Genomic DNA, 72,089 nt, shown 5'->3' with positions numbered 1-72,089 from the left:
TTTGATTGTGTCTCATGTCAATTAGGAAAACAACCAGCTTTGCCTTTCAATACTAGTGAATCAATAACAACTGATATCTTTGACCTTATTCATTCTGATGTTTGGGGGCCTTCCTCTGTCTCTAGTATTGGTGGGTCTCGATATTTTGTTGTCTTTGTTGATGATTACTCTCGCTATAGTTGGATTTTTAATATGAAACATTGTTCTGAATTATTGCAAGTATATTCTAATTTTGCAAAAATGGTTGAAACTCAGTTTTCCAAACGCATCAAAATTTTTCGATCTGATAATGCTCTTGAGTACACTCAATATGCTTTCCAAACTATTTTGCATTCCTATGGCACTGTTCATCAACTAACTTGTCCAGGTACCTCTCAGCAAAATAGTAGAGCCGAACGAAAACTTCGTCATATTCTTGACACTGTTCGTGCTCTCCTTCTCTCTGCCAAAGTTCCTGCTCCTTTTTGGGGTGAAGCTGCTCTTCATGCTGTTCACACTATTAATCGCATTCCCAGTCCTGTTATCCAAAATCAAACTCCATATGAGCACCTTTTTGGGTCACCTCCAGACTATCACCACCATCGCTCCTTCGGTTCTGCTTGTTTCATTCTTCTTCAACCACATGAGCATAACAAACTTGAGCCTCGGTCAAGGCTTTGCTGTTTTCTTGGCTATGGCGAAACTCAAAAGGGGTATCGGTGTTATGATCCTGTCTCTCATCATCTTCGTATTTCCCGTAATGTTGTCTTTTGGGAACATCGTCTCTTTGTCGAGCTTTCTCACTTCCGTGCCTCCCTATCTTCCTCCTCTATTTTAGATCTCTTTCTAGATGAGGCACCTGTTCCTTCTGTAGCTGGTCCTGATCCTCCTGTGGTTGCTCCTGATTCTCTTGTAGACTTCTCTGTCCAACCACCAAATACCACTGATCCCTTTCCTAATTCACCCTTTAATAAACAGGTGGAAGATGAACAGGTTGAAGACGAGCTACCCAACCCCAACCTTGAGCTTGGGTCCCCTGCTCCTGCTCCGCCTGAAGATCTTGCACAAGACATTCCACCTCGTCACTCAACTCAGGTAAGATCTATTCCTGCACATTTACTTGACTATCATTGTTACACTGCTCTTACTACACTACACGAGCCTCACACCTATTGTGGGGCTTCCACTGACCCTTTGTGGCAGATTGCAATGAAAGAGGAACTTGATGCATTATCTAAAAACCATACTTGGGACTTGGTGACACTCCCCCCCGGGAAATCTGTGGTTGGTTGTAAGTGGATCTACAAGATTAAGACTCGCTCTGATGGGTCCATTGAGCGATACAAAGCTCGTCTTGTTGCAAAAGGTTTTACACAGGAGTATGGGATTGATTATGAAGAGACCTTTGCTCCGGTTGCTCGTATCTCATCTGTCCGTGCCCTTTTAGCTATTGCTGCTGCCAGTAAATGAGATCTTTTTCAGATGGATGTCAAAAATGCATTCCTTAATGGGGATTTAAGTGAAGAAGTTTATATGCAACCTCCTCCTAGTCTCTCTGTGGACTCAAACAAGGTTTGTTACCTTCATCGTTCACTTTATGGCCTTAAACAAGCTCCACAGGCTTGGTTCGCCAAATTCAGCTCTACCATCTCTTGCTTGGGTTACATGGCCAGTCCTTATAATTCTGCCTTATTTCTTCGTCGCACTGACAAAGGCACTATTTTACTTCTCCTGTACGTGGATGATATGATCATCACTGGTGATGACCTCAGTGGCATTCAAGAACTCAAGGATTTTCTCAGTCAGCAATTTGAGATGAAAGATCTTGGACATCTCAGCTACTTCTTGGGTCTTGAAATCACTCATTCTACAGATGGACTTTATATTACTCAAACCAAGTATGCTTCTGAACTCTTGTCTCGAGCTGGACTCACTGATAGCAAGATTGTTGACACTCCAGTTGAGCTTAATGCGCATCTGACTCCCTCAGGGGGGAAACCATTGTCTAATCCTTCTCTTTACAGACGATTGGTTGGCAACTTAGTTTATCTCACAGTTATTCGTCCAGACATCTCCTATGCTGTTCATCAGGTGAGCCAGTATCTGTCTGCTCCACGATCAACTCACTATGCTGCTGTTCTGCGCATTCTTCGGTACCTGAAGGGCACCCTCTTCCATGGCCTTTTCTACTCAGCTCAGTCTCCTCTTGTACTCCGTGCATTCTCTGATGCTGATTGGGCAGGAGATCCCACTGATCGCAGGTCCACTACAGGTTATTGCTTTCTCTTTGGTTCTTCTTTGATTTCTTGACGAAGTAAGAAACAAACTTTTGTGGCCCGCTCCAGTACTGAAGCAGAATATCGTGCCCTTGCTGATACCACATCTGAGCTCCTTTGGTCACGATGGCTTCTTAAGGATTTAGGTGTGTCTACATCCTCTGCTACTCCCCTTTATTGTGACAACCGGAGTGCCATTTATATTGCTCACAATGATGTCTTCCATGAACGGACTAAACACATCGAAATTGATTGTCATTTTATCCATTATCATCTTGTCCATGGTGCTCTCCAGTTTTTCTCCATCTCCTCCAAAGATCAACTTGCAGATATCTTCACCAAGTCACTTCCTAAGGGACGCACTCGTGATTTAGTTGACAACCTCAAGTTGGTCTCACATCCACCTTGAGTTTGAGGGGGGCTGTTAACATATATTATGTTATGGGCTTTAGGCCCAACTAGGTTACTTGTATAGCACACTTGTACTTGTACTACACTTACTTGTACTGCACACATATGCCTCATATATAAAGGCACTGATGTATATTCTTTGTTTTGAGAAATACAATTCAATTACATTCAATATTTCTAACATACTCCATAGGAGTGGGTTAAAAAAGGTTTGCCTTGGTGAGGCTCTACATCAAAAATAAATAAATAAAAGGATTTCAGCATCTATATATTGGGCTGTGTATCAAACAGCAGCTGTGCCAAAATGCTTTTAAAAAGAAAAAGAAAAAATAGAACTTTTATCTTCCCTTGTCAGAAATTATGTTATAACAGATAGAATTAAATTATTTTCTAATTCACAGCCAGGTGCAAGGGATGATCTAAGCCTGAGGTCTTGGCAACGTAGTGAATTCTAAACCCTTATAACTTGCGTATTGAAGCAGTGTCAGCCCTCAAACCCATATAGAATGAAACTTGATATGCAAAAGGTTTCCAATTGGGTCTTAAAACTTATAATAGTTGATATTATTATTCGATGTGTATCTTTAAAATTGGAAAATACACCTTTCTCTAATAATAATAATAACAACAATGACAATAATAAATTTAGAAAATACACTAACCAAAATCAAAAAAATTAGTGAAGCAATGGCAACTATAATTCTTAAAATATCCTTTCTACCTTCTCTAACTTTGCTGATTCTTTCAAGTTTAGGATTAGGATGGTACTCTGGGCCATGAAAGGCCAATATTTGAACCCTTTTTGAATTCAATTGACAGAATTTAAGCCCAATTAACTATAAGAATTTTGCTTTGCCATTGTACAACTGTACTACAACATGTCTTCTCCATAAATATTTTCAGTTGTTTCAGGTGGGATTTATTTGTACAGTTTCCATTTGCAAAAGCTAAACTTGAAAGTCAGAAATTTAAGTAATACAATTGGAACATACAATCTCGGCTAACTGTTTAACTTGAATTTATGGTACCAGTGGCATATTTTTCAATATTCATAGGTATCAAGTGTCACCATAAACCAAATCAAGCTTATTCACATTCAAAGCATACCAACAAGAAACCTAAAAGCAAATAAACTTAAAAATACTGATTGAGGAACAAACCAGTAAAAAACTAGGGAAACTTCATAGGTAGTATTACACATCCTCTTGCAATGCCTGTCTGGCACTCTTAAGTCCAGCCACGTCACTCCACTTCGCAGTATCAAGGCCAGCCCTCAGCTTTGCTTGCTCTAGGTCCTCCGAATCTTTCCCCACTCCTCCCTTCGACTTTGTCTTTGGTTGGCTAGTAATTGTTGCATCATCACTGGGGGCAGGCCCACTCCCCCCACTATCAAGAATGGCCCTTATCTCCTTCAAATATTCCATGCATTTTTTAGTAATCACTTCCTTAGTCTTCAGATTCTTCTCATACTTCAAATGAGTCATAAAGTACTCTAATGCATTCATATAGAGCAGAAATGCTTTGCTATAGTTTCCAGCATCATCCTCCTGAACTACCTGCTTCACAAACTCTTTCACATGCTCCTTAAAATTGCTATACATCTTTTACTTACAATAAATGCATAGAAATCAAAGCCACAAAAGAGAATACTCAAACTAGTGTCAAACCACCACTCGTTCCCTCTAGAACCCAAAATCCAACACTGAGTTCGACACTCGAATGAATTCTTTTTGGTAATGATATCATACATGTTAACGTATATTATGTTATGGGCTTTAGGCCCAACTAGGTTACTTGTATAGCACACTTGTACTTGTACTACACTTTACTTGTACTGCACACATATGCCTCCTATATAAAGGCACTGATGTATATTCTTTGATTGGAGAAATACAATTCAATTACATTCAGTATTTCTAACATGGTATCAGAGCCACTGCTCTAATTTTCTTGTGTCTTGTAGTCTTGTTTTGTCGGTATTTTCCACTGCCTCATCTTCTGTGGTCAGTAAACCCTTTCAGTGCCATCTCCCAACTGCTCCACCGCAGTTAGAGGTCCTCAGGGTTGAATCTCCACCGCCAGAAGCTCTTCCTCGCCGCCAAAACCATTGCCATAATCGGATTTGTCACCTATGACCTCCGATTAGGACATAAGACCTATCATCGTGTAGATATTCAATTGATCTACACACCGCCGCCAGAAACATCCACATCTGACCATTCACGCGCCGCCACGCGCCGGTCAAAGTTTCTGAAAAGTTGATCCACGCGCCTCACACACCACCAGGGTATCTCCGATCTTGTTGCCGCCGACGCCATAAGAATCGTCCTTCTTCGATCTACATCATTGGAGAAGAAACGGCATCATCGGACAGGTCACGCGCTCTCACGAGTCGACAGAATCTTCGGCGAAGCTGGTCCACGCACCTCACGCGCTGCACGCGCCACTGACTTATTTGCTGACGTCATCTCTGACGTCATCCCTGCCACGTCAGCCCTAGCTGATGTCACCTGCTTACGTCAGCCCTAGCTGACGTCACCTGCTTGCGTCAGCCCTTCATCATCTGCTGACGTCATCCCCTGTCAGCCTGCTGACGTCATCTTGTTGACTTTGACCGTTGACTTTTTGGCCAAAGTTGACTTTTGCATTCCGGGTGATCCTTACCCAGTTTTTCGCGTAAATTTCATTTTTGCAGTCCATTTTTGCAGATTTTGCTTCTAAATGAAGAATAAGGACAAATCTTCTTCCTTTTGCAATAATCGTCATCGACAATCCAGCAGTCGTTCTTGCAATTTATGTAAACGATTTGGTCACAGTATTGGGACTTGCTATCATCGCAACAAATCAGCTGTGTCAATTTCTGCTGCAAATGTTCCTAACACTGAGAGTGACCAACCAATGGCTCCCGTCTTTGCATAGTCTCAGTCTTCTGGATCCACTTTTACCATTTCTAGAGATGACCTTATAAACATCATCGCTAATGTCATTCGTATGGTTGGTAATGCATCTTATTCCTCTTCTCTCTCAGCTTTATCTGGTATGTCTCCTACCTCTTGGCTTATGGATTCTGCTTGTTGCAATCACATGACACCTCATTCGTCTTTATTTTCTGAACTTAAACCTGCACCACACCCTCTTAATATTCGCACAGCAAATGGTTCTACAATGTCTAGTCATAATATAGGCTCTGTTTCGACCTCTAACCTCTCGGTTCCTGGAGTCTTTAATGTTCCTGACCTTTCTTACAATTTATTTTCTGCGGGACAATTAGCTGAGTTGGGTTATCGCATTGTCTTTGATTATTCTGGGTGTATTGTGCAGGATCCAAGGACGGGACAGGAGCTTGGGACCGGTCCCAGAGTTGGGCGTATGTTTCCCGTGGACAACCTTCGTCTTCCACTTGTTGCTCCTGTTTCTGTTGCTGCAGCTACCGTAGTTTCTTCTGTTCCTTCCCTTGCACTTTGGCATGCTCGACTTGGTCACGCATCTTCCTCTCGGGTACAACAATTGGCTTCTAGAGGTTTGTTAGATTCAGTGTCTACCGAAAATTTTGATTGTGTCTCATGTCAGTTAGGAAAACAACCAGCTTTGCCTTTCAATACTAGTGAATCAATAACAACTGATATCTTTGACCTTATTCATTCTGATGTTTGGGGGCCTTCCTCTGTCTCTAGTATTGGTGGGTCTCGATATTTTGTTGTCTTTGTTGATGATTACTCTCGCTATAGTTGGATTTTTAATATGAAACATCGTTCTGAATTATTGCAAGTATATTCTAATTTTGCAAAAATGGTTGAAACTCAGTTTTCCAAACGCATCAAAATTTTTCGATCTGATAATGCTCTTGAGTACACTCAATATGCTTTCCAAACTGTTTTGCATTCCTATGGCACTGTTCATCAACTAACTTGTCCAGGTACCTCTCAGCAAAATGGTAGAGCCGAACGAAAACTTCGTCATATTCTTGACACTGTTCGTGCTCTCCTTCTCTCTGCCAAAGTTCCTGCTCCTTTTTGGGGTGAAGCTGCTCTTCATGCTGTTCACACTATTAATCGCATTCCAAGTCCTGTTATCCAAAATCAAACTCCATATGAGCGCCTTTTTGGGTCACCTCCAGACTATCACCACCTTCGCTCCTTCGGTTCTGCTTGTTTCGTTCTTCTTCAACCACATGAGCATAACAAACTTGAGCCTCGGTCAAGGCTTTGCTGTTTTCTTGGCTATGGCGAAACTCAAAAGGGGTATCGGTGTTATGATCCTGTCTCTCATCGTCTTCGTATTTCCCGTAATGTTGTCTTTTGGGAACATCGCCTCTTTGTCGAGCTCTCTCACTTCCGTGCCTCCCTATCTTCCTCCTCTGTTTTAGATCTCTTTCCAGATGAGGCACCTGTTCCTTCTGTAGCTGATCCTGATCCTCCTGTGGTTGCTCCTGATTCTCTTGTAGACTTCTCTGTCCAACCACCAAATACCACTGATCCCTTTCCTAGTTCACCCTTTAATGAACAGGTGGAAGATGAACAGGTTGAAGACGAGCTACCCAACCCCAACCTTGAGCTTGGGTCCCCTGCTCCTGCTCCGCCTGAAGATCTTACACAAGACATTCCACCTCGTCACTCAACTCGGGTAAGATCTATTCCTGCACATTTACTTGACTATCATTGTTACACTGCTCTTGCTACACTACACGAGCCTCACACCTATCGTGAGGCTTCCACTGACCCTTTATGGCAGATTGCAATGAAAGAGGAACTTGATGCATTATCTAAAAACCATACTTGGGACTTGGTGACACTCCCTCCCGGGAAATCTGTGGTTGGTTGTAAGTGGATCTACAAGATTAAGACTCGCTCTGATGGGTCCATTGAGCGCTACAAACCTCGTCTTGTTGCAAAAGGTTTTACACAGGAGTATGGGATTGATTATGAAGAGACCTTTGCTCCGGTTGCTCGTATATCATCTGTTCGAGCTCTCTTAGCTGTTGCTGCTACCAGAAAATGGGATCTTTTTCAGATGGATGTCAAAAATGCATTCCTTAATGGGGATTTAAGTGAAGAAGTTTATATGCAACCTCCTCCTGGTCTCTCTGTTGAATCTAATAAGGTTTGTTACCTTCGGCGTGCTCTTTATGGCCTTAAACAAGCTCCACGAGCTTGGTTTGCCAAATTCAGCTCTACCATCTCTCGCTTGGGTTACATGGCCAGTCATTATGATTCTGCCTTATTTCTTCGTCGCACTGACAAAGGCACTATTTTACTTCTCCTGTACGTGGATGATATGATCATCACTGGTGATGACCTCAGTGGCATTCAAGAACTCAAGGATTTTCTCAGTCAGCAATTTGAGATGAAAGATCTTGGACATCTCAGCTACTTCTTGGGTCTTGAAATCACTCATTCTACAGATGGACTTTATATTACTCAAACCAAGTATGCTTCTGAACTCTTGTCTCGAGCTGGACTCACTGATAGCAAGATTGTTGACACTCCAGTTGAGCTTAATGCGCATCTGACTCCTTCAGGGGGGAAACCATTGTCTAATCCTTCTCTTTACAGACGATTGGTTGGCAGCTTAGTTTATCTCACAGTTACTCGTCCAGACATCTCCTATGTTGTTCATCAGGTGAGCCAGTATCTGTCTGCTCCACGATCAACTCACTATGCTGCTGTTCTGCGCATTCTTCGGTACCTGAAGGGCACCCTCTTCCATGGCCTTTTCTACTCAATTCAGTCTCCTCTTGTACTCCGTGCATTCTCTGATGCTGATTGGGCAGGAGATCCCACTGATCGTAGGTCCACTACAGGTTATTGCTTTCTCCTTGGTTCTTCTTTCATTTCTTGGCGAAGTAAGAAACAAACTTTTGTGGCCTGCTCCAATACTGAAGCAGAATATTGTGCCCTTGCTAATACCACATCTGAGCTCCTTTGGTTACGATGGCTTCTTAAGGATTTAGGTGTGTCCACATCCTCTGCTACTCCCCTTTATTGTGACAACCGTAGTGCCATTTATATTGCTCACAATGATGTCTTCTATGAACGGACTAAACACATCGAGATTGATTGTCATTTTATCCGTTATCATCTTGTCCATGGTACTCTCCAGCTTTTCTCCATCTCCTCCAAAGATCAACTTGCAGATATCTTCACCAAGTCACTTCCTAAGGGACGCACTCGTGATTTAGTTGACAACCTCAAGTTGGTGTCACATCCACCTTGAGTTTGAGGGGGGCTGTTAACGTATATTATGTTATGGGCTTTAGGCCTAACTAGGTTACTTGTATAGCACACTTGTACTTGTACTACACTTTACTTGTATTGCACACAAAGTAGAATTAGACTTGGGTCTATGCTAATGAGCTAATATATTTCTAACACCCCCTCTCAAACTCAAGATGGAAGTTTGATGAAATCTTGAGATTTAATAAGGTTGAGAAGATCCCTTGAATGAAATTTGGCTCTGTGACGGTAGTTTGAGGAAGGCAATGGTCCTACAGTGTTAATATGACTTCTAACGGTGGCTTGACTATACCGGAATGTTTTGACGGCAGTAGTAGGAAGCCAACAAAGATGAACGCAGCGAAGAAAAACATTGAGGAAGACAAAGATTGCTCTTAAAAATACCGCAAGGACAGAAAACTATGGCCAAAGGAAGGTGGCTCTGATACCATGTTAAATATTAGCATTGATACACCATGTTGAATATGCTAGTATAGATGCGGAAGCGAAAGCATAATGTATAAAACATAAAACACAATAACACTCGAGGGTTACGTGGTTTAGCCTAACGGCCTACATTTACGGAGGAAACCCTAAAGGGCTACATCAATAATATATTATAGTGTAATGCAAATCCTGTGTTACAATGAATCATAACATGTGTATATGTAGTAGACTAAACCCTAGACTAATAGACTTCTAGTACAAGTAGGAGACTTGACTTGCACACAAAGTAGAATTAGACTTGGGCCTATGCTAATGAGCTAATATATTTCTAACACCCCCTCTCAAACTCAAGATGGAAGCTTGATGAAATCTTAAGATTTAATAAGGTTGAGAAGATCCCTTGAATGAAATTTGGATCTGTGACGGTAGTTTGAGGAAGGCAATGGTCTTGCAGTGTTGATATGACTTCTAACGGTAGCTTGACTATACCGGAAAATTTTGACGGCAGTAGTAGGAAGCCAACAAAGATGAACGCAGCGAAGAAAAACACTGAGGAAGACAAAGATTGCTCTTAAAAATACCGCAAGGACAGAAAACTATGGCCAAAGGAAGGTGGCTCTGATACCATGTTAAATATTAGCATTGATACACCATGTTGAATATGCTAGTATAGATGCGGAAGCGAAAGCATAATGTATAAAACATAAAACACAATAACACACGAGGGTTACGTGGTTTAGCCTAAAGGCACTGATGTATATTCTTTGATTGGAGAAATACAATTCAATTACATTCAGTATTTCTAACAATACACACTCAAACTACTCTATCACAGTTCTTAAAATTGAATTCTCAGATAAGCAACTTGTCCACACCCTTAGAACTTGCAACCATAAACCCAATACTCAGAAACACCTCAAATTTTCTATTAATATTTCTGATACTTCAAAATATAACCAAACCTGAAAGTAAAATAAAATAAACCATTCAACTTGAAATCAATAAAAAATAAAATAAAATAAAACAGCCCAGTACTCAAATTTCATTGCATCATATATTTATGATAAGCCATTTACAATTCAAAATTTTTTATTAAAAAGAAAGAAAGAAAGTGAATTTGCAATCAAACCCTGAAATTTGTTTCAAAAAGTACAGAAATGAAAAACCCAATTCTCAAAATTTGTTTCTATGATGATAGTGATGTTGTTCAAGAAGCCATAACGGTAAGCTTCACAGGTTAGAATAGAAGACTCTGGACAGAAAATTTCGGTTACAAACCTGAAATTCAAGCTTTATTTTCTCTCTGGTGCTTTGCGTTTTGATAATGAAAACGAAATTTCGGAAACAGAGAAAGAACCAACCAATAGGTGCAATTCAAGTCTAGTCTTCTTCAAATGGAGAGACAGAGCCTTTAGTTGTAGAAATTGCACAACTTAGATCATAATTACGTTGGCTCTCAAGTCTTTTCATGTTTTAATTACAAATGATTGGAAAAGTTTTAATTTTTGACACCTTTTTAAGTTTTAACTAATTTTAGTCACTTTGATTCTAAAAAAAAAAAAAAAAAATTTAATTAGATTAGTATTTCAATTTCTTTTATATCTTTATTATTTTATAATTGAAGTAGTCTTTTAAATCTATAAATTACTGTTATATATTAAAGTAATCTGTGTTAATTATTTTAATATTTACTTTAAAAAATAATTTTAGAATTTATTATAAATATTTCGATGAGAATAAATAAATGACTAATTATTATATAATTTCACAATTCATGTGATTTTTGGTTACTTATACTTAATTGTGGCTTTGAAGGGCTTGAATTAAAATGATTTGAAAAGTTCATGGCATTTATTAAAAATTTAAGATTTTTTTTTAATTTTAAAAAATAGAATGTATTTCTAAAGAATCAGAGTTTACAACGAGAAGGATAAAAGAAGGAATTTCCTGAAGCCAAACTAAGGGTTCCTTCATCTTCTTATAATATGTAGCTAAAGCTTAAGCCTTATAACAATTTATAAAAATTTTAGAATAAAAAATGCTTCTGCTCGAAGGATCAACATTCTTTCTCAAATAAAATATTAAAAAAAAAAAATTCCGAATCTCCACATACGACATCAGCTGCAATAGCTTTTTATTGTTGGTCATCATATTGAGAGTGTGCATCTTCTTTCCACGAGCCATGACCATGTTTCATTTGGTGACTTTCTATTTGCCACCCACAAAAGTACTCTCCTTTCCTATTATGCTATCCTACAGAAATCAAGGCCTCGTTTGGTACACAAGTTTAAATACATGTTTTCAGTTTTTTAACAACATTACACGTATTTTCACACACTTTTTCACCTACACGTATTTCTAAAAAAATTGAAAACTGTTGTTTAAACACCTATACCAAACGAGCCTCAAGTTTCTCTTCAAACCCGGGTCTGCCCTAACATTCTGCATCTTCCATAGAGCTCCACTCAATAGCATGGTTCAAACATCACCCATGCCCATTATATCTAAACATTCATCATCAACTAGAAGAACTTTTTTGAAATTACCACTAACATAGTTCTCTATGAATTCTCGATGTGCAACAAAAGGTGACTAATCACACTTAGAAATCTTGAAGTTGGCGATGACATTGAGAGTGGAAAAATAAAATAAAATAACTCACTATTGAACACACATCATCTCAAGTGTCACACATATCACACACAGCAAAATATGTGTCGCCAAGGCCTAAAATGATGGCGGGTTCTGTCCTGAAAAATATGATGTTGACAAATGTTATTTACTTCGTCCTTTTCCCAACTCTTGTTAAGTTTCAAGTAAATACACAAAAGGCTTAGGCGCTTAGCAAAAATAAAAAGTAAATACGCAAAAGTTTGATGATATTTTGAGACAGAATTGAAATCTAACTATATCCTTTTTGTTCCTAAATAATAGTTTAGAACTTTGATACTATTTTCACCCCTAAAATATGTATTTCTTTAGAGACATTGACGAAAGTGGCATTTTTCAAGTAAAAAAATAGAACTTAATATATATCTATATATATGTATTAGGAATAAAAATAAAACATGTACCATATTTCAAGAGTGGAACTTTTTTCTAGTAGAAATAATTTGTAAATAAAATTATTTTATTTTCAAAATATTTTAGTTTTATGCTTTGCTTATGTGATTTTTGTCATGGTTTTCAGACTTGGACCGTTTAATGAATTGTTAAAGGGAGAGATTCAAAGTTTTGAAGGTTGGACCGAAGTTGAATTGAGGTTGAACTATGATGACGTCATAACTAATTTAAGAATTTTTAAAAATAAATAAATACATTAATTAGTAAAAGTAGAAAAATTGACAAAAATAGCCAAAATAAATATAGAGATTTATCTTTCAGGTGTATATTTTATATCGTAACTTTCATAAGAAAAATAAAAAATATATATATAAAATTATAAGCAAAAATAAATTAAATATCAAGTTTCTTAATCAAGGAGTTGATAACATAACAGAAATTCTTTTAATTTAGAGAAGAGATTATGTATCCGTTTGAATAGTGTTGAAAAGCACTTGCGCCTGTGTTTCACTTTATTTATTTATTTTTTTTTTGAGAAGAGCGTTTCACGTTTTCAGATATGGGATTATGCTTTTCTAGTGGATCTCATGCATTGTTCACAGAACCCGTAAGTACTTTACTCAGAAAAAACGTTAAAACTGGGTCTCATAGTACTATTCATATATTTAAAAATTATTTTATTACAATGTTTTCAGTTTTCAGCAAAATAAATGGTATCCAAACTGACCCGAAATATATATATACACTCACATCATAACATTTTTGTGCAAGCCTATATTTAAATCAATCTTAAATTATGCCCAACAACCCAAGTCCATTTAAATTATCAACTATTTATTAAATTTCAAAAAAAAAATTGTAAAATCTGGAAAAGTGGCAGACTTGCCCATTAAAAAATTAGTTAAATAATAAATACTAATACAAGGCCCAAGTAAATGGTTTACAGCCAAGCATCTAGTACAAGTAAAAGAAGAAAATGTTGACTCTTTACACTTTGACAACCAAGTATTTACTGACTTGTGGAAGACTGTGATAGAAAAAATAAAAAGTTCGTCTTTATCATCGGCAAATGGGCAAAGAATAGCAGACTTCAGAAAGAGCAAAAATGAAAAAAAAGAAAAAAAAAAAAAAAGCAAGATGCAAGCTCATGGTCTGACAGCATCTCACCATGGTTGAAAAGCTTCAACAATGACTATAAGTATCAAAAAAAAAAAAAATTCTGACTTGAAGTTGAACCTCTGAGAACCATCCACAGTTCTTAAAACCATAAGCTCAACCCCGGTTCATGTGGTTCGCTGCTTTTTCTACCTATGCCAGTTTTGGAAGCTAAAAGAACTGTTTTAATGAACGGTTTCCTGTTAACCCCGTCGGACCGTACAGTCCAGTCCGGGTTTCAAACCCATAATTTTTATTCCTAAAATATTTTAGTGCTCAAGTCAGTCCTTTTGTTTCTTTTCCATTATTTTGCTTGCTAACGAAATTTGATCCTGCAATCTCTCTCTCAATCTAAGAGAGGGAAAGAGTGACTTTTGTAGGAGATCAAAATTTTCTCTAGTTGTTTGTGTTCTCAACCAATTATTAATTATTTTATTTTTATTATTAATTTTTTATGTTTATGTTTTGTTGGGAATTGAAGATTATTATGGCTTATGATTATCATTGTGTTCATGTTTTTCTTTATAAGAGGTTTTTTTTTCTTCATATTATTTTTGCTGGTATTGATTGGAGAATTGTATTTTGGACCAAGCTTTAGTATAGACTTTTGCAAATTTGACAAATATGTTTGGTATATATGGTCATTTTATGTGTTGTTAAACAGGAAAAATTCATTGTGAAGGCTAAGAAAATTGTGGTATCCAAGTATAATACATGAAAATTGTTTGGCCACATTTCACCCAACTGTTTATGGTCAAAACTCAAAACTAACTAAAAAAGAGTTTATTGCCACTCCATTAGTCACATAAACAAGCAGGAATGGGAAGGAACGAAAAGATTAATTAATTAGGTATGTCTTATATTTTTTTTGTCATAATAAAAGTTATGTCATATATATTTTATGAGGATTATAAGAAAAAAAACTATTTAAATTTCATGGATTAAAATAGAATATGAACCAAAATTTAGAGACTACATGTATATTTTTGCATTAAAAAAGAAGGCCATATTGGGCCTCCTTGACCATTAGTTACAAGCAATCCATATAAAGAAATGGGAATGGAGGGACTAACATGGTATATATTTTAAATGGGAATCTGGACTAAATATTAGGGCCGGAACATATATTTTTGCCTTTAAAATTTTACTTTCTTGGATAATTATATTAAGGACAAATTGCTGAATGTCACCATAACTTAGAATTCAGACATGAATTAATATAGTATCGAATAGTTTGTCCTTTATATTATCTTTTAGTTTCTTATTAGCCATGGATGGATACCAAATTACCAATACTTTTGTATCTTAATTGGTCTTCTTTTGCTTCAAAGGTAAAGATCTATATTCGATTTGTGGATCATAATTCAAGAGACTTACTGCATTAGTCAATATACTATTCTTGGTCAAAATAAATAAATAAATTAGAAAACGAATATAGATAATATAAAGAGAGAAAATACATAATGGAGTTCTGGTTTATTTGATTTAAGATAAAAAGGTCTAAAATGGAAAATACACATAATATGCATCACAAGAGGAAAGTTCATCAGTTATCCTTCAAAGCAAAGTAAAAATAATCATTTTTGGCATCGCCCCATACTTTGCTTTCTTGCCTAAGATTGATCCAAAAGTTAAATAGAACATGTCAACGAGAAGGCGCAATAGCATCCAGGCAGATCGTGCGACTGGAACACTAGCAAAGCAAATGACAGGAATGATCACTGATAATTTTCCTTTTAGAATAATAAAAAGGGAAGCATAAAAGGTTATCATCATGGTTGCTATGGAGAATATAAGGTTGAAAATGCCTTGCGTCACCTTTTTGGGTAAAGATTGAAGGAAATCTTCTGCTTCATAACTTGATAATGTCAAGTTGAGAAACATCAACAATGAATATGAGGCAGAAAGTAGAGACAGCGCATCAAATATTATAAAGAGCATAAACACCTTCGCATTTAAGAACATTGGCAAGCCTGATTCTTGTTTGTTGCCACCTGGTACGGTAATTGCTGCTGCAAACATAATGCTAACAATTAGAGCACCTACCACTGCACAAGAATTTGCTATTTCCTTCACCCATTTTTCTCCTTCTTTCATCAACTCTTTATGGCTCTCAATAAACAATTGTCTAGGTGTTTGACCATTTTTGTTTGTTCGTTCTAATGTGGAAGGATGGACAACTCTCTGCACCTCCTGCGTTTATTATAACAAACCTCATATAAGACTATATTTTAAAATATAAATACAATCATCATAATTATTATTAAATCCCTATACTATATATCATCATATTTGTAGTTATAAATAGTTTAATTATAAAACATACCACTTACTATATTCTGTACATTAAATTAAATTATTTTAATTTAACAATTTAATGACTTTTTTTTATACGAATTAGAATATGTAATCACACAACCTTTTAATCTCTTCCATTTAGTATTTGTCATTTTATGATTTTTTTTTTTCCTTTTTAAGTATCTCATTTCCATTCACTTTCTTTATTGTATTTGTGTGAAAAGTCGTACTTCTCACAGTAGATCTCACTCAAATTCTGACATTTACATGGATCTTTAATTAGTCACATATTCACTCACACTTTCCCACCTTCAAATGGCTCTTTAGTTAACCAGTTTAGAATAGAGTTTTCAAAGTGTCAGATATATATAAAGTGAGAGATATTAATCATAAATCCAAGAAAGAACTGAAAACAACTCATCATTGAAATTATATATATATATATATATATATATATTTATATATAATGTGAGAGATGTTACCTTAAACCAATGTACTTCTCTTTGCATAAGCAAAGCTGCGCCTGGAGCTTTATTAGGCTTAGCAAAAGGCTCTAACATCGCTGCAAAATGTAATATGCTATTTGAATCAAAATCTACTCTAGCCAATATTGAGTTTTTTTCAGGGGATCTGCATAGGAAGTGAAATACTTCATCCTGACGATAAAGAACGACAAGCATAAATATGTTTCGTCCCGTGGATTTTTCAACACACCATACAAGTTCAGGAAATTCTTTCAGTATTTTAGCAACAAACTCAATTCTCCCATCCTTGACAGCTTTGATGATGGCTTCAATAACCCCACCATTTTCTAGTTGTTGAAAATTCAAACCTCGTAATACTCGGCACATGTGAAGTAAAAGTATTTTGGATTGGTGGTGAAGAAGCTTCAATTCATATATTTTATCGATTTCTGAGTCAATAATCAAAACAATGTTTAGTCAACTAGACAAGGAAAAAAGAAAGAACAAAACAAAAAAGGAAGAAGTTGACCACAATGATCAATGAGTAAGTTATGAAACTAATTGACTAAATTATGTATCATACCTAGGAATTTAAGGAGATTCCAAACAGATCCTCGAGCTGCAAAGTGAAAAAAAGGAAAAACAAAATCAAATACGCTTACTTAAAAAGAATAGAGAGCAGTTAGTTAGGGTTGTTGTTAGTATGTTACACATTTGCTACCAAGATTAGTTATGTTGATGCTGATTTGTAATGTATTTATTTGAGTAGTTAGAAGTTTGTTAGAGCCTAGAGAAAGCTATCCACTTGCTTAACAGTAAACACAGAACTGTAAAATCCATGCAGAGTAAAGAATCAATTCTCCATTGCCTTGAAAGAATTAGAAATTGTTTCCATTTCTTCAACTGATTACTAGCCGACCCTAGACCTGGGCAACTGAGGCGAGTAAGTTGCCCCCAAATGCGAAGGCAAATAAGTACTTCTTTATTTAAAAAAATTCGAGTTGTTCAATTTTGTTGGGTTAAAAATATATTAACCTCGGTTAATTAATTTAATTATCCAAATTATATGCAATATCATGGAGGCACAAACAAATCACCAATCTAAACTAGAATGCAGAGGAAAATAAATTAATAAAATGATTTGTTAATGAATGGGAAATTTTTGCAAGCAAAAACTCCACCGGATAAATTTCAAGTCTTCACTCTTGAAGAATCCAGTAATTAAGAATAAGTGGTTACAAGTATAAGGAATCTTACCACTACCCAACCTATCCCAAAATATCAATTTACAGTTGAGCCCTTACACTAATCTCCAATTAGACTTGATCTTGTAAAAACTTCTCCTTTGCACAAATCTCAATTCGTAACTAACTACACAACAACTTGATTGTTGTTGTTTGTTGCAAAGTTTTTCAATTCATGCTTGTAGATCTGAAAGAAGCTTGGTACATAACCCAAAGATGCACAAGACATCGCAGTAGCTTCACAAAAGCATGTATCTAAATGGTAGTCTCTATGTTTATGATGACAGATATTAAAAAAAAAAAAAAAAAATTGCTTTTATATCCTCTGGAGACCTAGAGCATGAAACCCCAAAAAAGCCTTATCATCATGGGCCAAAAAACAGATCTACAAATTTAAAATCTGCATACATCGATAGATTGAGAGGCATCGGGGTATGTATCGCAATTCATTAAAGCTTGATAGATTGGAGGTGTCGAGCTAGGTATCGAGACAACCTGTTTCAACTTTTCTTATACTGTTTCTTGAGTAATCTTCATGTCTTCAATAATACCACTTGTTATACTTCTTCAAAGTACTTCATATTGTTCTTAAAACCACTTAGAACTACATAATTATAAGTAAAGTGTGTTTTGTCATATGATATGCCAATTCATAAAATATGACCCCTACAATTTTTTTAATTTTTTATTTCCTTTTAAGAATGCTATTTTTTTTTTTTGATTAATGTTGAAAATATTACAAATTTTATTGCATGGGTCTTACAAATTGTTGTACTACCAATTATAAGAACTAATTTATATATTCATTTATTATGTTGTTGAAGTGCTACCAATTATATTCTTTTCCACGTCATTTTGTAATATTTTTGTAATAAAGGTTGTAGTAGTTTTAGCATTTTATCAAAAAAAAAAGATTAATAGGAATCCAACAAATCACCATTAAGTAAATGAAAAATGTTAAAAATGCTACAAATTCTACTAAAAAATACTTACAAAATGATGTGGCTAAAATAGACTGGTAGTTTGGCACTACTTAAACAACATAATAAATGAATGGTTGAAACAATTTTTTTTTTCATTGTTGACGCTTCAGTATGTAATGCCAATGTGACAAAATTTGTAGCATCCCTAACAATATTGTTCAAGTGAATTAGTTATATAAAAAAATTTAAGAATAATGCATTTAAATGAAAAAAAATTATAATGCATAACATTAACTAAATTAATGGTTAATAAATTTTATTAAAGTGATATTTAAATATACTGAAAGCTCAAATTAGTGTGAAACACTAGAGCTTGTTTAGACCCCAAATTAAAAATTACAGCAAGATTACTTTTACCCTAACTTATCCAAGTGCGGAATAAGAGTAAATAAGTGCAATATGCTGATAACACTACTCTAAGCCATATCTAACTACAAGAACAATAAAATGAAAGCTTAAAGAGTAGAGAAAAAAGATGCAAACATAAGATAATACCAAGATGTATTATTGAAGAGGAAACCGAAGAATTCGGCGAAAAACCTCTCTACGACACTCCAAGTCGAAATCGATCCACTAGAGAATAAAGTTAAAGTACACGAATAACAAAAGACCCTCCATGCCTAGTCTACCCCCATGTACTTGAGCTCTCTAAGCTCTTGCTACCAATGGACTTCTCGGAGTCTTGTCTTCTCTAGCTTTTCGGATCCCGCAATTCAGCCCAATTGCATCTACTACTAAATGGCTCATTCCAATGCTTCCCAACAATACCAAAACCTCACTTAACACTCAAATTGGGTGTGGTAAGTGTTTGGGCTAAGAACCTTTGAAGGATGTAGAGATGGAGAGATAGGAGTAGAGAAAAACCAAGAGATAATGTGTAGATGATTGTGGGTAGGGCTGTCCAACGGGCCCATGACCCGATCAAACCGCCTGAATCTACCCGACTCGAAGCCCAACGGGTCGACCTAAAGCCCTTGACGGGTCAGATTCGAGTCTTTATCTTAGGAAAACCGACTATTCGGTTCGAGTAGCGGGTTAAGGGTTTAAAAACCCACATAACCTAGCCCGACCAAAGTTTTAAAAGAAAAAAAAATATATCAGATCAAGATCAAATCACGTGTGAACTGAGGACTATCTGGACTGTTAAGACTGAGCATTGCCTTCTACCTAATTGAGAACTACATGGCACTAGAGACTTCCTTCCTTCCATGCAAAAGCAGACATCAAATCACCAGAAAGCATCAGAACAGCTAAAAGCCTAAAATTGGGACTAAAAGGCTGAAATTTCCCTTCGGCCTCTCTAAGTTCTAACTCTTTAGTCTCTTCGCTGAAATTGGTTCGGCCTCTCTAACTCTTTTCACTCTTTAGCCTTCACTCTCTCTTTCTTTCTATATCTCTCTCTCTCTACCAGCTGGTCCAACCCCAACAGCTAGTCGGCTACCCTTCAAATCAAACTCAGATTTGATCTTTCCCATGACTCTGTTCATGAATCATGGTTTAGGGTTTCAAGATCCAACTTGGCTACAAATCAGATTTTCCCTTATATCTCTCTCTTATAAATTGGACTTTTCTCGAGTGTTCTTCGTTTTCTCTGCTCTCTAGTCTCTCTAGTGATTTCAAAATCTCTCTTTTTTACTTTGAAACAAACAAATCCCTTTACTCCTTAACACTCAGCCTCTCAGACTCGGCTTCCCAGTCTCAAATCAGGTAAAGTTTCTTCCTATTTCATCCCTCTTTTTCTGTATTTTGTGTTTGTGATTGGGCAAAAAAAGAGGAAAGCTTGATGATTTTCAGTCCTTTGTTTAGTATAATCTGTTCTTCGCGAGTTGATTAACTTGCCACAACAACTTGATGCTAGAAATTGCTAAGCTTTATTTTATGTTATTTGTTAATGTTGTGACTTGCTACTTAATTGCATTGAAACTCTTATTTTCAATTAGATTGTTAAATACATTATAAGGAATCTCATTTTCATTTCAACCTTGTACAAATATGTGTTCTTTATAGGATATGATACTGAGTCACCATTCTAATAGACTAGAGTCTTTGACATCTAAGACAAAGTCTGTCATAAATTTATTTATTCAAGCCATCAGCTGCTAATTATTTAGGAGGATGCATCTCATTCTTTATTTACACTATTAACTTTGTATGATAATTGATACATTAAGCTTTCCTCTCTTTTTTTGCCCAATCTGGGTTTATCATTTTGTTAGTGCTCCTTGGGTTTATCATTTTCTTCCTTTGATTCATTATGTTAGATTTGTTAGTGTTCTAATTGTGATTTGTATCAGTCCTGTTTTATTCCTTGTTTTGTTTGTTTTTTTTAATGATCAATATACTTGTATTTTAACAAGATGAAATCCAAACACATTTTTATTTTTTTCTCTACCTGTTTTATTCTTTGTTTTGTTTTGTTTTCCATGATCAATATACTTGTATCTTCACTGTAAAAAAGAAGAAGATGAACCCCTATTTTAAAAAGATGAAATCCACATTCTTATTTTCTTATCTGATTGTATTTTATTGCTCATTTGTTTGATTCATTTTACTTTCTTAACTTAAAAATTTGAAATCCAAATTTTATACAGGAGTTGAAATCCTAGGCTTTTTGCTTCCTTCTCAAGGTTGAATCCCTAATAGCTAAGAGTTCTCTAAGGTATCATTTCTTTCTCTTTTAACTTCTTGTTATTGTTTGTGTGTTACATTTATGGTTGTTTGCTAATGCATAAATTTGATGTCTTTAGGTTATTGAACCCTCTAGTAATGCAGCCCCTTCCCAAGCAACACCTACTGCCACAGCTGAACCTGCTGCCCAAACTGTACCTACTGCCACTCCAACTAATGCTGAGGTTCCCCCACTTCTACCTAAAGGTAATAATAGGAAAAGGTCTATTACTTGGGACCATTTTGAAAAAGTAGATATTGGTGAGGATCATTTTAAGGCTGTTTGCAATTACTATCAAAAAACTTATCTAGCTGATAGTAAGAGGCATAGTATTACTAATTTATTGAATCATACTCCAATTTGTGTTAAAAACCCTAATAGAAAGACACTTAAAGGGCAACAAACCTTAGCGTTTGAACCTAAAATGGATGGGGAGGAAGGGTTTTAGCTTGTATCGACAGCCTTTACTGTTGAGGCTTCTAGAAAGGCACTTGCTGAAATGGTTATAATAGATGAGTTGCCTTTTAGGTTTGTTGAGGGTCATGGGTTTCAAAGATATGCGACAATCTTACAACCTAAGTTGCGAATTAGAGATATCCCATCTCGTCAAAGTGTGGCTAGGGATGCGATTGGTATTTATGGTGTTGAGAGAGAGAAACTAAGAGGGGCCTTAAAGGGTCGTAAGGTGTCTTACTACGGACACATGGACGAGTATTCAAAATCTGTGTTATATGTCCCTTATAGGTCATTTTATTGATGATGATTAGAATTTGCATAAGAGAATTTTGAATTTTTGTCAAGTTGAAGATCGTAAGGGGGTAGAAAGATTGAGTTGTGTTTGCATGAGTGGGGTATAGGTGGCATATTCACTTTAACAGTGGACAATGCTAGCTCAAATGGTGCCACCATTAAGTTTTTGGAAAATGTAACTAAAGATTGGGAGGAGACTGTTTTAGAACATGAGTTCTTACATATGAGGTGTTATGCACATATCCTAAATCTGATTGTGGGGGATGTTATGAGAGAAATTGATGCATCCATTGCAAAGGTGCGTGAAGCTATGAGGTATGTGAAGTCCTCACCAAATAGGAATCAAACTTTTGCGGGTTTTGTGGAGAGATTAGGTATTGAGTCTAAGTCTCTTCTTTGTCTAGATGTACCAACTCGGTGGAACTCTACCTACCTCATGTTAGAAACCACACAAAAATTTAAGAAAGTGTTCATACGAATGGACTCTGAGGATGATAGTTATTCTTCATATTTTATGAACACAGAGAATAGTGGTATAAGATCTCCTAGTATTATCGATTTTCAAAATTGTAGGACATTTGTGGGTTTTTTGAAGCTTTTTTACAATGCCAAACAAAAAGTTTTCAGGTTCTTTGTATGTTACTGCAAACACCTTTTTTGATGAGATGTTTGTCATTCAAGAAAATATTTCCCATTTAAGTAAATCATAAAACCACCTCTTGAAAAACATGGCAACTAAAATGGAATCTAAGTTTGATAAGTATTGGGGAAAATGGGATAAAATGAATCATCTCTTGTATGTGGCTGTGATTCTTGACCCAAGAAAGAAGTTGAGGTTTTTTAAGTTTTGTTTTTCTGAAATTTATGGGAATGAAGTAGCTGATGTAATGGTTGAATTGGTGAGGGATACCTTGGTGAAGTTGTATGATTTTTACTCTCGTGTTGATTCACCAAATGTACAAGTAGCAAGTGGGAGGGAGAGGACACACATAGAAGGTGAGTCAATTGGTTGTAGCGATCCATATGCAATGCTTAATTCTAGGTTTGACCCTTTTTTGGAGGCTGAGCAGTCCATAGGGTGTAGCAATGAGATTGACAAATATTTGGCTGAAAATTGTGAAAGTAGAATTTGAGATATTGGGGTGGTGGAAGGCTAATTCAGATAGGTATCAAGTGCTGTCCAAATTGGCTAGGGATGTGTTGGCTGTACCTGTTTCTACTGTTACTTCTGAGTCAGCGTTTAGTACCAGAGGACGCATACTTGATCCATTTCGGAGTTCACTCTCCCCACTTATGGTTCGAAATCTTGTTTGTGCACAAGACTGGCTTCAAGCCTTGGTTCCAGTTTCTTTTCGCAAATCAAAGGATGAGGTAGAGGCCTTGGAAGATGAATTTCATGATTTAGGTAATATGTCAACTTCCAAACTTTTTTATCTATTAAGTGCTATTAAATGTGTCTAATGCAAATGAAATTTAATCTAATAGCCTTCATTTCTTTCTCTTTTCTAGTTATACGTCAAGCAGCAGCAGGTGGTGGAAGTTCAAACTCAAGCAAAGGTATCTCAATTAGCATTGATGACTAATCACAAATTGGGTAAGTTTCTGCCCTTACTGTTATTTCTATTGAGTCTGGTTTTGCTTTCTCTATTGTTTTTGGTTATTACTATTCTGTATTTTTTGGTCTTGTCCTTGTATTTTTGATTGATAAATATCTTTTTGCCCATTTTCTTATAGGAGGAAGGACACACATTTTATATAGGAGGCAAATTTTTGGATACAATTTGGAAGTTCTTTTGGACAGTGCTTTTCTAACTGATGATTTATAAATCAACTCTTGCTTATAAGAAAAAATTATTATTAAGTTTATAGGCTTTCTTTTCTATAAGTCATGAACTAAACTATATAGTAGTTGCTCTTTAAATGCTTTAGAAAAGCTATTTTTTGGAAATACTTTAGATATTTCATAATTGTAAGTTTGTAACTAATTATAACTAGCTACTGCCTTGGTAGTTTACTGCCTTACACACTTACAGTAACTACCTTTCTGCCTTCTTTAACTCTATGGAAATATTGCAAGAGATGCTCTTATTATCTTTTGTTGCCATACTTGTGGTGTGGCTATAATTGAATTATTTGTTAGAATTTGTTTTCTGGCTTGTGTAAGTTGTGTTACATGTATGGAATGGTTGGCACAACTTGGCAGATTTAATAGGTTGCCCAGGTTTACATGTATGGAATTTGTTTGCTCTATCCTCCTGTGCTTTTGTTGTCTAGGTCCTAATGCTAAAGGCATTTTGAAAAATTTTCTTTCTTGTATTGTGTGGTTTTAACAGGTGGTTAGAAAGTAATATCATGTGTGTTTTTTATGTGCTTGCAATTACCCAGGTTGTTATGTGTTATGTATTTACTGTATTTTTTTTCATTAGATGTGAGCCAGAAAATTAAATTTGGACTAAAGGGCTAGAGGCCCAAAAGGTTCAAAGTTGTGTAATGGGCCAATTTAAAATAAAGGAGGTGAAAAGAGGCCCATTTGATATATATACATGATTTAATGATATAAATCTTTGTTAAAAGTAGTAAGCCCATTAATTTGGGCCTAAAAGGCCTATCAAAAGTCGAATTAAAAAAAATTATGCAAATTCACAATTTTAGCCCAATTTTGGCCCAAACCAACCCGTTCAACTATTGACCCGAACCACCGGGTCTAACCCATATATTGGTTGGTTGCGGGTCAAATTTTTTATAACCCAATCCAATCGGGTCGAGTCTGGGTCAGGCCCAAACCCGAGCCGACCAGACTCGTGGACAGCCCTAATTATGGGTATAACAATCTTTAACTCTCAAGTGTATTTGCAAGGGTTTTCTATCTGAAAAGAACTCCTTACAATTCGTGGGTAATGAGGATATATATAGTGTGGGTAAAGAATTTGGTAAAGCAACTTAACTTTTTGCTAAACAGAATATTTCGCGGGCACCTTACGAGATGGCCTTTCTCGCGAAGTACTCGCGAAATGACAAGCTGGTAATGACTCTTTAGCTTCTAGTCATGTGCTTCACACATGGCCTTGTTGCAGGTTGCTTTCTTGCGAGCTTCTCGCACGTTAGTCGCGAATTACACTGATCTTCTTTTAATGCTTGATTCTTCACCAATCTCTCACACTCATCCCTTACAAATAAAACCACATAAATATAGGGAAATAATTGAAGATATTACAATCAAATTTTATACGGAATTAAAGCCATTAAAGGCTAGTTGGAAATCACAACTTCACATATACAAAGGCCCATTTAAAGTTTTTGTCTAAGATCTCAAATTGTATTCAACCGGCTTGCTATTCAACTACAAATAACTTCAATCCCATAAGTTCTCCACAATTACAAACACCAAATTTTTTTTCTATCCAACATTTCAAATCTTATTTATATCAAGCTTGATAGCTCTAACTATGTGCTTTAAAAGTATCAAATAATACCTTCCATTCTTTTATCATACTCCTTGCTCGATTTTATTGATGGTACACAACTAAATCCTGAAAAGTATCTCCTAGATAAGAGTGGTACAATTTTAGAAGGCAAGAATCTACACTGTAAAGTTGTAATTTACAACAATCTGTTTTGTTGGCTTAAATTCCGTGCCAAATTTAGTTGTAATTTTATTCAATCTTTTGTATCATGTATTTATTGTGGATTTAATTGTAAGGGTTATGAGAGAGAGAGAGTGTATCAAGACTCAAGCAAATTGAAGACTGAAGAGTTTTCGCAGGTAGCTCGTGACTAAGCATCCCGCAAAATGATGCATGTGCCTTGCACATGAATGGAATGCGAAGAGTCAGGATAGGATAGAGATAGTTGTGTTTCACGAATAGCTCACGGGTAAGGCCTTCCCACGAGATACCCACGAAACATTCTGTTTTGCCAGATTGTCCTATCTGATACACACTTTTTGTACCCACACTATATATACCCACATTATCCACAAATGTTGAGGAGTGCTTCTGAGAGAAAACCATAGCCACAAACCTTGAGAGTTAAAGATTGTTATACCCACATATCTCTACATAATTGCTTGTAGATTTTCCTTAACTCCTATCTTTCCATTTCCATACCATTGAGGGGTTGATAGCCCAAAACTTACCACACCTTTTCAGAATGTCAAATGAGGATATGGTGCTGTTGGGAAGCATTGGAAGAAGCCAGGCTTTGGCGAATGCAATTGGGCGTATTGCAGGATCTGAAGAGCTAGACAAGACACGATTCCGAGAAGCTTTGTTAGAGTAGAAGCTTGGAGGGCTTAGGTATAGCAGGTAGATTAGGCTTGGAGGGTCTCTTGCTAACCTATGTATCCCAACTGATTGTCTAGTAAATCGATTACTGCTTGGAGTGTGGCGGAGAGGTTTTTTGCCAAGTTTTTCGGTTTCCTCTTCGATAACACATCGGCATGTTATTTTGTTTTTGCAACTTTCTTCCCTACTCTTTTACCTTTTATTTTATTGCTGTGTTGTTATGAATATGGGTTAGAGTAGCTTGTTTGTTTATACGCTCGCATTTACTCTCTTCCACACTTAGTATAAGTTAGAGTAAAATCTATCGAACCGTATTTTTAATTTGGGGGTTTAAATAGCTCTTGTATTTTCACACATTTTAGAGCATTCACACTCTATCAACAAAGGAAGGCAAGAGATCAAGCACTTCAAACTCTAATCAATGTTATACTTTCACCTTAGCATTGTCTTTGGTAGTGGAACAAGATATTATGCAAGGAGTTGGAAGGTTCTTGAATGATGATAATGTTTATACCATAAAATAATTTTAAGACCAAGATATGGTTGTTAATTTAATCTATAATTATTTGTTGGCATAAAGCCACATATATTAGTAGAAAGAATGACATATGTGACTTGGTAGGCATAACATGTGGAAGTTTCGTAATTATGGGCATATGTCTTGGGAACAAATGTCATGTGTAAGACATTTGTCAAGAAGATAATAAACAAGAAGACATTTGTCACATTGTATGGAAGATGGAGAAGTTAAATCCTACACATAACCACCTCCTCCCTTACTTTGTGGGATAGTTACAAGCTGAAAATAACTTTGATCCACATATCATTTAAGTAGAACTAAAACAAAGTACATGAAATATAAATTTAGTAAAAGTAGAAACAAAGATGAAAGGACAGTAAGAAGTAACAAAAATGAACATGTCAATTAGGAAAGTAATGGAGAGTGTGATTTTGTATAGAATAGACTGGAGGAATAGAATTAATGTGGTTGACCTAATCTAATCTGTTGAAGATCTATAATTAACCCCCAAATTTTAAGATTAATACTTTGTTTTTTTTTTTTTTTTTTTTTTTTTGATAAGTAATAAGAATTCATTGATAGAAAAAAAGATACACCCAAGCACACAGGGAGTATACATGGGGGAGCAAGTCAAGAACGAAAATTACAAAAGTCAAGTAAATCCAAAATAGAAAAAGGATGGTTTCTCCACACAGAGAACCATTCAAGTAAGGTTCGGATGAAAAGAAGTTTGAGGTCAGGCATAGCACGCTCAGAGTCTTCAAAGCATCTACTATTCCTCTCCTTCCAAATACACCACATCAAACAAAGAGGAATGACCTTCCGAATAACTCCATTGCGGAGGCGACCAAAGTGACCTTGCCAGCAAGCAAAGAGACCAACAACAGACGAGGGCATGATCCAACACACTCCAAATAAACCAAAAACCATATCCCATAACTCCGAAGCAACCGGGCAATGAAGGAAAAGATGGTCAACACTTTCACTACTACGCTTGCACATATAACACCAATCCAAAATGCAAACCTTTCTTTTCCTTAGATTGTCAATAGTCAAACATTTCCCCAGGCTACGGTCCAGACAAAAAAAGCCACTCTAAAGGGGATCTTCTACTTCCAAATACTTTTCCAAGGGAAAATATGCTCACTATGGCCAACAAGAAGATGGTAGTAAGTACTAACCGTGAACCCCTTACTCTTACAAGGCAGCCAAAATCTCTTATCCTCCTCGATTCCTCTTACAGGAGTGCTATAAATGGAGTTGATGAAGCTCCTGAAAGCTTCCAATTCACGATTATGCACCTCCCTACAAAACTGAATCTCCCAATGGAGGACTCCATTGGAGAATCTCATAAGATCCGCCACACTTGCCTCTTTGCTACAGCTAATCCTATATAAATCAAGATAGTGGACAGCGAGAGAGGAAGTCCCACACCAACGATCTAGCCAAAACTGCACTTTTGAACCATCTCCAATATCATACATAATAAACCGAGATAAAGAGTGCCACCCCCTGCTAATATTTTTCCACAAACTGACACCATAAGGACTAGAGGAAGAGCTAGAACACCAACCACCCCAATCACAACCATACTTTACCTCTATCACTTGACGCCAGAGAGCATCCCTTTCTTGCCCGAATCTCCAAAGCCATTTCCCTAAAAGAGCTATGTTGAAAGTTCTCAGGTTCCTAATCCCTAAACCACCTGAAGAAAGCGAGGTACACACCTAGACCAATCAACCAAATGAAATTTGGGCTCATCTCCTAGGCCACCCCACAGAAAGTCCCGCTAAAGTCTAGCAATACGGTTGGCCACAGAGGCAGGAATAGGGAATAAAGAGAGAAAATAAGTAGGAAGATTAGAGAGCGTGCTTTTAATTAAAGTGACTCTATCTCCCTTAGATAAATATAATTTTTTCCAACCTGCTAATTTTCTTTCCATCTTCTCAAGAATTGGATTCCAAATAGACTTGTCTTTGAATTTTGCCCCCAAAGGAAGACCCAAATATTTCATTGGGAGAGACCCTTGTTTGCAGCCTAAGATAGCCACCAAAAGATCCATGTTATGAACAGCCCCCACAGCCACTAGCTCAGACTTACCCAAATTGACCTTCAGACCAGACACAGCCTCAAACCAAATGAGCACCATACGGAGAATCAACAGTTGATCAATATTAGCATCACAGAAAATTAGAGTATCATCAGCGAAAAGGAGATGAGAAACCATCAAAGATCTACCAGTAGAAGCACCTGCATTAAAACCTGACAAGCGACCTTCATGGACCGCCTTATCCAACATTCTACTGACAGCCTCCATAACCAGAACAAATAATAAGGGGGACAAAGGAACACCTTGCCGTAACCCCCTAGAACTTCCAAAGAACCCATGGGGAGTACCATTAATAAGGATAGAAAAACGAACAGTAGATAAACAAAAAGAGATCCATCGCCTCCACTTATCAGGAAAACCACAACGCTCAAGCAAGAGAGTAAGAAAACTCCAGTTCACATGATCGAAGGCTTTCTCAATGTCCAGTTTACATAACAACCCTGTTTGACCAGAATTCAGTCTACTATCAAGACACTCATTAGCAATAAGAACAGAGTCGAGAATTTGCCTATTAAGAATAAAGGCATTCTGAGGAGCAGAGATGATCTCGCCTTAAACCAAGCGAAGACGAGAAGCCAAAACTTTAGCAAGAATTTTATAAACTCCCCCAACAAGGCTAATAGGCCGAAAGTCTTTTATTTCCACAGCTGCGACTTTTTTAGGAATGAGAGCAATGAAGGTTGCATTCAAGCTTTTTTCAAACTGGCCAGTGACATGGAAGTGATGGAACACCGCCATGATGTCTGATTTGAGAATCCCCCAGCAAGCTTGAAAGAAAGCCATCGAAAAACCGTCAGGCCCGGGAGATTTATCCCCATTGAACTCCTTGATGACTTCTAAAACCTTAGAGTCCTCGAAAGGTTTTTCTAACCAATCCGCATTGTCCCCAGAAATACATGGGAAATCCAATACATCCGAAAAAGGGTGCTGCACTTGCTGCTCTGTGTATAGGTTTATAAAGAATTGTTCAACATGGTCAACAATCCTATCCTGGTTGGTAGTCACAGTCCCATCAATCATAAGGGATTCAATACAATTATTTCTTCTATTAGAATTAGCCATTCTATGAAAAAATTTCGTATTAGAGTTGCCCTCCTTTAAAAATAACATTTTGGACTTTTGCCTCCAACTAATCTCCTCAAGCAAGGCAGCCTTCTCAAGATCGACGCGAAAGGAAGCTTGATCCAATTTTTCCTCTTCAGATAAGGGTTGAAAGTCCTCTTTGACGTCTAAAGCATTCAACTTACTCCATAGCAGCTGCTTCTTTGCTGTGATATTGCCGAAATCGGACTCGTTCCACTTCTTTAGGTCCGATTTTAGAGCAGTCAACTTCTTGGCAAGAATGAAGCTAGGGGTCCCTTGAAAATGGTAATTCTCCCACCAGGACTTCACCTTATCTAAGAACCCTTCCGCCTTCAACCACATATTCTCAAAACGAAAAGGGATTCGCCTTCTTCGATGACTCCCACTCTCCAAAAGAATAGGGAAGTGATCGGATAACACTCTAGGAAGCCTTTTTTGGGAGAAGTGAGTGAAGTGATCTACTAGAGTCGGAGAGAAGAGAAACCGATCAATTCTAGATGCTGAGGTGGAGTTAGACCAAGAGAAGAGACCTCCCTTTAAAGGAATATCCATAAGCCCATGAAGAGCAATAAAATCCGAGAAGTCATACATGCAGCGAGAGAATCTTCCCGCCCCTAATCTCTCCGAAGGAAAGCGGATGACATTAAAATCACCTCCCAAACACCAAGGCAAATTCCACCAATTGATCAAGCTAGCCAGCTCTTCCCACATAAGATGACGATTCCTGTTTAAATTTGGACCATAGATACCAGAGAAGGCCCACTCAAAATGATCAAAGACATTTTTGAACCTACACGAAATCGAAAAATTCCCCACTGCTTCCTCTAACTTTTCCACCACCCTTCTATCCCACATGAGAAGGATACCACCGGAAGCACCCTCAGAGCCTAAATATAACCAATCAATGAAGGGACAACTCCAAATGCTTCTAACTAGGCCTCTAGTAACCCATTCCAGTTTTGTCTCTTGCAAACAAACAATATCAGCCCTCCAAGAGCGTAAAAAATTGCGAATCTTGAGCCATTTATCTTTTTCATTCAAACCTCTAACATTCCAGGATATAATCTTCAGATTCATTGGGAAACAAAGAGAGCCCTATCCTTACCAACACTAGAGCGTCTTGAAGACGCGGAACCATAATTAACAGAGCTGAATAAGCCCCTTAATTCTCTTATTCCTTTCCTCCCTGAGCTCTTCTCGGCTTTGTTAGTTTTATCCTTAAAGTCCCTCTGCTCTATCTTAGTTTCAACAGCCAACAAGAATTTGGTTGCTGGCTCTTCTAAGCCTTTAAGGGAAGTCACAAGAAAATCAACAAAGCCACGGAATTTATCCTGAAACCATTCCGAGTAACTGCCTTTACCCAGCAAATTCTCTACTACCAGAGTTGCTGGCTGATCAGAAACATCTGTGGCAGCCAAAGGTAAAGAGAAAGCCAGAGGATTGACATTGAGGGGTGGCGAAGAATCAGTGAATTGAGAGGCATTCTCGGAGGAAAAATCTGAAGACCAATCCTCCACAATAACATCAATCTCTTTTTCCGACTTAGAATAAAGCTCCTTAGATTCCGAATCCTTCACCGGAACTATCGCTAAATGGTTTGAGTTGTCCACTCCGACAATGTCATCTCCCGGAGGCAAAGAAATATGAATCGAAACCGCCACCCTCTTCCCATCTCGTAATTCGAGAACCCACTGCTCGGAATTTCCCCATTTCCTGATGACATCGTCTGAGTGCTGCTGAATGATCTGTTGGATGTTGCGATGCAAATCCACATCATCATCGGAGCACCAGGAATCATTTAAGGAACCATCGGAGGCCATAGACTCAGAGACGGAGGCGTCGAAGCTGTCAAGGACTGAAAGAAGCTTGTCGGTGCCTGTCGGATCCATGTGGGTCAGAGGCAGCACCGCGTCGGACATCTCGCTACTCGCGAATGAAGGTGACGGAGAGAAAGGGAGAGTGGGAGGGACATGCGAGGAGAAAAAATGAGACTGGAATTGAGTCAAAGAGGTCCGGTGGGGTTTGGGCTTCCAAATATAGGAGGGTTTAATATTGGGCTTTGGGTTAGGGGCTGGAAGAGCTTTGGGTTTAGAATTAGGAGTGGGCTTTGTGTTTGAGATAGGCTTAGGCTTAGGGTTTGAGATGGGCTTTGTGTTTGAGATGGGCTTTGGCTTTGGGCTTGAGAAGGGCTTTGGGTTTGAGGCTTTTGAGTTTCGGCCAACTGTAGGAAGTTTGGGTTTAAAGGGATCAGTGGGTTTTGGCTTTGGGCTTAAGATGGGCTTTGGGTTTAAGGCTTTTGAGTTTCGGCCAACTGAAGGAAGTTTGGGCTTAAAGGGATCAGTGGGTTTTGGGTTAGAGGGTTGGCTAAGTGGGGAGTCCACCTCAGTGACATTGGAGCAACTGATCTCCCACGTACCAAGAGGCCCACGAAACAGTCTAAAATAAATATCTAATTGCACCTCACCTTCAGTCCCATCAGAGGAGACAGGAGGGAGCTTCGTCCTGATCAGATTTTTCTCCTTCCTAAGGAAGCTCTCGCGAGAATCCTGGGTCTGAGAACCCAGAATTGCTAAGTTAGGATTTCGAGAGTCCAACAATAAATGCCCAGGATTTACTTTGTCGCGAGAATCCTGGGTCTGAGGAAGCTCCACCGCTGCCAACCTGTGAGCTTTGGGTTCACTCCGACGGCCTTGAACCACCGCTGCAGCAAAGGATTTGGAGGCTTGAAGTTCAGACCCAGGTAGGAGTTTAAAGGGAAGATTAATGGCGATATCCCCCGGAGCTAAAACCTTCTTCAAATGCCCAACAAAACCTCTCCAACCATTACCCATTCTTCCTTCCGGGATTACCAAGAAACCTTTTCGACTACCATGTAAGAGTTCAGAAATCATAAGAAAAGAACCATGAGCATTGGAGCCTGATTGAAGAATAAACACCGTCTCTCCCTTTCTAACAGTGCGAGCATAGTGACCAGGGGATTCAGAGTAAATAAAAATCTCCATTAAAGATAACAATCTCTTAGCACTCTCTTTGCCCAAGAACACTGATCGGAGAGAATCTCTACTTCTCTCAAAGATACGCAATAAGAAAAAAGAACCCCCTTCTTCAACAGAGAATTCAAAAGATTTTGACTCAACGAAGAAAAAGAGAGAGCCACCCATGGTTCAAAAGCACTTACCCCAAAAGCACCCAATGTTCATTTATGAATTATTCATCCAAAAGCACTTACCCCAAAAGCACTTTGTTGTTGTTGTATCTATATTTTTAATATAAAATAAGGCTATTACTATTTATTAGGTGAGAAAAATTAAAGTTTTCCAAAATATTATTTTTATTGTGACAGACCAAAATTCCTATTGAACAAAAAAAAAAAGAACAAAAAAAGAAAAGAAAAGAAGAATATTGACAACAATTTACCTGATCTGATATTTCTTGCTTGACCACATTTTTCCATCTCTGATTTTCGGATGCTTATAGGAATTTGGTTGGTGTCATGAGCCAATGGAATGCATATACCTTGCAGCAGAAGTGGCTAATTAATCTCATGTAAAAGGAAAAAGAAAAAACAATGATGAAGAAAAATAAAATCAGAAGACTTCATTTTTAAAATTTTCTAATATTATTAAATAAGTTTTTAGAAACTCACGTTCATTTATGTTAAAAATATAATATTTATTTTTATTAGGTTTTAAATTTTAGAGTAATAACAAGTGCTAAATTGTTATATGTTAGTTAAAAACAACCAAATCTCATTGTTGCACTAGATTTAGACAAATGAATATTAAATAAATTTTGAATAAATTATGCTAATCAAACTTTAGACAAACTAATTAAATTTCATATGATTTTCTTTTTATACACATTTTCTTTGAAATTTCATTTGTTAATACTTATATTTATCATGTATAATATATACGTTTCTTAGTTTTTTCATGCAATGCACAAGTTAACAAGTAGTTTATACTATTTATAGAAATATGATAAAACTTTTTTTTTTGAGAAAAAAAAAACTGGAAGTTCAATAGAGGACTAAGTTTTCCACTCTAAGTATTGATAAAAATAAAAAATTAATAAATAAAAATTAATTAATTAATTAAATTAATCCCCCTTAGTGCTGGGGTCGGGTGATCTCTCTGGAGGAAGGGTCCGAGCATTGGGTCTCTTTTAAATACAAACGCTTACCTAATATCTGCTATTGGTATGGGTGCTTAAACCATAACGATGAAGACTGTGATCTTTAGATAGAGAGCAATGGAACTCTTTCCTTTGAGAACCATGAGTATGGGCCATGGATCTGAGCACCTTCAAACCCCATGTCTAGGAAAAAAGTGGTCATAGTACCTGGTTACTATGAAGCTAGGAAGAAGGAGAAGAAAGAGAAGTCAAGTGCAAGGTCTCGGGATGGCAGCACTTCCAGCACTCACAATGGTGCGTTAAGCTCTGACTTTATTTTATTGATTAAGATGATTAAAATATCAAACAAGCATAGATCACATGAACATAAAGAACGATGACCTAAGGAAGCTTATGAAATTGTGGTTTCATACTAAAAAACATGTGGAGAATTTAACCTAAACAATCCTCAAGGCAACATTTCACTAATAGAATTGAAGTTTATACAATAAACTTAACCCTAAATCTGCTGCTACCTCTAATAGTACTTACCGGTCATGACTACATGTAGCTCTGAATCCACAAACTCTTGTACTATGAAATTGTTGCACACAAACTCTTCAGTTTGTGACTTTGAGATTTCCACTCAAAGATTTAGATTAGCAACTATGACTGACAGGATGCAACAACTTTGCTTTAGGACTAAATTTGTTGTTTGCACAAGGTCTCTAGCTATAGCTCCAAAAGGGTATGGAAAATATCCAAGAGAACACTGCCCCCTTGAATGTGCAAAAATGTGCTCTAGGGTTTGTATTTGTTAGGTTCTAAGACTTTAGGAACTAAATGTATTAGAACTTCATTTTGTATATGTTGGCAAACCATGATCAAAACAATGAGCCTAGGTTTAAGCTTGCTTAAAGTTTATTTAAGTGTAAGTTTGAATCAAGTGTTTTGCAGGAATTTACTGTGTAAATCTGCAAGGCTCAATCGATTGAAAATAAGGCTCAATCAATCGAAAATCGCAATATAGAAAATTCTGCAAGAGTTTCAAATGCAACCCAAGCCCATATGACGTGTAGGGTTAAGTATTTCACTCCTAGTATAAAACAAAAAACCTCAACCACGTTTAGAAGTCTTTGTTGAGTTGTGTATTGAGTCTTTTGTGAGATCTGAGAGGTTTGTGCCTTCACACACACACATAGAGCTATCAAGATCAAGATTCACATTAATAACTTGATGGTTGTTTCGATTGCTACATAAAGAACATTCAAGGAACAACAAAACCTTTAAGTGGAGTCTCAAAGTTACAAGTGTGGGTGCTTGTGTTGCAAAAGTCAAAGAAAGAAGTATTCTATAGATTCAAAGCTTACACGTGGTCATGTCAGTAAGTTCTACATGTAGTAGCATTAGGATGTTAGTGGTCTAAGTCCTTTTGTAAACTTCAATTCTTTCTATAGTGGATTTGTTTTTACCTTAAGGATAGATAGGTTAAATCCTCCCTAAGTTTTTTACCTGTTTAGTTTTCTTAAGTCATCAGATCTTTATGTTCTTTACTTTCCGCATTATTTCTGTTTTGCTCATAATTGTTTAACCTAGACTTGAATAACAAACTTGTTAATCAAGTTAGCTTAATATTAGGTTAAACATATTGTATTAAGGGGTCTAAAAACCTAACAGTATTTATATGTAATTAAAATCCATCAAAACCCTAGATCAAACAGCTAAGTAGAAAACCAAATCCACAATCTGTACGAATCTCAATCGGTCGAGATAAATAGGTCTTGATTAGTCAAGCCTGCAATCGAAATGCAATCTTCAATAGTTTTTTTTTTTTATAAGTAATAAAAATTCATTGAAAACAAAAAGAGAAAGACACCCAAGTACACCGGGGGTATACAGGGGAGAACAAATCAAAAACGAACATTACAAAAATCAAGAAAATCCAAAATAGAAGAAAACTGATGGTTTCTCCAAATAGAGAACCAATCAAGTAAGGTTCTAAAGAAAAGAAGCTTGAGATCGGGCATGGAACGCTCATTGTCTTCAAAACACCTACAATTTCTCTCCTTCCAAATACACCACATCAAACAGTGAGGAACAACCATCCAAATATCTCCATTACGATGGCGGCCAAAACGACCTTGCCAGCAAGCCAAAAGCCCAACAACAGAAAATGGCATAACCCAGCAAACTCCAAATAACCCAAAAACCATATCCCACAACTCCGAAGCAACCGGGTAATGAAGGAAAAGATGGTCAATAGTTTCACTATTACACTTGCACATATAACACCAATCCACAATGCAAATCTTTCTTTTCCTTAAGTTATCAATTGTCAGGCATTTCCCCAATGCTGCAGTCCATACAAAGAAAGCCACTCTAGAGGGAATCTTTTGCTTCCAAATGCTTTTCCAAGGTTAAAACTGCTCACTATGGCCAACTAGAAGATGGTAATAAGCACTGACCGAGAACCCCTTACTCTTACAAGGCAGCCAACATCTCTTATCTTCCCCGTTCCCCCTTACAGGAGTGCAATAAATGGAATTGATGAAGCTTCTGAAAGCTTCCAATTCACGATTATGCACCTCCCTACAAAACTGAAAATCCCAATGGAGGACTCCATTGGTGAACCTCATTAGATCCGCCACACTTGCCTCTTTGTTACAACAAATCCTATATAAATCAGGATAGTGGTCTGCAAGAGGAGAAGATCCACACCAACGATCTAGCCAAAACTGCACTTTTGATCCATCTCCAATTTCATACATAATAAACCGAGATAAAGAATGCCACCCCCTTCTAATATTTTTCCACAAACTAACTCCATAAGGACCAGAGAAAGAGCTAGAACACCAACCACCCCCAATCACAACCATACTTCACCTCTATCACTTGACGCCATAGAGCATCCCTCTCTTGCCCTAATCTCCATAACCACTTCCCTAATAAAGCTACATTGAAGGTTCTCAGGTTCCTAATCCCCAACCCACCTGAAGAAAGCGGAGTACACACTGAAGGCCAATTAACCAAATGAAATTTGGGCTTATCTCCTAGGCCACCCCATAAAAAGTCCCGCTGAAGTCTAGCAACTCGGTTAGCCACAGAAGCGGGAATAGGGAATAAAGAAAGAAAATAAGTAGGGAGATTAGAAAGAGTACTTTTAATTAAAGTGACTCTACCTCCCTTGGATAAGTATGATTTTTTCCAACTTGCTAATTTTCTTTCCATCTTCTCTAGAATAGGATTCCAAATAGACTTGTCCTTAAATTTTGCCCCCAAAGGAAGACCCAAATATTTCATTGGGAGAGACCCTTGCTTGCAGCCTAAGACAACCACCAAAAGATCCATGTTATGAACTTTCCCCACAGCCACTAGTTTAGACTTATCCAAATTTACCTTCAGACCAGACACAGCCTCAAACCAAATGAGCACCATACGGAGAATCAGAATTTGATCAATATTAGCATCACAAAAAATCAGAGTATCATCAGCGAAAAGGAGATGGGAAACCATCAAAGATCTTCCAGAAGAAGCACCTACACTAAAACCTGACAAACGACCTTCATGGACATCCTTATTCAACATTCTACTGATGGCTTCCATAACCAACACAAATAATAAGGGGGACAAAGGATCACCTTGCCGCAACCCCCTAGAACTGTCCAAAAAACCCATGAGGAGTACCATTAATGAGGATAGAAAAACGAACGGTAGATAAACAAAAAGAAATCCATTGCCTCCACTTATTAGAAAAACCACAACACTCAAGCAAGATAGAAAGAAATCCCCAGTTCAAGTGATCAAAGGCTTTTTCAATATCCAATTTACATAACAACCCTGGCTGACCAGACTTCAATCTACTATCAAGACATTTGTTAGCAATAAGAACGGAATCAAGAATCTGCCTATTTAGAATAAAGGCATTCTGGGGAGCTGAGATGATCTCTCCTAAAACCATGCGAAGACGAGTAGCCAAAACTTTAGCAAGAATTTTATAAACCCCCCCAACAAGGCTGATAGGCCGGAAGTCCTTTACCTCCACTGCTGAAGCTTTTTTTGGAATGAGAGCAATGAAGGTTGCATTCAAGCTTTTTTCAAACTGACCTGTAACATGGAAATGGTGAAACACAACCATGAGGACGGATTTAAGAATCCCCCAGCAGGCTTGAAAGAAAGCCATCGAAAAACCGTCAGGCCCAGGAAATTTGTCCCCATTAAACTCCTTAATGACTTCAAAAATCTCAGATTCCTCAAAAGGTCTTTCTAACCAATCCACATTATCCCCTGAAATCCTTGGAAAGTCTAATACATCCTGGAAAGGATGCTGCTCTTGCTGCTCAGAGTATAAGTTCATATAGAATTGAACAATATGGTCAGAAATCCTATCCTGTTTGGAAGACAAAGCCCCTTCAATCATAAGGTAATCAATACAATTATTTCTTCTATTAAAATTAGCCAACCTATGAAAAAACCTCGTATTGGAGCCACCCTCCTTTAAAAACAACACTCTGGACTTTTGCCTCCAACTAATCTCCTCTAACAAGGCTGTCTTCTCAAGATTGGCGCGTAAGGATGCTTTTTCCAATTTCTCCTCCTCAGTTAGAGGTTAATTGTCCTCTTTTATATCTAGAGCATTCAACTTGCTCCATAATTGCTGTTTCTTGACTGAGATATTGCCAAAATCTGTTTCGTTCCACTTCTTTAGGTCCGTTTTTAGAGCATTCAACTTCTTGGCAAGAATGAAACTAGGAGTCCCTTGATAATGGTAATTTTCCCACCAAGACTTCACCTTCTCTAGAAACCCCTCTGCCTTCAACCACATATTTTCAAAACGAAAAGGAATACGCCCTCTGCGGTGACTCCCACTCTCCAAAAGAATAGGGAAGTGATCGGATAGCACTCTAGGAAGCCTTTTTTGGGAAAAATGAGAGAGGTAATCAGCCAAAACCGGAGAGAGGAGAAACCGATCTATTCTAGAAGCTGATGTGGAGTTAGACCATGTGTAAAAGCCTTCCTCCAGAGGATTGTCCATAAGCCCATGAAGAGATATAAAATCCGAAAAATCATACATGCAAAGAGTAAATCTTCCTGCCCCTAACCTCTCCGAAGGAAAGCGGATGACATTAAAGTCTCCTCCCAAACACCATGGCAAATTCCACCAACTGTTCAAGCCTACTAGTTCCTCCCACATAAATTGACGATTCCTATTCAAATTTGGACCATATATACCTGTGAAAGCCCACTCAAATTGGTCACTGACATTTTTGAACCTACACGAAATTGAAAAAAGCCCCACTGCTTCCTCTATCTTTTGAACCACCCTTCTGTCCCACATGAGAAGAATTCCACCAGAAGCACCCTCAGAACCCAAATATAACCAATCTATGTAAGGACAACTCCATATGCTTCTAACAATTCCTCTTGTAACCCATTCCAACTTTGTCTCTTACAAACAAACGATATCAGCCCTCCAAGAACGTAAAAAATTACAAACCTTGAGCCGTTTTTCCTTCTCATTCAAACCTCTAACATTCCAAAATAAGATCTTCAAATTCATTGGAAAGTGATTAGAGCCTTGTCCTTACCATTACCAATGCGCCTTGAAGAAGCTGAACCATAATTGACAGAGCTAAATAAACCCCTCAATTCCCTAATTCCTTTCCTCCCTGAGATCTTCACAGCTTTATCAGTTTGTTCCTTAATGGCTCTCTGCTGTAACTCAGCTTCTACAGCCAACAGAAATTTGGTTGCTGGCTCTTCCAAACCTTTAAGGGATGTCCCAAGAAAATCATCAAAGCCACTGAATTTTTCCTGAAACCAATCTGAGTAATTGTCCTTACCCAGCAATTTCTCCTCATCCAGAGATGTTGACCCTTCAGAAATATCCATGACGCCCATAGGCAAAGAGAAAGCCAGTGGTTCGACATTTAGAGGAGGCGAAGAATCAGTAAACTGGGAAGCATCATCGGAACAAAAATCTGAAACCCAATCCTCCAAGGTAACATTAGCCCCTTTTTCCAATTCTGAATTTAGCTCCTTACATTCCGATGACACCCCCGGTGCCGTCGGCAACTGGTTCGAGTCGTCCACTTCGGCAACGACCTCTCCCGGTGGCAAAGAATATTGGATCGAGACAGCCACCCTCTTCCCATCTCGTAATTCAAGAACCCATTGCTCTGAATTTCCCCATTTTTTGATGACATTATCTGTGTGCTCATGGATGATCCGTTGAATGTCACGTTGCAAGGCCACATCACCATCGGAGCACAGGGACTCATCCACGGAATCATCGGAACTCAAAGACTCAATCACAGAGGCCTCAGAGCTGTCGAGCACTGAGAAACACTTCTCTGTGCATGTCGACGCCATGTGGGTCAGCGATGGCATAGCGTTGGACTGAACGCTATCAGCTATGGTAGGTGTCGAAGGGATAAGGTGCGAGGGAGGGACAGGCGAGGAGAACAAAGACCGTGGGTGAGTCTAAGATTGAGTCAAAGAAGGCTGGGAGGGTTTGGGTTTCCAATTAAAAGCACGTTTAAGTTTGGGTTTAAAATGGTCACTAGGCTTTGGGTTTGGATTTTGGCTGACTAAAGGGGTAGAAGGCTTTGGATTTGAATAAAGTTTGGGTTTAAAAATGTCAATGGGCTTTGGAATTTGGCTGATCAAAGAGGCAGAAAAAGGTTTGGGTTTAAAAAAGTCAGTGGGCTTTGGATTTTGGCTGACCGAAGGGGCAGAATTAATTTTGGGTTTAAAAGGGTCAGTGGGCTTTGGATTTGGATTAAGGCCAATCAAATGGGCTGAAGAAGGTTTGGGCTTAATAAAATCAATGGGCTTTGGGTTAGGGGCTTGGTCAACCGGAGGGTCCACCTCAGAAACATTGGACCAGCTAATCCTCCACTTACCATGAGGCCCATGATCCAGCCTAATATACAGGTTCAAAAGCACCCCACCTTCAGCATCATCTGAAAAGACAGCCCCGAACAGAGCATTCTCCTTCCCAAGACAGCTCTCGTGAGAATCCAAGGTTTGAACACCCGGATTTGGTAAGTTAGAGTTTCGAGAATCCAACATTAAATGCGAAGGATTCACAACGTCACGAGTATCCTGGTTCAAAGCATTCTCCACCGCTGCCTGTCTGTGTGTTTTGGGTTCACTACGTCGACCTTGCACCACCGCTTCCGCAAAAGATTTGGAGTCTTTAATGATAGACCCAGGTAAAAGCTTTGGAGGCAGATTGATGGCAAGGGTCCTTGGAGCTATAGCCTTCCTTAGGTGCAAACTAAATCCTCTCCAACCACTACCCGATTTTCCTTCTGGCACAATTAAGAAACCTTTCCGACGGCCATGTAGAAGTTCTGAAATCATAAGAAAAGAGCCATGTGCATTTGAAGCCAGTTGTAGAATAAAAATCGTCTCTCCATCTCTAACAGATCGTGCAAAATGTCCAGGGGGCTTAGTGGAAATAAAGTCTTCCATCATGGATAACATTCTCTTAGCACTCTCTTTGCCCATGAACACAGATCGTAAAGAATCTTTGGCTCTCTCATAAATGCGTAATAAGAAAAAAGTACCCCCTTCTTCAACAGAAAATTCAAAAGATTTTGACTCAATGAAGAAAAAGAGAGATCCACCCATGACAAAGTAGTAGAGAAGAGAAAAGATAGAAGAGAACTAATCAACTAGACAAACTAAGCAACTAGAGAGAGATCCACCTTTCTGATTTCCTGAGTCTTCATTTGTCTTGTTCCAAATATAATTTCAACACTAATCAACTAGACAAACTAAGTTCTAAAATGTTAGATTTGTTCATGGTTGCCAGCTTAAAAATATAAACTTTACAACTAGTTCAAGTCCATTTTGAACTATCTCAAGCACACTTAAGTTTATTTCAAACCTTCAGGAACCTTATAACTCAACTAGTCGACACTTCCTTGTATTTTCAATGAAGACATTTAGGATTTAAATCCTCTCACTCCGAACTATTGATTCTAATAAATATATATATATATATAATATGTTCCCAAAAAATAAACTACTAGTGATTTTTTTTTAATAAATATTTTTGTGATTGAACAAAATTGTATAACACACTAATATGAATTAAATTAAGAAGTAAAAAGTAAACTACTTATTATTTCTTACCATAATGGGGTAATCAAGAATAACCAATTAACATACTCTATCATATAATATCCTTACATGATTTTTTAAGGATTAGCAAAAAATTTAAAAACAAATATTGGCAGTGTTAGATTTAGATAGAAAGTTTCATATGTATCTAATTGTGATTATTCTTAAATGCATTTATGCATATGCAATTTTTACAAGCTTCAAATTCAATTAAAGTAGAAGCTCAAAAAAAAAAAAAAAAAAAATTGCTAATCCACTCTTTATGTTAGATACCCCAAATTATATTTATAATCCACTCTAACTTTTTGCAATTTCTAGTATATTTAAAAATAATTTCATCCCACTTAAAACTACTTCCGACTAATTTGAATCTAGTTCAAGCCCATTCAAAACTACTTCAAATTAATTTGAAACTAATATAATTACTTCAAATTAATTTGAAATTAATATAACCACTTCAAATTAATTTGAAAATAATACAGAATCTCTTACCAAAACTTACTGCTAACTCAAGTATAAGCATCAATGAGAAGTTTACCATATTCTAAAGTACTACAACTATGATTTTCAATATATGTTTATACTAACTAAATTTTTATGTTTATTTATAAATATTGAATATTAAAAAAATTGATTATATCACAATTAAAAAAAAAAAAAAAAAACTTTGTAAAGAATTAAAAAGTAAATATGTAAATAGGTAAACAAATCACCTTCGTATTTCTTTAAAAATGGAGTAATTTATGCATGAGCTTACAAATTATTATTATTATTATTAGATTACAAATTAGTTACTAATAGCGTATTTATCTCAATTATATTTTTTAAGGCTAGAAACAACATATTTGTGATATACTTTGTTTATGCTTATATATAAAAGAAAGAGCTCCTTAATAGTTTGTATGAATGGAGGGAGAAGAGAGAAGAGTTGAGTGAATGACAGGGATATAGTTTAATGAATCTTACTTGGATGTTTTTAAGAGGGGGAGGGGAGCGGGGAGAGGTTTGAAGGGATTTGGAGGGGTGTCTTACCCCTCCTAACCCCACATTTTATTTCCCCCAACTTAGAGAGATTTGGCAAGGGAAGGGAATACATAAGGGATTTAAAAAAATTGAAATGCCATTCATGCCCTTAAGTTCTCCTCCACTCTCCTCTTTCTATTTCATTTTTAAAACATTCACATAAAGGGGAGGGATTTAAAACATCCAAACAATGTGAAAGGGTAACCATTCTTCTTCCCTTCCTTACCCTCTACTCTCCTCTCTCCAAACTTTCAAACATAGTATAAAGGTCAAATTGATTCATTAAAGTACTTTTGATAACTCTAATATGGCTTTTCATTCTACAAATCACACTATGTTTGGAAGTTTGGAGAGAAAGGGGAGTAAATGAGAGTAGAGGGGAATAGTTACCTCTTCACTTTGTTTGGATGTTTTAAAAATTAAGTAGGGAGAGAGCGGGGAGGAGAATTTCACATAAATTGACAATAATGACCTTTTTTATTAATTTTTAAAGAAATAAATATGTATTGACATCTTAAAGGAAATATTTTTTTAATACCCTCCACTCCACTCTCCCTCCAAATCTCTCCAATTTGGGGGAATTAAAAAAGAGGGGCTAGGAGGGACAAGATACCCCTCCAAATCCCTTAAAATCAAGGGAGTCAATATTATTCCGGAGGCTGTTTCGGCTTAGCTAGAGAAATAAAATATTTTGGTACCGGTTAATACCAGTATACCATTTTGGGATTACCACTATATATATATATATATATATATATTCTCTTAAAAATTTTATATATTCTCTTAAAAATATAAAATGATTTTAAAGTCTGACCAATAAGAATAATTCCTTTAAATATTAATAATTATGGTTGTAGTATATATATATATTTTTTTTTTAAGAAGAGTTGTGGTTTAATAATAGTACTAAGTACATGTGCTTACTAAATACAGTAATGAAAAAACAAAAGAAATAAAAATCAATGTGCAAAAGTTAAGGCTACAACACGTGGGTGCTTGGAGATAAGTTTGGAAATTTTGAAAACTTTTGACTTGTTAATGACTTCAGTATTCACGTGGGAGTGGGACTCTAGCGTACAAAACAAGATATAGCAGTAGGCGTTCAAAAATAGAAATACCAAAGAACAGAGGAGTGGAAAAGTCTAAGAAAAACAGAGAACGAAGAAGTGAAAAGGTAAGGAAGAAGAAGCTGAAGTAGGTGGGGAGACTGCGATTGACAAAATGGAAGTGGCCGGAGACATGGAAGTGACTGGCGATGTGGTGGTGAGTGGCTGTGATGACAAAAACTGATTTTTTTTTTTTTTTTTTTTTTGGTACCAGCCCGGTTTAGATTTACCCGCTGAAACATCCAATTTTTGTTGGTAAGGTCGAAACAGTTTGATATGGGCCGGTACTCAAAGCAGTATGAATCAAGAGGGTTTCAATACCGGTCAACTCACCGATATGAAAAAAACTGACCGTATCGGTCGGTATGGTATGGTATTAACTCCCTTGCCTAAAACCCCTCCCATTCCCCTCTTAAAAAACATTTAAGCAAGGTTCATTAAATCATACCCCTCCCATTTACTCTCCTTTCCTCCCCCTCCATCCAAGCAATCCATTGGGTATGCAAATCTATAAGAATGTGACACTTGCAAGTCTAAATGTTAACAAGTACATTAGGGTCATATTTTTATGTAATTGACATATCCAATGACAAAATTCACTTTACTTGTAATTGGGTAGTTCTAAGTGATTTCAAGATTAACATGAAGTACTTTAAAAAAGTATAACAAGTGCTATTATTGAAGACATGAAGAATACTTAAAAAACAACTCAAGAAAATCTGAATCTATGAGTCCCGATACCTAGCTTGACACCTTCGATCTATCGAGACTTAATGAAACTCAATACTTGTCTCCATACTTCTTGATCTATTGAGATACTAGATTTTAGAATATAACTTGCAATGTTTTATTCTAATTGGCTATTTGTTTATGGGTTTATGTAAACCTAATAAGAATGGGAAAGCCCATTTAAAAGGCATATTAAGCTCCTATTTAAATAAGGTGGTAAACAAAGAAAACCCTAACCCTAATGCTTCATAAGTTGTTTTTTTTTTTTTTTTTTTTTTTTTTTTTTTTTTTTTAACCCTAGCCTTCACCTCCTGAACATGTGAGTTTTAGAAAATAGAAGAAAGAGATCTTGTTACGACTCTTATGCGTTTTTGGGTTCTGTATCAAGCAAAGTCTTTAGCTCTAACAATGGAAGATCTTATTGGTGTTTTTATATAAAGCTACTAAAAATCAACTACAACAATCAAAAGGGTTGCTATAGAGTTAGCCACATAAAGAGATTTATGCAAAGAAGTTAGTCACGTACTGAGATTCATGTAAAGAAGTTACTCACGTACCAGGATTCGTGCAAAGGAGAAGACTTCTACAAAATCAAATCCAACTGGGGATTGGAGCAATGATTCAACTGTAGGTTGGTATTTTGGGATAGGCCGGGTAGTGGTAAAATTCCTTATACTTGTAACGCTTAATCTTGATTAGTGGATTTTTCGAGAGTGGTGACTTGAAATTCACCCAGTGGGATTTTTGCTTTATGAAGGTTTTCCTCATTGGTAAGCAAATTACCGTGTCAAATTTAATTTCAGCTAAACTCTTGTTTAGATTGATGATTTATTTGTGCCTCCACAATATTGCATGTAATTTGATCAAGAGGGATTTATGCAAAGAAGTTAGTCACGTAGTGAGATTCGTGTAAAGAAGTTACTCACATACTAGGATTTGTGCAAAGGAGAAGACTTCTACAAAATCAAATCCAACTAGGGATTGGAGTAATGATTCAATTGTAGGTTGGTATTTTGGGATAGGACAGGTAGTGGTAAAATTCCTTATATTTGTAACGCTTAATCTTGATTAGTGGATTTTTTGAGAGTGGTGACTTGAAATTCACCTAGTGGGGTTTTTGCTTTATGAAGGTTTTCCTCATTTGTAAGCAAATTACCGTGTCAAATTTAATTTTAGCTGAACTCTTGTTTAGATTGATGATTTATTTGTGCCTTCACAATATTGCATGTAATTTGATCTAATTAATCAATTTGGGTAATTGAATTAATTAGCAAGAGTCGATCTATAATTCGACAAGTGGTATCAGAAAATTCATAACTATATCACTCATTTTGACTGGTAGGACTAAAAATCCTAAGAGAAATACATAAATAATTATCTTACCTTTAAAACTCGTCAATCATGAACACTTGTATACAACTTATAAAATTCGTGCTACAACAAGGTGTAGAACTTGCACAATAAGAAAAAGGGTCTTCAAATACAATTAATGGGTATTTTCTATTCTCTCTGTTAGGTTCTAAGGATTTAGGATCTAAATATATTAAAACTTTAATGTATAATGTTAGCAAACCATGATCAAAACTTAGACTCTAGATTTAGGCTGCTCAAAATGCTTTATGTGTAAAGTTGGAATCAAGTAATTGCAGAAAATTACTGTTCAATTTCTGCAAGCTCGATCGATCGAAGTTTTCGCAAAATGTTTTTTCTGTAGAATTTCCAACTCAGCCCAAGCTCATATGAAGTGTAGGGTTTTATGTTTTACCTTAAGTATAAAAGGAAAAACCCTAGCCACATTTTAGAGGTTGTTGATATGCTATGTGTGTGAATCTCTTGTGAGATCTAAAGATGTTTGCTTTCATACATACTTAGGGTTATCAAGATCAAGATTGATGTTGGGAGCTTGGTGATTACTTCAATTGCTACATAAAGAGCTTAAAGAAAAACACAAGTGGGATACTTGTGGTTTCTGTGAATTGAAGAAAGAAGTAGTTTGTGGACTCGGAGCTGTCACATGGTCATGGTATTAAGTCTTCTACTCAAGATAGCAATAAGATATTAGTGGTCTAAATCGCTATTGTAAAACTTCAATTCTTTCATAGTAGATCTGTTTTACCTTGAGGATAGCTAGGTTAAATCCTACTTATCAAAAAAATAAAAGCTAGGTTAAATCCTCCCCAGGTTTTTTACCGGTTTGGTTTTCTTGAGTTATCATATCGTGTTCTTTATTTTCCGCATTGTTTACATAAAATGATTTACTTGTGTTAACCTAGATTTGAATAATTTACCCAAGTAATTACTTGGCTAAATAACTAGGTTAAACAACTTGTGTTTTAAGGGGTCTAAAAATGTACGCTCTCTTATATGTACCCATGTATAATATGCACAAAAGAAACATATGCAAAAAAAAAAATATGCCAAAAGAAAAATTAAAGCAAATAGAATCAAAAGGCTTTAAAATATGATTGGAAACTATTTCTAGAAGATGTGGGAGTTATAGGATGTATCTCAAAGGTAATAGTTCCCATCAAACAGTTATGATTGTGATGTGAGTATTTATGATTCTCTCATAAAAATTTCGAACATATTTGTGCAACATATGCTTGTATAAAAATGTTTTCACACACTTTATGCAAACATTTTCTATTCTTGTTACATTGTACATGAGTTGTGTGATTTGGCCATAACAAGTGATGCAAGTGTTAGTAAAAGCTTACTAAATTGTCTTGACTTGATTTTAGAATTAAAATTGGATAGACTGTTTAGTGTTTTATGATTGAGAGTCCAATGCTTGTTTGAGAGTGATTTTTGAAATATTTCTTTGGTATTGATTGCTTAGGGTAGATGCATGGTTTTGATCATGTCTTGATTGCATACACTTCATGCTTTTTCACCTTGAAAATTCACATTTTTATGCATCTTGATACCTGATCGATCTATCGAACTTCAGAGACAATTTCTGGTTTTTTCTCAATACCTCTTCGACACCTATTCAATCCATCGAGACCAACTTCTCAACATTCTATCTAGTCGATACCTCCCCAAAACCTAGTTGATCCATCAAGACATTTAGCTGTCGATACCTCTTGACCCATTGAATCTTAAACTCGATACCTCCTCGATCTATCGAGACTGCGATTTTTATATATACTCGTGGGACTACCCGGTTCATTTCAAGCAATCTCTCTTGGATTTCTCTTCGACCTCTCTCGATCCCTTTTGACCCAAACCACCAAAATCAAGTCTCCAATCTCAGTTTTAGCCTTTTAACTTCTTTAATTTGTTGGTATGTGGTCTAAATCTGTCTCTTTTCTTATTTTTCATGCATTTCATGCATCTTAGGCCTACATTTTTGAAATTTTGGGGATTTTGAAAATTTTCGCATGTGTGGGCCTTTGGGTTAGTTGATTAACTATATTATTGTCATGCGTTGCATTTCATTAGCATTTTGGAGTATGCTCATACATTTTCTAGGATTATGTACTTGATTATGTTTGAGTGCTATAGTTTGGAATGAGTTTGTGCCCTATTTGTGGAAGATATTTGTTCATGTCACATGCTCATGCATATTCATGCATCGTTCTTTAATTCTTACTCTTACATATGTCTAAATCTCTTGATTTTGTCTCTCCCTTGAAAGTTTAACTTCCCATGGCACCCAAAAATCACATTCCCAAATGTAATCCTTTTTCCCATTCTAAATCTTCTACTCCTTTTTCTTATATTCCTCCTCAAGATTGGTTCTATGATACCAAAAACAGTGTGGCTTTCGAGGAGGACCTTTCTCTGCATTCTATTCTTGTAGAATCATAAATACTTTTGTCTGAGCTTACAAACAGTAATACCCAATACATTTAAATCTCGTGGATGGGAGTTCCTAAGTGAACGACTAGATACCTATCCCAGTGTATTTATACAGGAGTTTACTCTAACATATACATAACCAATACCTCTATACCCATGTTCGTTACTTACGTTCGAGGTATAGGCATCACTGTTACACTAAAGCTTATCTCTAATGTACTCCATGTTATATTGGTAGAAAAACCTGACTACCCTGGGTCACCGGTGCTTTCTTCCTTCTCTCGAGATGCACTGGCCTCTCGTCTATGTGAATGTCCATCTACTTTGGGTGGAACCCTCAGTACGGTGACACGTGATTTTGCTCAAAACCCTAGGATTTTGAACATGATCATGATATTCATATGCACTCTTTAGTCTCATTATAACACCATTATCGAAACTCGTACTCAATTTCTTTATTCACTACTGAAGGTCTATCCATAGACTTTCCTTTCCCACGGCTCCTTACTCATTTTCATGTTTCTTTCCCTTCTTCTTCACCCTTCTACGCCATGGATGCTTTAGGGAAGGTGACTTTATCTAGGAACTCTTCGCAACTGACGACCTAGGCCAAGAGGTCTAGAGATAATTCGACTCCTGCTTACTGAGAAGAGGTTCAGTTTAGAACTACTGAGGATACTGCCTTCACATCCTGACCATCATCTTCATCTGCTCCATTTTCTTCTTTTGGAGTAGAGGCGACTCTTGCTGCCATTCTTGATCAGTTGCAACTAGTTAGAGGTGACATTGGTGCAATCCGAGAGCTTCAAACCTTTCATGATGATTTTATGACACATCTTACTGATAAGATGTCTCAGATGAACACTCACATAGGATGAATTGCACGCCTCCAGTCTACACTAGGTGGTTTTATTTCTGCTCCAGAGAATGTCTCTCCGATTGCCTCTTCTACTAGTGGACATGATGATGAAGCTTCTGCAAATTTATTTTGTAATGAGATGACTACCTTACAGTGATCCACCTTTGCCCATCGTGACAAAAAAGGGGAGTAATTTTGAGAGTGGATAGGCTAGTTGTTAAGGGGATAGTTCTTTGAGGGATGTAGTGAGGAATTTTGTATGACTTTTGTATAGTATAGGAGTCATCTCTTGTACTTTTAGTTTTTGTAAACCTTTCATATACATTTGAGCTGATTTGATATATATTTTAATTTATGTTTTCTTATTGTATCACATGTGCTTTTCTTTTCTTATCTCTTGCACATGGATTGCATTTATATAACTTGTCTTATATTTCACACATGATGCCTTGATGTATCTTGTTTAGTGTTTTAGTTAATGATAGGTTGCAAAGTCATATTCATACATTGATCTCTCTTCTTGCAAAGTTTTTCAAGAGTTCAAATATTAGAGTAGACTTATTTTTAGTGTGATCATTAGTCTAATGTATTCTAGAACATTCATTGTACTCATGGGGGTTTTGTCATGGATTGCGAAAGGGGGAGATCGTTAGGGATATTTTTATTTAATTGGCATATCCTATGACAAAATTCACTTTACTTGTAATTGGGTAGTTCTAAGTGGTTTCAAGATTATCATAAGTACTTTGAAGAAGTATAACAAGTGGTAATATTGAAGATATGAAAAATATTCGAGAAACTGCTCAGGAAAAGCTCAATTTGCACATCCCAATACCTAGCTCGACACCTTCAATCTATCAAGACTTAATGAAGCTCAATACCTCCCGATCTATCGAGATACGAGATTTCAGAATTCAACTTGCAACGTTTTATTCTAATTGTCTATTTGTTTATGGGTTTGTGTAAACCTAATAAGAATAGGAGAGCCCATTTAAAAGGCTCATTAAGCTCCTATTAAATAAGATGGTAGAAAAAGAAAACCCTAACCTTAATGCTTCACAAAGTTTTCTTATTGAAACCCTAGCTTCTACCTTTTGAACTTGTAAGTTCAAAAAACAGAAGAAAGAGATCTTGTTGCGACACTTGTTTGCCTTTGGGTTCCATGCCTAGCAATACTTTGGCACTAACAATTGAAGACTTTATTGGTGCTTTTATGTGAAGTTGCTGCAAATTGACTACAACAATCAAAAGGGTTGCTATGAAGTCAATCAAGTATTGGGATTCGTGCAAAGAAATCAGTCATATTATGGGATTCATGCAAAGAAGTCAGTCATGTAATGGGATTTTTGCAAAGAGGTCAATCACGTATTGGGATTCGTGCAAAGGGGAAGGCTTCTGCAAGATTAAGTTCAATTGAAGATTAAAGTAAAGGTTCAACTGTATGTTAGTATATAGTTGTAAGATTTTGCTAGTATATAGTTTAAAGTATATACTTGTAACCTCTTGTTCTTGATTAATAGTAACTTGAAATTCACTTGGTAGGGTTTTTTTCTTGTGAAGATTTTCCCCATTCGTAATTAAATCACCGTGTCAAATTTGATTTTCGCTACACTCTAGTTTAGATTGGTGATTTGTGCCTCCATAATATTGCATGTAATTTGGTCTAATTAATCAACTTAAATAATTGAATTAATTAACAAGGGTCAATCTTTAACCCAACAAAGTACAATCATAACCATTCATAGCAAGTTTAGTTTGAAAAGGAAGATGATGCAATTTTTGAGATATAATATTCTTATAACCTTATCCCTAGGAATCCTGAAATAATCAAGGTGTCACTACAACAAACTTTAGTTATTTCAACCCTCTTTTATCGAGGGTTTACTAAAATCTGTGGATACAACCTACAAATACAAATGCGGTAAAATATATTACTCAAACTTTATTTCAAAAATTATTTAGACCCTCAATATAAATTAAAACACCCTTGAAATAGGTGTGACAAAAAAAAACGCGTCAGTTTTTTCAGCCCACAACCCTTGATAAAAAATTACAAAATTTTCAGCCCTTGAAAAAAGCCCACAACAAAATTTTCATCCCTTGAAAAAGCCTAACAAAATTTAAAAACATTAGCCCAAACATAACCAACAAACAGAGCTCTCATCACTCTTTTGTTGATAGCCTGAAACTGAGAAATCTCACAGAGCGTGTGGAGATCTCATAGAGCTCGACGATCATGGAGATCTCATCGAGCTCGACGATCATCGATTAGGTACGATCGCACAGCTCCGATTAGGTACGATCTCGGTTTTGTGACTCTTCCTCTCTCTTGGCGTTGTGTTTCTCAGCTCCGGTTAGGTACGAATCAAAAACCCTAATTTCGTCTTGATTTTTTTGTTTTTTTGGTTTACCCACACTTTTCATTGATTTACCCATGATTTTCGTTTCACATTTCTCAGAAAACTGAGCTCATCATCGATTTCCCTATTTCGATTTCTAATTGTTCGACCTTTGCAATTTCATTATTCGATTTCAAATTATAATCTCTGTTTCCTTTACAGTTTTCATACAAATATTGATTGAGTTTTTTTAGACACTCTCTAAGACTTGATTTATTATGTTTGTGTATTCAAATTTAGTTTTCTTTCTCTCCGTGTGTGTGTGTTTATTTCAATCTGCACATTCACTCAATTTGTATCAAACTCCACATTCACTCCGTGTGTGTGCGTTGTTAGGAGTGCAACATTTGTTCAATTTTTAGGCTTATTGTAAAGAATTAGGAATTTATGTTCTGATTTTGGAAGCTGGTGAAAGGAAAAAAAAAAAAAAAAAAAAGGTTGCTATTGTTGGGTTTTTTCCACTTTCGAGTTTGTTTAAGCTGATTTCTCTTTGTTCAAAATACAGGTGTGTTCTTTTGTTAGTTTGATTCAAGTTATTGATGAATTTTTCTTTTGTAGCAAATATGCCTGTGTTTCTGATATTCATTGTGGTTGGGATGCATAAGCCTTTTTGGTAAAAGTTTCGTTAGTATCACTAATTTATGTATCACCAAGCTGTTTTGTGTTATTTAAAGTCTCTGTTCATCATAATCATATTTGTGTGGCTGATGATGCTGACATAAAAATTTAATGTGGCCTGGTGGTTTAAAGAGGGTTTCATTTAGTCTTGACTCTCTCTGCTTGCACATCTAGTTTGATGTTTTAATCCTTTTCATGAAAGGATTCAAAATGGAAAATCTGATTATATGACTTGTCAAAAAGGCAAAACTTGTTCAATCTCCGTGTGTGTGCGTTGATTTATTATGTTCTAAGTTCCCAACAGTATCAAACTCCACATTCACTCAATTTGTGGTAATCAACAAAAAGCCTTGAGTTCGTAGTAATCATAATATGGAGCAGAACCCTCAAACTGATTAGTACAAATGCAAAACAAAGCTTCTCACTATGGCTGAACTGCCTCCAGCTTTCAACCATATTCACCTTCATCATGTGAGGCTGTTCAAGCTTTGGTTAAGACTCATAGCTATCATTTGGAAATGAACTCGTTTTAACTTTTAACTAGCTTGCATTGCATTGCACCCAATGTGACTGGTTGCATAGGTTTTACTTACTTGCTAATGCTTTCTTTTAAGTCTGTTTTTCTTTTCTTCTATGTTTAATGCTTTTGTTATTTTGTTGCTGGAATGTAAATGGCTATTTTCTTTTTCTGTCAAACAATGACTATTCTAGTGTTATTATTATACTGAAAAGCGAAAACCAACCCCCTTTGATCAATTATTATTATTATTATTAGGCCTTCTCTTCTCCTCAAAATTATTATTAAAACTACACACAGTACAGATCTCCTTTAATTTTTGGGGTCTGGATTTCAGGTCTTTCCGATTTCCCTCTGCCTCGCTCAGATCCATATCCATATCCAAAAAGAAAAAAGGTCAGTCACTACACTCACTTTTTGTCATCTCATAAATAGATAGAGAAATACATACTTGATGACATGTTGTGGCTTTGAAAGCAAAAATAATAATACCCTGTCTACTTTGTTGAGGATCCATAGCGGACCCTAAAATTAGGCTTGATTGTTGTTTTTTCTTTAACCAATTTGGTGTTGTGGCATGGGATTCCTATCAACAAATGAATGTGATGACTTAATTTATTATTCTTATCAACATTACTTTCCTAGAGGGACTAATTATAAGGAAGTCAATTTTGAGCACAACTCAACATTTTATGTTAGATTAAGGTTAAGGCAGGATGAATGAAGTGAAGAAATGGAATAGAATAAATAGAGGTTAAATATGCAACTCTTTAGTTTTGTTTTGTTTTGTACGACGCACGACAAGATTTTCTGAATGCGCTACTTGTTATTTCCAATTGTGAGCACAGATTTTTCTATCCAATGTATCACCTCGCAATCAGCCCAATCTAGTAGTGATCACTAAGGTATGAAGATCATCTCAAGCTAGTCACTGTTTTAGTTTGCTTTTGCAATCCTTATCTGATTTATATCTGATTTATATAACATCCAACTGATTGCTGGAACAAAAATGTGTACTGGATTGCTATTGTTAACAGCAAGTCAAATAATAATATGCATGACTTAATCTGATTTATATGCATGCTTTGGTTGGCACATTTCCATGATTTAGCTTGCTATTGGTCGGATTTGCTATGGCTTTATTCCCCCTAACAGATAATAGGCAACTACCAGAAATTCAAAATGAAAAGATACACTCGGGTTGTCTGTGCTTGCTTCTGTGTGTCTGTAACTTCAAAGGCCTCTGAGTCCAGCTTTGCAAGACTTGGTCTTGGGCATCAAATCTTGTATTCTTGTCCAGCAAATGCTTTTGTGTGTTTGTAGCTTTTCTTATACTTGCCTTTTAGCATGTTTCACTATATGAGCACTTTTTTTTTTATAAGAACCTAAAACCTAGTGAATCTTTCATTAAATAAACAAATAAATCATTTATAAAATGGTCTCAAGTTCTTAAAAGATCCTAGAATTGTTAAAATAGCAATTTGCTTCAAATTCCACTTATACCTTCAAGTTAATTTTTTGTTTAACTATGTTGTTACTCATTTTATCATATTGTTTGTTTATCACATGGTCGGATCCATATATTGTGTTCTTCTTCGAGGTAAGCTTATCCATATACATTTTCAGGCCAATCTAAATTTTGGGCCTCAAAACCTATTTATTCCAGGTCCAATTTGCTTCACCAAAATATTGGGTTTGCAAATTTTCAGTTGGCAAGTAAGTTTGTACAGCCCAATCATAATCTAAGTAGAAGAGATGTAATCTCGCTGAGTTTGTAAATTTGGATAAATTTGGATAAATTTGGAATGACTTGTTGAGCTGTTGGTACTAGTTTGCTATGTGATATTCTGTTCCTTTAGTCTGATTGTGAAATTTTCATTTTTGGTTTTTTCAGGTGGCTTTGCTGTTAATTTGGGTTGCTGATATAAGGAAACATGTGAAGAATTTAGAATTTGGGAAGGGACATGTATATAAAGCTGTGCATGTAACCAATTTTTATTTCCTTTCACCAACTTTGGCCTTATATAGGATGTATTAGGATTTGTTCTGTTCACCTACTATCATGATAGATTGTGCAAAGAACCTTGTTTTTACAATTTAAAATTCTTATCCCTGTTGACTATTGAATTAGATCATATAAATATTGATCGGGTTAATTTGACTTTTGGTATCATATAAATTCATACAATTATGAATTTTTGTGTATGTGTATGTATATATATATGTTTGTGCATGATTGTGGTTTTTTTTTTAAAAAAAAATTAAATAAAATAAAATCTTATTTTGAGGATCAAGAGATCCCTTAAATAACCTTATTTATCAAGGGTTGTAGATATAATTTTTTTAAACCTTGGTAAAAGGTTATTTAAGGGTCTCTTGACCCTCAAAATAAGATTAGAGCACTTATTTTAAGGGTCACGAAGGCCGTTAAAATTTCTTTTTCGACGGTATTTATTTCGAAAGTTCTCAAGGGTCAATTGGACTCTTAAAATAAATTTTTTCAACGGTTTTTAATACTTTTTTTAAGGGTTTTGACCCTTGAAAAAAGTCAAATTTGTTGTAGTGTGTTTCACTTAGCCATTCTCCTAAGAGAAGGTCGAGGCATTTTCAATTTTATCAGATATCTTAGCTATACAATGTTGGAATCTAACCAACAAGAAAATCATTAGAGTACCCCATTCTTCCTGCCGCAACGAGACCATTCCAACGAAAATAAATAGGGCATTGCATAATCAACCTTTAATCAAGTACTCCCTATTTCTTCCAGTACTCTAATGTATTCTTTTTTGCCAGGATCTCAATTCAATGGATAAAAGAAGGAAGATATGATAGATGAAGATTAGGACTAGAACCTGACTGACTCTTCCACGTAGACTGAGATAGATTTATGTCGAAAAGTAGTGTCAACTAAGAGAACTGCCGTGCAAGTTTGGCCACAAAAGTGGAGGGCCTTCGCCCCCTCTATGTGCTCAAACTTTGGATGTTCCCTTGACCTTGGAAACGCCACTATTTGGAGATTAAGGTCACCGGGTATCCACCTCTCTCTCTCTCTCTTTTTTTTTTTTTTTTTTTTTTTTTTTTTTTTTTTTTTTTGAGAATGCTAAGTATTTAACACATACACGCGCGGGAAAATGAGAGAAGGCCTTCAAGAAACTGACCTTCTTAAGTATACACAATTATCACAAACCTTCCCACACCTCAGCTAAGAATTTGGTCCCTTAATGTGCCCCCAAAGGTCTGCACATTTGTTTGGCAAGTATGTTCAAATATCCTTCCCACTAGGGATAATTTACACCGACGTAAACTAAAGGTTGAACCATGGTGTGATCTATGCTGCCAGCAACCTGAATTGTAGGCCACCTGCTATGGGAATGTCCATTTGCAAGGAACGTTTGGCTTTGTGTAAGGGGAAGATTTAAAAATGTTTCAATGCTATCCAAGATTTCTTCGCTTTATTTAGGTTGATGGTGGACAGACTTCCTCAATTTGATGTGGAATGTTGAGCAGTGATGTCTTGAGCAATTTGGAATGCTCGGAATAAGTTTTATTTCGAGAAGTTTCAAGCCCACCCTAGATCCATTTTAAATGAAGCCCTTGGTTTTTTGGATGAGTATCAGTCATCAGAAGCTTGTGGCTGCACACCGAAGCTCTTGATTTTGTTTGTGACTTTCGTCTGCTAAGGTTTTACTTGTACTTTGTTTCCTCCATTTTTTTTTTTTTTTGGCAGTTTCTTCCTACTGCTGTAGCCATTGTCTTTCCCCTATTTGGCTTTATGCTCAGAGGTTTTACTTTGTATACTTTCAGTTATCAATATAATTTCTATCTTTTACTTAAAAAAAAGTTGGGCGAAAGTACAATTGTATTTTTTTAATTAAAAAAACGAGGTTTTAAAATAAATATATATAAAACCAACATTCATAAATTAACTCTCCAAGGTGTGAGCAAAATAGCATATAATTTAATAGACTGATCGAGGAAAGAGAGTGATACTCACTGTTGTAGATCCACTCTTTCCAATATACGAGCCGATTTCCACTCCGATATGCAAAAGACATGCCAGCCAATACTTCCACAGGAGACCACCCGTTGTAATCCGGAGCGATAGCCAACTCAGGGTGACGTTCGAGTAAATCCAAAGCCATATCTATTGAGTCGCAAACATAAGCAATTAATTGAAAGGGAATCATGCCTAGTGTTTCAAAGCATAGAAATGAATAAAAAAATATAGTTGAATCTGAAGTTCTTACCAATAGCTTTGGAATAAATAGCCCGGGTAATAAACATAACACCGTTGATGCCATTTCTTGGCATTAGATCTTCTAGAGGAGTTTGAGAATAGAGATAGCGCGCCATTTCTGTTCCACTGGGGTTATACGTAAGAGCTAGCACGACTGGAATGAGGTCATCGCTTCCATTTCCAATGCTAAGTGAGGTCCGGCTCTTCCCAATTATACATTTTGCCATCTGGATGTTTCCAACCATAGAACAATAACCTAGAACAGTATTACCTTGTGCATCTTTTATTTTCAAGTCTTCTTCCGACATTATCTTTACCAACTCCTCCACAATATTCAGATGTCCTTCAAAGATAGCAATGTGTAGAGCCGTACTTCGAGAAATTGAAATTTTTGCAATCACTGCCTCCGGATTGGAGCTAATGAATTGATTAGCAGCTTCCCATTCACCTTCACGGATATGTTTTTCGAGGGATACATACTGATTGAAGCGACCGTTCTCATAGTTCTTCATCCCTGCCGAGTTTATAGTACTTTTACTATAGAATTCAAAATATTTGGAGTATCTAATAGCAATTCCAAGATGATTATTCTATTAATTTAGATTTCAGCATTGACTAAACATAATAATATTATTTGCATAGGAGTTGTGCCTGAATTCAACCAAAAAAAAAAAATATATATATATATATACAGTGTGATTAGAGAAGATATAGTATCAACTTGAACACAAAAAGTGAGAGGAACTTATCACTTTATTTATATATATATATATATATATATTCATTTGTTTTTATTATGATGGGTGGAGTATAAAATAAAGCACAGAAAATAGGATAAAGAATTTGTAGCACATATCCATGAATTTGCATTAATGTTTATAATACTTTCTTTCTCGGATTTAAATTTATGGGTACAAATAATGGGTGCCCTTAGAACTTTTATTAATAGACAATGTTGGGAAAATTTTAATACTACTTTTATAAAGAAATATAAAAAAGTTTATAAAAAATCAATTACTTTTTTCTTTTTCCATAGAAAGTTATTAAAAGTATTTTTTAAATCAATGCCCTTAGGACATCCATTATTTTTCCCTTAATTTATTTAAAAGTACAAGCACAACATTCTCCTCTACGATGGTGTGTATTCACTTAAACATCTCGTGATGCAATTGCATTTCTTTTTCTTTTTCTTTTTTCTTTTCTATTCTAATTTTTTTTTCTCTTTTTTTAGTGATTAAAGGAGTGAGAAACTGAGACTGCGAGGATCTCATATTTCACTTCTCTTTGTTCTCCACATTGTTAAAAAAAAAAATTTAAAATCATTTTTATATTAAAATCAATAAAGTACTAAAAAGCCAAAAAAAAAATATATATATATATATATATATTTAAAAAAACATGATCACCAGATTTCCCCGAAGAACCTAAAACAATTATATTTAATACAAAACCAACTAGTTCTTTCCAATTAGATTAGCTCGAAGCATTGGTATATATGAGGCCCATCAAGTTTCATTGCTAAAAAATTACAAATTCATGAGACCAATTTTAAAATCACATTTTTACTTTCCAATAACCACTTACCACATCAACAATTTGTAAAAAATAAAAAAATAATAAAATAATTTGTGACTTTAGCATTTTACTTTATTTTTACATTCATACTTAACATAAATCCTACCTTCCATTTTTTACTTTACCTCTCATCCATTAAAATAATATTAACGCACAACACCAATAGTCAACACCACAAGTGGCCAAACAGCCCAAACCCAGCCAACAATACACCCAGTGACAACCACCACTGACTATGGCCAAACCCAGCCATGAAAACCCAAAGCCAAACCTACCAATAGCAGCAGCAGCAACCACCTTGTACAGCCATGATGGCCACCACAACCAATTCCAAAACTCTTAGATCAACCACAATGCATCCCACAAATGACCGCCTAGCTTCACTGCCGTCTCATCTATAGAGACAACCCACTGAGTTAGCGATTGGAGAGAGAGTGTGAAGGAAGTCTGAGTTTTGAGAGAGAGAGAGAGAGAGGTGAATAAAATAAGTGAAGAAAATAACTGAATGCCGCTACAGTGGGAATTTGTTTTTAGATCTTAGAGCGTCTCCGATAGACTCTCTAAAGCTATCTTTGGAGAGCAAAACAAAACAAAAAAAAAAAAAAACCCTCCAATAGCCTCTCTAAACTCTAAAATTTTTTTGAGTTGCTACATTAGCTCTCTTGAAGAAGAAAGCACTGTAGCAATTACTATAGTAACTCCAAACATTTTTCTTCCTTAAAATAATCCCCTGGTTGAATAAAAAATTGATTTTTTTTCTTTTTCGTCCCTTTCTCTCTCTCTCTCTCTCTCTCTCTCTCTCTCTTCTTCTTCTTCTTCTTCTTCTTCTCTCCTCTCTCTCTCCATCAGAAAACAAAGGGGAATCAGCTCTTTGTCAAAAGATCAGCGTAGCTCTCTCTCACAAAACGATTCACTCACATCTGAATAGGCAAAAAGCCAAAATTTGAATAGGGATAGCACTTCTGATATGGGGTCGAGTTTTATTGTTTTAGTGAACAGTAGGAGCCAACATAGATAAAAATGAAAACAAAAAATAAGATTTTGGTTCCTACAATTTGGAGTCACCATCAATTTGGTCCCCACATTTTTGTAGCAGTCAATTCGGTCCTCGCTATTTTCAAGTTGCAATCAATTTAGTCCTTACCATTAACTCATTAATGGAAAATACTTACGTGGCAAACAAATGACAAGTTGGCACACTTGAAGCTTATGTGGTGAGTAAAATAATAATAAAATTTTTTAATTAATATTAAAAAAATTGCCTCAAATTATCAGTAAGAACAAAGAAAATTTCACCGGTAACATCCAATCTCCACTAGAGCAAGATAACATGTAAACCAAAAAATTTCACCCGCTCTTCAAATTATCAATAAGACCTAGAGAAAATTCAAAACCAAACTCATGTACCCACATATTTTGACCAACAAAGAGATTAAAAACCAAATGAAACTCAAAATCCTATTAGCAAATTTCAACTTGGACAAGTAGAGAAAAGCAAAAACCACCCCTTTGTCCTAGTTTTAGTTAACCCAAGGACAAGAACAAAGAAAAAGGTTTCAAGACTCAAGTTTCATGTAGTGATTCACGGCTAAGAGAAGAAAGATAAAATTTTGAGTATTTAAGGTCTATTTGGTTGGAGAGATAAAAAAGTGGAATGATGGAAAATAGGGAAGGGATAGAAAAGTGGAAAACTCATTTATTTGATTGAGAAGAAAAATGAGAGGATTAAAAATGAAGTGTAAATTGAATGATATGTCCTTATTAAAAAAAAAAAAAAAAAATTGTGCTCAATTAAAAAAAAATCAACCAAAAAAATAATTCCACCAAGTTTATTAAAATAAAAATAATGCCCAATTAAAAAAAAAAAAGCATGCACACAACCATTTAGCAAAAGTAAAATGAGAGGCAACTAAAGACAAAGAAATGAAAAAACCACAAAAATAGATGAAAGTAAGAGAAAGCTTGAAACGTTGTAGAGGATTTTTTTTTTGGGGGGGGGGTTGGGGGGGGGGGGGGGGGAAGAAGAGGTTGTAGAGGAGTTAATTTTGTAAAAGCAACTGTCTAAACCCAAAGCCAAGTTCTCAGTTATGTTTTCTCTTCATTTTGGAGAGACTTGTTTTTGGTGGATTCTGGGAGAAAATATTTGGGTCCTACCAAAATGCTACCTCCCCAATTTGGAGAGAAAATAGACGGGAGAAGAGTAGTTGTAGTCAAATAACTACACTACCCTTCATTTCACGTTTTGTTCTGTTTCTTTTTTTCTTTTTATGGACATGATACACTGCCTCACTTATTTTCTTTTCTTTTCTTTTCTTTTTTTTGTCTTTTTTGTTTTGGTGTTTGGTTTCTTTTAAGGTGCTTTGCTCTTCATCTATAAGGCTTCTATTTATAAAAAAATTAAAAATTAAAAAAAATTATCTTTTTTATTGGACATTATTTTTCTTTTTTAATAAACTTGGGTGATTTTTTTTTTTTTTTAAATTAGGCAACATGTTTTTAATAAGGGCATATTAGTAAATTTATACAGATTCTATTTTCTATCCCCTCATTTTTCTTCTCATGCAAATAAAAAAAAATTTCTATCCCTCCACATTTCCACCCGCCAACCAAACACAAATAAAGGAAATTAAAACCCCTTCTATCATTCCACTTTTCCATCATTTCTCCATTTCCTATCCTCCTATTTTTTCACACCCCATCCATTTTTATTTTTTATTTTTGGTTAAAATCAGTTTGGTCCCCTCCCATTTTTTCATCCCCCAATCAAATGGACCTAAGTGTTTGTTTAGAAAGAAATTGATTTTTGTGTTTTTTATTTTTGTTTCCATTCATATGCATGCCATGGCAGTTCTTTTTTAATCACCGCATAAGTTTTAAGTGTGCCAACTTGTCATTTGTTTGTCACGTCAACATTTTTCGTTAATGAGTTTCCAATAGGAACTAAATTAACTACAAATTGAAAATAATAAAAACTAAATTGATTGTTACTAAAATAAAGAGATTAAATTGACTATAACTACAAAATGTATGAACTAAAATGGTAATTTCACCCAAAAAAAGAAATATGGAACACAGGATAGGAATGCTCTGATTTGTTCAAGCAACACTTGGAGAGTCATTTCTTTACGGCACTCTCCTTATTGATCAAGAAAGTAGGGAGCTGATTACATATTAAAGAAATCAAACTCATAATTTACAGTTATATAGAATTTAGACATACACAAACCTTCCTTATCATCCATATCTCACAGGTATCTCATTCATCCATCCTCACCCCATCTAGCCCAACCCCCCCCCCCCCAAAAAAAATTCTTAATAACCATACCCATCTCTCTCTCTCTCTCTCTCTCTCTCTCTCTCTCTCTCTTCGCGCACAAATTGACTGTGACCCTTGTTCAAGTTGAAAAGAGAAAACAAGAAAAGAAGCTAAAGAAAACGGCAGTGTTTTGTGAAGAAATAATAGATGAACCCAAAGATGGAAACAATATCATTAAGATTAAAGAAAAGAAACAAGAGACAAAGAATCGATGCCATATCATTAACAAGAACAAACGAAAATTCACAAAGCGATGTCATATAGTTAGCACACGTGTCATAATCTTATTAGTTTCTTTTGTAACCGTTGCATTAGTTAGATTTGTTATTTTTGTTTTATTTTCCCGCTCTTTTTCTGTGCTCGTGTACATGCTTTGTTATGTAGTATAAATAGAAAGGAGCTTTGTATTTTATTTTTATGCTCTCCATTTCTTATCTTCGATAATAAGAATCTTATTAAGAGAGAGTTTCTTTCTTAGTTTCATTGAAAAAGTTTATTTCTTTACAACCCTATCAGTGACCAAATGGGCAAAAACTCACCGAAACCACCACCACCACCACAACCACACCGAATACAATGAAGAAACAATGGCAACCAATCCAATGTTATTATTTTAGCTATTATTTTATCATCGATTTGAAAACTTTAAGCTATTATTTTAGAATGATAGAGCATGTGTATCTTTAGGAGAGAAATAGCTACCTGAGTCTGCAATTTCATCCCAAGCGTCTTTAGCCTTACTAATTTTCTCTATCAAAGAAAATCTGTCCGACCCGCAGGATTCCCTGATCAAATATAAGGCCAAAGCATTCTTCTTGCTCCAAGTAGGTGTAGTTGGTTCGGTGGTCGTTTCAACAATATTCCAAAGATCATGTTCCATTAAAAATGATTTCATCCGATTGCTCCAAGCCACACAACTTTCTTTCGCCTTCTCTGGAATTGAAACACCAACAACAATTTAATATATCAGTCTCACATATTAAATTGTGACTCAATGAAGATATCCAAAACACCGTATTGGGGTATTAGGTATATTACATTTCAACCATTCTTGCTTTACGTGTTTACCTGATCTTAGCTTCTCCTCATACTTCCAATGTACACACTTTGCATTCCAAACAATTTTTACAAAGAGTGGACATCATGTATGCACATTTCAACCATCCAGTTTTGTCTCTACTTCTTGTATATATAAGCAGAGATTGAGTTATTCATTCAATGAGAAATCGGAGAAGATTATCACATTCTTGATCTCCAATAAAAAATTTAGACCCTAACCTTTCAGTGTCGTATTAATTTAGTCTATACTGTTATTTCTTAGATGGAAATTACAGACATGACTAATGGTTAAAATAAACAATTGGTTGTAGTTGATGTGACAATAAACTAATTTTTTATTTTGGCCGTTTGCCATGTCAACAATTTTCATCCAAGAAATAACAACAGAGACCAAATTGATACAACACTGAAAGGTTAGGAACCAAATTGAAATAAAATGTAAAGGATAGAGACCAAATACATAATTTACCCTAAATTTAAATACTACCCTTCCTAGATTCTTATTAAAAATATGTAATGCATTTAAATAGTTGACTAATGTATTGTTTGTTGCCTCTGATTACTCTTATGTCATATATAGCTCATTAAATTAAAGTAAATTTAATGTATACTATATATAATTTAATTATTTTTTATTTTTATTAAATTGACTTGTATATTTTTAGACATATCAAGACTTATTTATTCATTTTTTGGAAAAAATGTAAAAACTTAATATAAATATTTTTGTTTAAGTAAGAAAATATCATATGTTAAAATAAAAATTATAAACATTCTTCGCGTGTGTGTGTATATATATTGAAAATTTTTTTGGCACTGCCACTGCTTCAGTGGTAGCTTCTTCAACGTTTGCCAAAACACGTTCTCCAATCAGGCTTCAATTGGAGAATATGCTTGAAACCCTTACTATTTGCACAGTGGAGGATAATCTAGGCATTATTCTTGTCACTCAACCTTTTATGGACAACACAATTACAACACCTGAAAGTAGATCTTTTCTCATGGTAGTGACTACCAAAAATAAGATTTGTTATGTTGACGGAACAATATTGCAACCCTTGGATTCCTTGAGCCCAATGTTTAATACAATGTGTAAGATTTGTTATGTTGATGGAACAATAAGATTTGGGGTAAGTTCATTGTCATATCTTCTAGACCTTAGGCTTATTTGAGGTATAAAATGTTTGAGCACGTGCAGAATAGAGAGAGACATACCAAAATAATCACTTTTGGGGATGCTGCATATTGATTCCAAAGTTTCCCAAGCAATTTTGGCGAAAGTAATTAGACTAATCACATGACATATCTGTTGCGGGCATGAAATTTGGATCACGTGTAAAGCCATGGCATTCTTCTTGCTCCAAGCCTTGAAAGCAACTTTATCATTTTTTAATTTAGGACGTTTTTTGGTTGCTTGAACAATGTCCCATAGATCTTGAGCAATCAAATAGGTTCTCACTTGAATGCTCCAAACCAAATAATTGTCCACGTTAAGAACTTCACTTACAGCTGCACTTGAGGCTATCCTTGTTTCCATCTTTAATCTGTCAATATACCTACATGGTGTTAGGATCGGGGTACACTTTGGCAATCAAATCCAGTTAGAATATAATCCAAAGAGGTTTAGAATCCGCGCAACTAAAATTGCTGTATTTTTCTTTTAAAAATTAATTTTTAATCTTTTATGGGTCGGATCAATTCAGGATGATATCACTTATGTCATAATGTGTACACGTTATACATAAAACATTAAAATTCTACCATTTTATTAAAAAGATGAATATTAAATCTCTCATAAACACAACTAAATACATAAAATTTGAGGATAGAATATAACATACTGGATTAAGAGAAAATAAATTAATAAATAATTATTAAAAAAAAACTATAGAAAATTTATATTAAAAAAAAAAAAAGACTACTCAATATTAGTAATAAATCTAAAATTAAGAATATTTATATTTCAGAATTGCACATCAAATTATTTTTAAGTTTGGCACCCCTCTATAGAATTAGACCTCTCTCATTATTTCTCCCAAAAACTTTCAAAGTGACCATAAACTTGTATTTACATAATAACCAGCCAAATAACTCAATAAATCATTATTCTTATATATTCTTCTTTAGGCAGATTTAAGGTACTGCCCAAGTTTACATAAATAACTGAAGTCTAATTAAGAGCATCTAATATATTGCGCAGGGACAGAACCTATAGGGGGGCCAGGCCACCCCAAAATAATAATAATAAGGGTAAATTCCACCAAACCCCCCCGTGAGGTTTGAACTAATGCCAATTAGGCCCAAGACTTTTCAAAAATAACCGACTTGATCCTTAAAAGACAAATTTGTCCCTGACTAGCCAAACCCTTCTCATCTTAGACCAACTCTTCTCTTTCTCATCTCAGATGCTCTCTTAAATCATACTACATTGCTGCACAAATCACACTACATAGCTGCACCATCTCATAGAACACAAACATACACACATAGCCATACAAATCCCAAAATATAAAACCCCCCAAAAATCATCCCAGATTACCAATCGTTTACAAATTCATATTCACACACTAACAAAATCACCATATTAGGGCTATTTTGAGACAAAACCTAAATAAAAAATACCCACAAATCTGCTAATGACCATACCCAAACCCCCTTTCAAACCTAAATCAAAAATCACCAAACCCAATTTGCAAATTGACCATGACCCAAACCAACAAAGAACCAAACCAAAAGAGGAAAAAAAAAATAGAACAGAGAAAGAGGGAGATCGACGGCCACTAGTGGTGGCATCGCCAATGGTGGTGGCAGAGCTCATGGGTCTTTGTCAAACGTTCCCTTGACGTTTGACACACAAACCCAAACACAAACAAAGACCCAAACCCAGAAATAGAGATCCAAACCCAGAAACGAAGACCCAAACATGTTTAGCACTAGATCAGAGATGTTGGCATGGAACAATAATAGTGGTGGGATGTGAAGCTCGAAAATCCCTAGCCAAATGTCTCCATGGCACTAATTTGAGAAGAGAGTGGAAGATGGTAGTGGAAAAAATGGGTTTCGGCCATGAAAGAGGGAGTCTTCAACCGCTGTGGGTATGGGTGAGAGAGAGGGAGCTGCCATGGGTGTGGGTGAGAGAGCCAAAGGTCTGAGAGAGAGAAAGGGCCAAAATAGCCAAATGGCCATAAAATTCTAACTATCTAGTTAGTAGTACTAGTTACTAAATTATATTTTTTACTAGCATCTCAAGTCTAAGAGACTCAATTTAGGACCTATAAATCGAGTTTTTGAGACTCGATTTTCATGGGTTAATCACATCTGATGTGATATTTTTTTCCATGTGGTGTGTACCTGGAAATTGAGTCTCAAAGACTCAATTTCTAACCCTAAAAAATTTTAAGTCTAATGTACCAGCCAAAATACCCAAAACAAATTTAAGAAACTCCAAACACATCCATCCCAATCCTAGATACTCAGATCAGAGGGAGAGAAAGAGCTCAAAGGGAGAGAACCTCACCAGCGCGGCTTGGGGCTCGCGCCGGCCCTCGTTGCACGCAGCCTGGGGCTCGCGCTGGCCCGTGTCGTTGGCGGCCTGGGGCTCGAGCGATCCGGTGTCGCGCTCAGCCTAGGGCTCGCGCGATCCGGGGTCGCGCTGGCCTGGGGCTCGCGTAAGCCTCAGTCGCACATGGACTAGGGCTCGCGCGAGCCTGGGTCTCTGGTCAGTTTCTAGTCATGCCGCGCGCGCCTGGGTCTCCAATCTCAATTTTCTCTCTTTCTGTTTCTGGTTTTCTTCTTTTTTTTCTTTTTTTTCTCTGGGTTTTTCTCTGATGTTCTGGTGTTTTCTCTGAGCTGTTCATATTTATAGAGGTTAGAAATCGAGTTTTAGAGACTCGATTTCCATGTGGTCCACGTGAAAAAATATGCCACATCGGATGTAATTAGAGCATGAAAATCGAGTCTATGATGCTCGATTTATAGGTCAAAATCGAGTCTTTTAGACTCAAGATGCTAGTAAATAATATAGTTTGGTTACTAGAACTACTAACTATATAGTTAGGATTTTATGGCCATTTGGCCATTTTGGCCGAGAGAGAGAGAGAAAGGAGAAGTGTTTGGGTTTGAGATGAGAAGGGTTTGACTAGTGAAGGACAAATTTGTCTTTTAAGGATCAAGTTAGTCATTTTTGAAAAATTTTGGACCCAGTTGATATTAGTCCAAATTTCATAGGGTTTAGTGGAATTTATCCTAATAATAATAATAATAATAATAATAATAATAATAGGTACATTTTTATTAAAAATTATGTTTGGGGCCTTTGAGCCCCTCTCCTGATGAGGTATTACGTAAATGTCTCATGAAAGTCCTACAGTGGCCCAACTTTTAAGAGTCCTTATCTTTTTTACTAGTTATCTTATCTTTATTTGAGTAGTCCTAGTTATCTAAGTATCTTATCTCTATTTGAATATTTGAATAATTATCTAGTAATTATATCTAGTTATCTTAGGAGATTGTTGCTTTTTAAATAAACACGTATGGCATTATGTCAGTTGTGGAGGAATTTACTATTGAACTGTGGTTTGTCTTCCACCCAAAGGAAGTCATTTATCAATTCCATATCTGTTACTATCACCTCCCCTCCAAGAACAATTCATCCATAGCCCCAACCCAACAAGGAAATCATGCGTTTAACCTAATTTCAACCAAAAAAAAAGAGAGAGAGAGAGAAAGGAAACCAAATGTTACAGAGAGATTGAGAGATAGAGAAATAGAGAGACAGAGCTTTTTTTTTTGTAATAGACTTATTCGTAGTTAATTTATATCAAGGTTGGTTTATCCAAAAAAAATAGAGAGATCGAGAGATGAATCATGCCTTTAACCTAAATATTATTATTGTGCAAGAGGGTTTGTGACTTTAGGTTTGGGGTGGGCTTAGTTTAGGATTTCTTAAAATAATTTTAAAAAAAATGGTCCATATTCTTTACCTTATATTTAACAAACAAACAAAAAAAAAAAAAAAAATCAAGACTATTAATTATAGATAGTTTTTTTATTGCTTGCACATGAATTTACTATTTTTTCTTCACCATTAACGTTCTGTCATATGATAAAATTATGACAAAAAAATTGGAGTATTGCTACCATTACAAACTATTTTACAATAATTTTACAACTTATTAATGTGATAAATTTATACTAATTTTTACTTATTATCTAAATTTACCACTAATATCATTTTTTCACTTCCCAATAACCACTTACCTAATTATCAATTTGTAAAAAAATTTATAAAATAATTTGTATAGCATTACTCAAAACTTGTGAAATAAGCTGCGATAATAAAATTTTAAAACAATGGGCAGAGTAAGAGTTAGATTAAATAACGGTCAGGCCTCTCCCTGTATACCGTTAGTGGTGGTTCCGAACCAGATCTGACCGGATCGGGTTAGATCCGAGCTCTTGCACCGCCAGCCTACGATTTGCAACTCCTTCACTGACCACTCTTGCGAGGTTTCTCCGAGTAAGCCCCCCTGACTTCCTAGTGGTTGTGGTTTTTCTCTGTACAATGTTGTTTCTTCCCTGAGATTTTACCGATGCTTTTTATTTTATTTATTTTAATTTTCTTTAAAAAAAAAACGATATATTCTAGGAACCATGAAAAAGAAAGTTGCTTCAAAAAAGCTTTGCAAATGATTAAACGCTCGTAATAAAAAGTTAGCAAGCACACGAACCTGAACGGCTGAGCTGAGTTCCTGCTCCAAGAAGATTGGATTGATTCTGGTCTAGAAAAGATACTAAGATAGGAAAAACTTATTTATAGCGGTCACCTGAATAAATAATGCAGAAAATGGAATGGAAATAAGTTGCTGGGCCTTTGTTATTCTTTAAGATTCGATTAGGTGATGTCCTTTTACTCTTTTTACTTTTTAGCCTCCGTTTGGGAAGCAAAGCGTGCTGGCCAGCTGTGCTTTTTTTTTTTTTTTTTTGGATATTTTTTTTAGTAATCTATATATATAATAATAGATGAAGCAGAGAGAAAATCCAATTAGATTTCAATTGGATTCTTAATTTTGTGCCACTTGTCCTAACCAAAACTTTAAAAAAAAAAATAATAATTAGATTATAAATTTGACTTCAATTTTGTGTCATGTATCTTATCTAAATTTTCTAATTTTTGTGCCTAAATAAATGATGCATTAACATTTAACACGGAAGCCAAGAAAATCACAATAATAATACTCATTGGCCTAAGTAAGAACATCTCACCTGCACACTTTTATGGGTGATCTCAATAGAATCTGGAGCTCTTCTAATCCCACAACCAGAACCAAGGAGTCCAACGAGAAAGACTATAAAAGTAAAACATCATCTCCTCCTAATTCCATATCTTCATCCCATGTCTCTCCTCTCTCAACCTCTACCAACTAGATCCACACACTGCCCTCTCCTCCTCCTTACGGATTTTTTAGTGCAAGGCCGGGTTCAAATACAATGTTCAATCCCACTCTTCCTTGCTTCACACTCTCATACATTAGCGCTTCATTGGCGCCTCCAAGAAGATTCCAAGCTCAATGATTAGTTCTTATTTTTTAATAGTTTTTAGTGTGTCTAGATTAAGATTTTGTTAATTTGTTAAAAGTGACAAAAATATAATCATACATATTATATTAAGTTGAAGTTCAATTTTAGAATTTAAATTGAATCAAATTAATTTCTAATTGTAGTTTAATTTTGTGCTATGTGTCCAATTTGATTTTTAAATGTTGGTATTAAGTTACTTCAATTCATAATGCTCAATGTGGAAATTGAATCTACTAAGATAAACATCTTATCATCATAATTGTTAATATTTCCGTGCGTAAGCACGGACTACATGCTAGTAAACAGTAATATTTGTCATTGTTAGCGTTAATTTGGAGCTATTCTTATAAATATTTTATTTAGAAAATAATAAAATAATAAATTCTGTTAACAACTTATTATATTTCTCATAAAAGTAATTTCAAAATTTTCTTATTAGAATAAAACTTAGGTACAGTATTTTAGATGTTATTTTTTAAGTTTTTTTCTTAAAATTCGGTCATAGGCTACTTAATTAAAAAATACACTTTCATCTCATAAAAAAATTCACATGATAAAATCTTAAGAGGAGACCTAAGTAATACTTAAGTACTGTATCTAAATCTTACTCTTCTTATTATGATTTATTAACAATTGTCTTAAAAATATCGAATAACATGACCCTTTTAATTGACAAAAGAGTTGTTTACTTGTCCTAAGAGTGCAATAAAAAAAAATTACAATATTTTCATTATAATTGAAGTATTTGCCTATTTGTTAACCAGATCAAACTAAAATCAAATAAAATAACTAAATATTATGCAAAAATTTACCGGTGTTACTTTTTTTTATTGACATAACTAAATCTACAACTTTATTAGAACTTGTTGACTGCCATTCATTTTTAAAGTGAAAAAGTGATAGAAAAGAATAGTAAAGTAGAGAACATAAAAATTGTTAACCAAAAAAAAAAAAAAACATAAAAATTATAAATTAATATTCTTTCTTATTCAGTGGAATAAAAACTAAGATACTAAGATAGGAAGATAGGAAAAACTTATTATAGTGGTCACCTGAGGAAATAATGCAGAAAATGGAATGGAAATGAGTTGCTGGGTCTTTGTCATTCTTTTAAGATTCGATTAGATGATGTCCTTTAAGATTCGTTTTGCTTCCCAGCGGTGCTTTCTTTTTTTTTTCTTTTTTTTTTTTTGTGTGTGTGTCGTGCAATGTTTATGGGACGCACTAACCTCTTTTTTTTTTTTGAGAAAAACTTTTTTCGAAGCCAAAACCAAATGAATATCATTAATGAAGAATACTAGAATCTAAGGGTCCGTTTGGATTGAGCTTATTGTTGCTGAAACTGAAAATTGAAAACTGAAAACTGAAAACACTGTAGCAAAATAATTTTTAAATGTGTAAAAAGTGTCGTGGGACCCATGAATAGTGTGTGAACAGTGCGTAAACAGTGCGTGAATAGTAATTTTTGTCCCCTGCACAGTGCTTTTACTGTTCACGTGCAAAGGAAAAAAAAAAAAAAAAAAAAAAGGTAGGAAAACGTAGAGCTGAAACGCAAGTTTCAGCTCTACCCAAACGGGCACTAAATACAGAGCATCAACTGCGGTGGAGGATCCTCCTCTAATATAAAAACTTTAAAACTGGGTCTCACGATACTATTCGCATATTTAAAAATTATTTTGAGTGTTTTCAGTTTTCAACAATAAGCGGTATCCAAACAAACCTTTAGAGTGTATTTGAATTTGGTAAATGTTAGTCATTGTTAGCATTAGTATAGGGCTATTTTTATAAATATTTTATTGAGAGAATGGTAAAATAATAAAGGTTGTTAACAATTTATTATATTTCTCGTAAAAGTGATTTCTAAATTTTATTATTAGAACAAAACTTATATACAGTATTTTAGATGTTGTTTTTTAGGTTTTTCCTTTTAAAATTCGGTCATTGGTTACTTAATTAAAAAAAATACACTTTCATCTCATAAAAAAAATCCACACGACAGAATTTTAAGAGGATAACTTAAGCAACTATACCTAAGTCTTACCCTTCTTATTATAATTTATTAACAATTATCCTAAAAAT

General features: G+C 35.8%; 2 protein-coding genes and 1 long non-coding RNA gene across 10 annotated transcripts; 1 reads left to right on the top strand and 2 right to left on the bottom strand.

Moving 5' to 3' along the window:
• Positions 1-3,859: 3,859 nt before the first annotated feature.
• LOC115986466 (protein SUPPRESSOR OF K(+) TRANSPORT GROWTH DEFECT 1-like) lies at positions 3,860-4,171 on the bottom strand. The gene has a single exon (XM_031109499.1). The coding sequence runs from the start codon at positions 4,169-4,171 to the stop codon at positions 3,860-3,862; it is 312 nt and encodes a 103-aa protein (XP_030965359.1).
• Positions 4,172-14,997: 10,826 nt separating this feature from the next.
• LOC115986356 lies at positions 14,998-69,334 on the bottom strand. Of its 5 annotated transcripts, XM_031109261.1 has the most exons (11): positions 69,161-69,333; positions 68,836-69,008; positions 64,647-64,975; positions 63,075-63,305; positions 57,492-57,995; positions 57,239-57,388; positions 33,364-33,462; positions 16,889-16,924; positions 16,324-16,754; positions 15,362-15,736; positions 15,093-15,236 (listed from the first exon to the last, which is right to left on the bottom strand). In XM_031109261.1, exons 3-11 carry the CDS (start codon positions 64,966-64,968, stop codon positions 15,189-15,191), a joined length of 2,196 nt encoding a protein of 731 aa, XP_030965121.1. In that variant the 5' UTR covers positions 64,969-64,975; positions 68,836-69,008; positions 69,161-69,333; the 3' UTR covers positions 15,093-15,188. The 5 variants fall into 5 exon arrangements, with proteins under 5 accessions (XP_030965120.1, XP_030965117.1, XP_030965119.1 ...); XM_031109260.1 differs by having other exon boundaries at positions 14,998-15,736; positions 68,856-69,008; positions 69,161-69,334; XM_031109257.1 differs by having other exon boundaries at positions 14,998-15,736.
• LOC115986360 lies at positions 51,847-55,449 on the top strand. Of its 4 annotated transcripts, XR_004090698.1 has the most exons (5): positions 51,847-52,068; positions 53,582-53,640; positions 54,093-54,149; positions 54,871-54,960; positions 55,139-55,449. It is a non-coding gene; the product is annotated as an uncharacterized LOC115986360 (long non-coding RNA). The 4 variants fall into 4 exon arrangements; XR_004090700.1 differs by lacking the exon at positions 54,093-54,149 and having other exon boundaries at positions 51,848-52,068; XR_004090697.1 differs by lacking the exon at positions 54,871-54,960 and having other exon boundaries at positions 51,850-52,068.
• Positions 69,335-72,089: the final 2,755 nt, after the last annotated feature.

Source organism: Quercus lobata, chromosome 4 (assembly GCF_001633185.2).
Source record: "Quercus lobata isolate SW786 chromosome 4, ValleyOak3.0 Primary Assembly, whole genome shotgun sequence".
In the NCBI taxonomy this organism is placed as follows: Eukaryota; Viridiplantae; Streptophyta; class Magnoliopsida; order Fagales; family Fagaceae; genus Quercus; species Quercus lobata.
Note: the sequence above shows the minus strand (reverse complement) of the source record. Positions and strands in the feature narration are given on the sequence as shown.

Bases quoted from the DNA above. Each gene is read 5' to 3' on its own strand.
- LOC115986356 (XM_031109260.1), bottom strand. From the start codon at position 64,968: ATGGAAACAAGGATAGCCTCAAGTGCAGCTGTAAGTGAAGTTCTTAAC. The intron at 57,996-63,074 runs GTAGCTATTTCT...TAAACTCGGCAG, and splicing joins GGATGAAATTGCAGACTCAG to GGATGAAGAACTATGAGAAC. The intron at 16,755-16,888 runs GTATGATACATA...TTATTGACTCAG, and splicing joins GAATCTCCTTAAATTCCTAG to AAATCGATAAAATATATGAA.
- LOC115986466 (XM_031109499.1), bottom strand. From the start codon at position 4,171: ATGAATGCATTAGAGTACTTTATGACTCATTTGAAGTATGAGAAGAAT.